Source organism: Rhipicephalus microplus, chromosome 2 (genome assembly GCF_043290135.1).
Source record: "Rhipicephalus microplus isolate Deutch F79 chromosome 2, USDA_Rmic, whole genome shotgun sequence".
Lineage (NCBI taxonomy): Eukaryota > Metazoa > Arthropoda > Arachnida > Ixodida > Ixodidae > Rhipicephalus > Rhipicephalus microplus.
The window spans coordinates 181,009,567-181,081,655 of record NC_134701.1 but is presented as its reverse complement, the minus strand read 5'-3'; the positions used below and the strand labels follow the sequence as shown (position 1 = coordinate 181,081,655).

Sequence of the window (72,089 nt, the reverse complement as noted above, 5' to 3'; positions counted from 1 at the left end):
TTTATTGGGTCCTGAGAAACGCTGCTCCTTTAGAGCAACGTCGCGGGCTGCTTCCACGTAGGAACGGGGAGACCTAGCCTCACTGCCGCATCGTGGGCGCTCTGGACAGCCCGTAGTTGTGGCAGCAACTCTGAACTTCGTAAGGGAGAGTCTCAATCTTCTTCTGTGAGCCGACTTGGGCCCCGTCACAAGGGGCAGTGCCAGAGCATATGTGAGGCAACTTTTCTTGAGCTTTTTGGTATGCTAATATTTTCAGTTTTTTATCTACGTCTTTTTTCGAAGACGTATAAGCAATAAATTTTTATTCCGCACCTAGAGTTAACGAATTTTGAAAAATAAGCGGGTATTTCATGCATGTCAATCATACCAGTAAAATTCTTGCATGTGCAGCGCGAACGAAACTCTGCCGCGTTTAGTGTGAGAAAAATATGCCACGTCATTGCTTCAAATAAATTACCAAATTTACTCGGTTAGACAATTTATTATTGAGATCTAATAAAGAATCATGCCGACCAAAATATAGGGCATTTTTCAGTCACGCATTGGATGATGCTTTTTCGCTCACAACCAACGACGCAGAAACCGACGCCGGGTGTTTTTTGTGAAACAAGCTTTTTAACGCTATATCTCGTTAAAGAACGCCAGGCATGCGCGCGAAGTGCAGCCTACGCGCAAAGTACTTAAGGCAGGTGGTAACCGCGGAGCCGAACCACGATAGTGAAATTACAGGAAGAATAAAATTGTGGTGAATTTAATTAGGCGAAACTTCTAAAAAAGTGGTAATCTTTCAGTAATCATCAAGGAAAAGGTAAAGAACAGCTGCATATTGTCAGTACTTACCTACGGAGCAGAAACCTGGAAGATTACAAAGATAATTCTGTTTATTTGAGGATGACGCGGAGAGCAAAGGAAAATTATAGGGGTAACGTCAAGAGACAAAAAGAGAGCAGAGTGGTTCAGGGATCTAACCTGGGACTGAGAATATCATAGTCGAAATCAAGAAGAAATGAGCATAAGCCGGGCACGTAGCACGTTCGCAGGATAACCGCTGACTGTAATTTCAGTCAGCGTTTATCAGCGGTGGGCAACTGCACTAGATTCCCAAAGAAGGAAAACGCACGAAGAAAGTTGGGCGGGCCAATGAGAAAAAAAAGTTGGAAGGTTTAAGTTGGCAGCAGAAAGTGCACGACCAGGTTGATTGGCCGATCATGGCAGATGCCTTTGCTGATGCTGATGCTGATGACCTCAGATATATGGCCCTCACCCCCAGAGGGGGATGGGCCAAGAAACGGGTGGCAGGATACTTAAATGAAACCAAAATGAAATAAAGCCAGTCTGAAAGATTAGTTCAGAGATAATATTACCAATAAACAAAATTGTTTGCTGAGGAAGCGGTCAAACCATCTCTTGTTTTTGACAGACATCGCTACGAATTATGATCTAAAGATCTGAAAAGGTTAGGATTCACTAGCACGGTAATCTTTTAGTTGCATTGATGTAATCAAACACAGTGGAGCATATATCCCTGTGGCAGTAACCAAATGAAGTGCCGCCAAGTGATAAAAGTACTGGTAGATTCACTTGTATTCCTAGCTTTTGTAATGGGGCTACTAAAAATCTTTTCCTCTGATAAGAGTAACGAAAATAGAATAAACAGAAATGTTCAATTGTTTTATATCCGTTGCAAAAAAGGCAAAGCCGTGACGCCTTGAGTCGAGCTTTGTTAAGGTAATAATTTAGTTGTTAAACTGTACAGCGCAATCTGGTGTAAGTGACATCTACTGGTGAGATACACACCACTGTTTATTCCAGGAATACCCTAAATGCTCGAAATCTCTAAATTTGTCCAAGTTACCCATTCCCCATTGCAGACAAGCATTTAGGAACCTTAGTGCTGTCACGTAGGCCGTATCTGGAAAAACTGAGATGGTGGGCCCACTCAGGGATACTGCTGCTTAAGAGTCCGCCATTTTGTTCAACTATAATGCGCGGTGGCCTGATACCCATAGCAAATGCAGTTTTTTGACGTTTTTTTGGTTATAAATGCCGAAACGTATTCATCCGCTCTGCATTTGCTGCCGCAAAAAGTACATTACATACTGATAACAAATCTGTAATGATAACTGCTGATGATTCGCTTGAAGATAATTTGCATAGGGCGCGAACAATAGCCAATAATTCTGCAATGAATACAGGGGTATAATCTGGGAGTCGAATCAAAAAGGACCAGTCAAAAGAAGGAGAGGAGATGCGAACACCAGCCTTTTCATTTGACACAGATGCATCAGTCACAATGATATTGCTTATCTCTAGGTGAGCTAGATATTCTGCTAACTGGTCATTTAAGTACCTATGTGCATATTGTTTGGCGTTATCAGAAAATATATAATCAAATCGTATGCTAAGCATTGACTTTTGGTTGTGTATTAGACCAATTTGTTCAGTTTTTACAATCGGTTGCTGTAGCATCGCTTGTGCAAATATGATTTGTGAGGTGTGTAGTCGCGACCAATGTGTTTCGAAAAATAAAGTTGGTTTTTGAATGAAAACGTCAAATGAGCATTCTTTGGTGTCAATTGTATATCTTTGAGAATGCTTGCACTGTAAGAATTTTAATCCTATTCAGCACAGAAGGTAGGCGAGCTTTCATGTACAACACGTTCTTTGCAACAAGCTTTGGAAGACCCAGACACAAACGCAACGGTTCTCTTCGAGCAATATCAGAGGTCTCATTTTATAAGCTGCACTGCCATAAATTAATACACATCCTTTGCTCTGCTGTGGGCGTGATCAGGCTGATGTGAATGGTGATGCTGATAATCATCATCATGATGATCATGATGCTGCTGATGATGATGCTGTCAATGCCTACGTAAACGGGGTCATTCGACAAAAAATAATTGGAGTACATTGCTTCTGCATGCGTCAATTTACGAGTGCGTGATTGTGCTCTTTTGTGCACTGTTTTTTTTAAATATCCTAAAGAGTTACATTTCCCCAAAGTTTGTTTTCGTGGAAAAAAATGGAAGAAATATTGTGCCTTTAATTTAAAGCTCACTTTATGTAAGTCGCCGTGTAAACGAACACCTTCCTGAATTATTTTTCTTCCATGGTTTCTTTCTCTACCACACGTTATTCTGTATAACAAATGCGTCTTGTGCATTATTGAATGCCACCGTGTAAATGGGTATCAATGATTATCAGCTGTTATTGACGGAAGCATGAAATGACAGACTTCACTGTAGTAATATTCTCTGTATGTCTTCCAGTACATGATAATCATTTCCGAAAATCACGTCTAATCTAATCTAATCACGCTTACTAAATGAAAAAGAAAACTTTTCTGCGAAGAATTCAATGCCTAGCAATGTACTATTTTTATCATGTGGTGTTTCAACTGGAGACAACCTATTGAAACAAACAATTGCCCTTTTTGGTACGTTTTATAAGCGTTTTTTCTGCCGCTACACACGCGGTAAACGCCATAAAGAAATGACTGCTTAGTGACCACTTCGGAAAGACGTCAACGCTGTCTTGAGATGCATTTACCCAACATGTTTATTGTTTCTGCGAATAAGTTTCGCAATTTGTTTTCCTCCTTCCACATGCCCATCGTCCATTTGTTTTTCGGAAAAAGTAGTGTTTACTTAGTAGGCTCCTATACTTCTAAGTAAACGACATGTTACTTCGAACCTTTCACCTCAACGAATAAAATTGCGGCTTTTAAGTGCAAATGTTTGCTGCGGGAAAGCCGACTCGCTTCGAAAATAGAACTGCCATGTGGCGACATTGCGGTTTCATCGATCAAGGCAAATGCGGTCCGATGCCTGGCTTTTAGGCATGTGTCCACTTCCGCATACTGAATCTAAATATTAATAAATGACCGCGTTGAACGAAGTGAGTGAAGTACGAAGAGTTCTTTGGTATGCTAGCCTCATCACGAAAAAGCCGATTTCAGTGCAGAAAAATATTTGCGTGGTAAAAATAGAAAAGTGTGAATAGAGTTTGTGCTTCCTTTTGGGTTTTGTATATCACTCAGTAACCGTCAGTCACCACCTCTGATGTCCAAATTGTGTCTGTGAAGCAGAACTCACACAAAGCACTTATGATTTATGTGGTTTATTTGCATCTGAGTGTGGCCAACTCAGCTACATATAAACTATTCTTCGTTCGCGCCACTGTTTCTGTTAGCAATAAAGCCCGTCGTGCAAAAACTTCGTGTTAGCTTCGCGTATTTAGTGGAAAATGAGCCCACTGAAAACATACCTCTTAGTAAGCAGTGTACAGTCACGTCACTGATATTTTATGCACATGAAAAAAAATGACGTATCCAAATGGTTTAATTTCGAATATTTATTTGATCTTGAGCAAATATATTGAAAAGTCGTCTCCTTCTCTGATTGCTCAAAATCTCAAACATCTGTATCCCCCTGTAGCCTATGGCCAAAACATTTCTGACACCAAAACCTGGTGTAACTTGACCTGGTGGAAACACTAAAAGGCCTACTAATCAGCACATTATGTAACACAAAATACAACAGTTTATTGTGTATAGATTCTTTGGCCATTGTTACAGCCCTGGGTTGTGGCAAGTAAGAACACTGTATTTAACAAGCTTTTTAATTAGATCTATGCAGAATATAACCAAGAGGTTTCTGTTCCATGCTCATTGCCAGGTAAATCTGGCATCACTGGGAACAAAATAGTGGGCAAAAATGTCCGATAAGTAGCTTGTGTACACCCTCTGCACGTAAGCTCTATTTCGGGTGCAATCCCTGGCCAATCTTTCTCTTTTATTTTAACTTCCCAGTTCTTTGTTTAGCCTTGCCCTCCGGGTGTCGATATAAAACCTCATATACGTGCAGGGGTTACGCAGGCACTGTCGAATTGATTGGCATAAACAAGCCGACAACTAGCTTCACCTAGTATAACCACAACTAAGAATTGTCCTCTCAAAAGTTTCAATAAATTTACCGAAGGCTCTCAAGCACGACTAAACAAACGCCACACTTATGCCACACATAAACGCCATCTGATGGGCACTGAGAAAGAGAGAGAGAAATGGAGAAGAAAGGCAGGGAGGATAACCAAGCTTGGCTCGATTGGCTACCCTACACTTGGGGTGGGGGGAAGGGAGAATAATAGAAAGGAAAGAGATAGAAAAGAATAGGAGTAAGAAAGAGAAGGATGAATAGTTAGCTAGAGACTACACAGCACGGTCTCACACTGTTCTTTCAAAGTGGTTGTGAAGTCTGGTGGTCCTTAAGAAGTGCAAGAGGGCTTTCGTGGCTTTGCGTGTATAGGAGAACGTCGGCCAAGGTCCCAGGATCTTCTCTTCTGTAAGCGGCCGCGAATCCAGCTGACAGAGCTTGGCTTCCATATTACGTCCTTCAGACTGGTATGATGGGCAACGGCATATGATAAGCACTGATTCACCGGCATGTATACACTGTGGAGACAGTCGAACCATTTTCAGCGTTTTCATTTATTGCCCTGGGCTTCACCAGAAGCCACTGACTTATTTTGGGGGGCTCTTTCGGTATCGCAATCCACGGCATCCTGCACTATTTTTATTATAAGATTCAGTGTTTAACATTAGGCGACTTACTGATTAGCTTGCAGACGCTAATTTTATTGAAATAGTGCCCTTCCGGGGAGACGCTCTAGGTGCCGACCAGTGCGGACGCGCGAAGATCGGCTCCTGCTTTCAGGAATGCTTTCCTGTGGTATTCACGAATTTGTCGCCGAGTTTTTAGTCCCATCGTGTGCCTAAGTTCTCAAGAAATCAGCAGATACCACCTTTGTGCTGGTGAGTGAACTTTTAAACCGTTTTTGGGACATTTTTATACGGCAACGCCACCGGGGGTTTGAGCCTAACCAAGGAGGCGATTGTCGCCGATGCGCCGGCCCGGCGCCAACGCGACTCAACGCTCTGCGCGTTCCAGGATCTGGAACTGAGAATTAAATACCAAGTAGATGGAGAGGACAACTCTCCAGAGGATTGCACGGAAGACATTGGTTGGAAGGAAGCTGAAACGAGGCGCTCAAGGAATAAGCAAGCCGTGGTTAGCGTTCCTGCTGCCAAGGGATCGACCAAGGCTGGCGTTGCGGGAGACGCTCGAGCCAGTCGTAGTAGGTATGACACCAAGCATACAATCGTGCGAGCTGGACGCATGCCGCCACTACCTAAGGACTTCAGCAAAATTGTGCTACGACCACGTGGAGGATTAAATATCTCGAGAATTGGCACTGGAGCCGTGGCAGACGCGATAGTACTGGCGGCCGGCGTCAAAGAGGAAGAGGCCATGCAGGACATCATCTGTTCCAACTTGCAGCAGAACATTGTGGTGGCAAGCACTCCGGACCAAGACAGAGCTTCAAGATACCTCAAGGATAAGCAAATTGACATTGGAGGCAAAGTTTTCGAGGTTAGCGCATACGCCGCGGCACCCCACGATACTTGTAAAGGAGTGATTCGCGGGATCCCCGTAAGCAATATTCGGGACATTTTGACCCGAAAGATTGTGAACGCGAACAACCCGCTCGCGCTGCAGGCCAAGAGAATCAAGGACACCGAGACAATCATCATAGCGTTCGAAGGACACAAGGTGCCCAGATTCGTGAGATATGGACCTTCACTTTTGCAGTGCTCCCTTTACCGCAAGAACATCGATATTTGTTACGTCTGTGGAAAGCTGGGACATCGGTCTGACGTCTGTCCGAACCCAGCTGAAACAATCTGCAGGGGCTGCGAGATCAAGAATCCAGATAGCCTGCACCAGTGCAATCCAAGATGCAGGCTGTGCGACGGTCACCATCCCACGGCAGACAAGGAGAGCAGGAACAGGTTCTTAGTGCCATACGTCGTCAGACGCAGACGTTGGGAAAGATTGCGAGCAGCCGCAGAAGCCCGGGACGCATCAATCACATCGAGTCCAGACATCAACGACAAGCAGCTTATTCCAGCCTACGGGACCCAGAGCATCCAGACTACACAAGAACAGGAAAGGCGGCCCCACTCCAGGGGGAGGTCGCGTTCCAGAAGAGGTTCTAGACCCAAGGCCCAATCCCAATCACGGGGGCGCTCAAGTTCACAAGGTCACCATCAGGGTCGGGATCAGCCTGGGCGGCACCCGAATGGCCAGCTGCCTGGCGTTCAGTTCGAGATCACGGCTTCACACCCGGGGAGGACGCCTGCAGTTACTTCGAAAGGCAGCTGGGCTGAGCGAGTGCGCAACGGCGGGGCAGAGGTGATGACAGGTAAGCTGCCAGAGCATGAAAGAATTGCACAGCTAGAGCAAGAAAACGCGAGACTTACAAAATCGAATGAGAGGCTATCAGCTGATTTAAAGGAAATAAAAATTCTTCTCATTAAGCTAACCAGCGCGCAATCTTCACTGCAAATGCTTCAGCCAGTTGATGTCCCTGTGGCTGAAAACGTGGGAGACTCGAGAACCACGAAAAAGAGGGCAGTCATGGCAGAACACGTGGAAGCCAATCAAACGACCATGTCAGATATGAAAGAGGTGTTTGACACGCTCAGCAAAGTAGTAGCCAATCTTAGCGAGCAGATGGGTAGGCTACAATCAAGCGTGGCGGCACTCGAAGAGCATATGACTTTGCGCATTACAAAGGTCGAAGCATATCTGCACAACACAGCAAGGCCTCCTCATGCACCAAGCTCACCCCTTCGGCCATCAATACTAGTGGTACCAAACCTGTCGACAGGTGCAGCATCAGGCTCTGGCCGCCCATGTAATAACCATGATGGCAGCGCTACGTGAAGCATTTCGTATCTGGCAATGGAACTGTAGAGGTTACCTTAAAAAGAAGGCAACCCTGCAGCAGTATATCAGGAGCAGCCAAGAAAAGCCTCATATTATATTATTACAAGAGACCCTTTCACCGCAAGCAACGTTGCCTGGATTCCGGCCTGTAATAGGGGATACTGAAGGGAGGGAAGTCTGCACCTTCGTATGCAACAAACTAACACACGTAACCCACGACCTCAAGATAGAAGCAGGCCGGTTGGAACACGTCTTGGTAGAGACCGTGCCGGGTACCAGCAACCGTCAGAGCATTTTCATTCTTAATATATACAGCAGTCCAAAGGAACAAAAGCAAGGGTTCAAGACGGTTCTAAAGAAAGCTGTTAATATCGCCGGGGAATGTCCACTCATCATAGCACGTGATTTCAATGCCCCTCATCATACATGGGGTTACAAGTACAACACTGGGAAAGGAAATCGACTTTGGCAAAGTGCCAGTGAACTTGATCTCTCCCTAATCACAGACCCCAGCCTACCAACAAGGCTTGGTACATCTTACTGCAGGGATTCCACCCCGGACCTTACATTTGTAAGGAACATCAAGAAGGCCCAGTGGATGAACCTTGCTGTAGACCTTGGGAGTGACCACTGCATTCTTGCCACTACCTTCTCCGTGGAGCGTAAAAAGCAGAAAGAATTCCACTTCACAGACTGGGATAAGTTCAGGAAGATAAGGATGGAAAGGGAACAAGATGGCCACAGACAAGGCTTGGAGCAGTGGGTCAAACAGATAAAAGATGACATCAAATCCGTCTCCTCCACCATTACCATAGATTTTCCGGTTGAAAGAATGGATAGCCGGCTCGCTCATCTTCTTGAGGCAAAGCAAGCACTACTGAACCGTTGGAAGGGTCAGCGCCTGAACCGAAGACTGAGGAAGAAGATAGCTGAGGTAAACAGATCAGTCGAGGAACATTGTCGCGCACTATCGAGGCAGCAATGGGACGAAATCTGCAACTCCGTCGATGGTCAGATGCGCAATGGCAAGACATGTAATATGTTAAAGCATCTCCTCAACGAAAACACCACCAAAACAAATCAAAAGCATGTTATCGCTCGAATTTTGCATAAAGAGATAGGGCGCACTACAGAACAGCAAGTTGTTCAGCAGCTCGTGCATAAGTACCTCCCAATCAAAAGAGGATTGGCACCACCAAGTAGACAGTACCAGGGCATGCCAAATCCAGGTCTTGAGGGCGACTTTAACATCGAGGAGATCAGAAGAGCCTTGCATGATCTCAACGGCAGGTCGGCACCTGGCCCGGATGGTATATCAAACAAGGCCCTGCGTAACCTTGATGACGATTCATTTGAAACCGTGAGGGATATGATCAATTCAGCATGGAAAGAAGGCAGGGTGCCAGAGCAGTGGAAGCTGGCCAGCACGATCCTTATTCCTAAGCCAGGAAAGCCCCCTAACTTGGACAACATGAGGCCAATATCCTTGACATCATGTATCGGTGAGGTCGCAGAACATGCCATACTGCACAGGATAAACAAGTACTTGGAAGATAACGACATATATACACACAGTATGGTTGGATTCAGGGCAAGGCTATCCACACAAGATGCATTGAAGCTTATCAAACACCAGGTCATTGACAATGAAACCAGAGACGTGAGAGACATTCTATGCCTAGATCTTGAAAAAGCGTTTGACAACATCCACCACTCATTCATACTCGAAGCAATTTCCAAGCTTGGTCTAGGGAAAGCCTTCTATGACTACGTATGGTCCTTTCTTACAGATCGGAAAGCCGTGATGAAGATTGCAAATATCGAGACCGCAGCAATCGAACTAGAAGCAAGGGGCACGCCACAAGGGGCAGTGATTTCACCAATGCTGTTCAACATTGCCATGATTGGACTGTCAAAGAAATTATCCAGCATTGAAGGATTGAAGCACAGCATCTACGCAGATGACATTACCATCTGGTGCACAGGTGGAAGTGAGGTGCAGATTGATAGTGCCCTGCAAGAGGCGATTGACACCGTAGAAGACTACCTTCGCCCTTCCGGCCTCAAGTGCTCCTCGAGTAAGTCAGAACTTTTGCTTTATCGGACTGCACGCCGGGGACCGAAGCCCAGGGGATGGAAGCCGTTAAACCAGATAGACATCCATCTCCGTACAAATCAAGGGGATGCCATCCAGAGCGTCGACTCCATCAAAGTCCTGGGAATGCTGATAGAGTCTACCGGCACTAACAGCAAATCTATAGCCAAGTTAACTCGGAAAACAGACAGTGTGGTGCACCTCATACGCAGAGTGGCCAACAAAAGAAATGGGATCAAGGAAGACAACCTCATCAGGTTGATGCATGCGTTTGTTCTAAGTCACTTCACATACGAGGCAGCAATGCACAACTGGTATAGAGCAGAGTCCGAGACACTGAATGTGCTCCTCAGGAAAGTTATCAAGAAGGTCCTGGGCCTACCCATACATACCAGCACCGAGCGTTTACTTGAGCTTGGCATACACAACACGCTCGAAGAAATAGCAGAAGCCCAAGAGAGAGCACAGTTTCAAGGTTATCTACTACAAGGTCGGGGAGAATGATCCTGCAGGAGCTGGGCTAACACCCAATAGCAATCAGACGCAATTACAATGATATCCCTGACAACATCAGGGATACTATCACGGTATCTCCTATACCGAGAAACATGCATCCAGAACACAACGTCGGAAGAAGAGTAGCGAGGGCCAGGACTATACTTCGTCAAGTCTCAAACAAGGAACGAGGGGTCGTATTTGTTGACGCGGCTTCCTACGCCAATCGGAAAGCGTTTGTGGCAGTGGTAGTCGATGGGGCTGGCCATGTCGTCAACTCAGCGACGGTCAGGACGAAAGACCCAATCATTGCGGAACAAGTGGCCATCGCCTTAGCACTCAAGATGGATAACATTGAAGTCGTCTACAGTGATTCCATGGCAGCACTACGGGCGTTCGCCAAGGGGACGGTCTGTGAACAAACGCTGAAGATACTGCAAGGCAAGAACATAACACATCATATTCTGAGTTGGTTCCCAGCTCACCTTGGACAAATAAACGATTCCCCTCCCAATCTCAACGAAGCAGCACACGAGGCGGTGCGAGAACTCTCCAACCGCGCCTCCCCGGGGATGTGTTCTACAGGTTAAGGGGATAACAGGGAAATTCTTACAACATATAACAAGCTCACTAAACATTTATACCTGTCTAGAAGGATTTTCCCTCCACCTCACAAAAATCTAACCTGGCCCCAAGCACTTACACTAAGGCTTTTGCAAACGCGGATGTACCCTACTTTGAAAATGTTACACATCATGTACCCTGACCTATACCCAAGTTATCTTTGTCCACATTGTGGGGAAATAGCTTCATTATAACACATGCTCTGGCAGTGCACCAAATTCGCTCATTTATCGCACATCACCTCTGCCAGATGGGAGGGGGCAATCCGCAGCTCGTCCTTGGCAGATCAGCTCTGGGCTGTCCACCAAGCCCGCGAGGCGGCTGAGGAGCTTGGCATCTCAGTCCCCACGTGGGGTATGCCCGCAACACAGTGATCTGTGTTTTGGAGGACCAAATAAAAGTTTATCCAATCCAATCCAGTGCCCTTCCGGCCTTGCCACCAGGCGAGGCTTCACGTGTGAGGCATTGCCTGTTGCCGAAAATGTATGACTGAGCCACGTAGCCAGAATTCTTGCTCCATGGTCTCAGCCTTTGAAGTTCTTGCTCAGGCAAGAACTTGACCGTGGGGTTCTCGGACTTTGCCAGCCCATTTATCATGAGCACACATTCAAAGCCTTGTAATTAAGTGACATTATTTATAGACACACTGTACATCTTTATGCTCTCGCATAGCATTTATTTTGAAATATTTTCAGACTGATAACTATTATGATGTCATCAATATTATATTCTAGGTTTTATGTGCAAAATTTCATTGGTATATGGTGCGTGATTTTTGAAACAATAATCGCTTGATAAAAAACAAATAATGTTTTCACGGAACAAGGTGCTTTGTTGAGGTCACCGTGCGAGAGTGAGAGAAGGAATCTTTATTTAGGTATAGGCCTAAAGACCATCCTCATGGGGTGGAACCCTTAAATGGGCGCCCCATTGACTCCACCACACCGCGTGCCGGCTGTTTTCTTTGCAATTAAGGTGTTAATCAGATAGTGTAAACGATAATTTACCTATATTCTCCCCGCTTTAAATATTTGAGTAGCAATATTTCGTACCTAAATTCATTACAGTACCTAAACTAAAGCTTCTACACATTGTATGCTAGAGAAAATACTAGAAAAAAATCATCTACTACTCGGCTAATCTGCTGCATTTGGTATAAGTTATGATACGAACGAAAGAAGAAGAAGAAGCCAGAACGGACATTTTTAATTGGATAAGAACATTAGATCGATCACGCTGATTTGCAATGTAATGTGTGTGCTTTCTATTGTATCACGTTCGTTATTACAGCTTCATACAAGATTTTGAAACCACTCAATTCTAGGCTAATTCCTCTAGTGCGGGTGCACCACAGTTAATAGACGAACAAGAACAAAAACACAAAGAAGAAGAAGAAGAAGAAGAAGAAAGTGAGCGGCCGATCGGAGAACGGCAGCGGCGGCACTTGGGCGAGCGTGGCCTTCTACCACGATGAGCGAATACCTGCGCTTGCTCGCTGACAAGCTGATGTGGTGCTGCACATGCCGTCGCCCACCGAGCGGTAAGCGTAGGATCTGGCGCGCACTCGGCGCTGTTATTCAAAACAGAGTGCCAGTGACAATCAATGGGTTCGTACGTGCAATAGCCCACGAAAATCCTTACTTAGCCGCGTCGAGCGTTGAATCTGACGTTTGGAAATGAATGCGCTTCAGCGCTGTACCTATCTGATCTTTGAACGGTGATTTAGTGAACTTTATGTCACATTCTGCATACACGTGAATTATACTATCGTATTCGGCCTGAGCTTGTATCTAGTGGCCACGAGCTGATCGCACTGTGCAAGTGCAACCGAATGCGTTCACTCAGCTACGCAATAATGCTTAAGCACAGCGACACTATACTTTCAATATTTCGGCTAGAATAGTTGCATGTACCATTACAACGTCAAATAAATGCACTAAAGGCTTAACAACAAACGACACCCTAAATAAGCCCCAAGTCCAGTTGCGAATACTTTCGCGTATGTAAATAGAGCGAACGAAGGTTTTTGGCCGACTCAAATGCTACGTATTGACGATGGTGAAATGCGTTCTCTTTTCGAGTTCATTAAGCTCAAACATACAGGTATGTGCGCAAACTACCGGGAACTCACCTAACAGCGCTTATAATTATCTGCCTGCATTCAGTGAATTTCGAAGCGCCCGCAATCATTCAGTACTTCTACTCTGCCTTTTCTTTTTCCTTCTGTTGTTTTTTTTCGAGCACAATAAGCATCAAAATGTGACAATTTCGTTGCTTGAAGAAATGATAAGACATTATTGTAGAACTATCTGCCCGCATTCAGTGAATTTCAAAGCGCCCGCAACCATTAAGTACTTCTACTCTGCCTTTTCTTTTTCCTTCTGCTTTTTTCGAGCAGAATAAGCATCAAAATGTGACACTTTCGTTGCATGAAGAAATGATAAGACATTATTGTAGTGATAAGTAGCGGTAATTAAAAACGCCTTAATAATGAACTCAAATCAAGCCTCAAGTTAAAGAAGTGAGGTGATGCATACTTTTACGAAATTTTGTCAGAAGCACCATGGTTAAAATACGCGTTCTGATAATGTTCGACTATAAACCTCGGCATTGCCGTTAAGCTTCTCAAAGGGTTCCTTGTAGTCATCTAAATCTGTGCCTGCCTTCACTGAAACGCTCGTGAATTTCTCCACTAATTTTAGGGTGGCGCGTACGTGTGACAATCGGTACCGTAGTGTACTCCTGAGATTTCCGAAAAACACGTTGTTCTTATCTCTGCACAGAATAAAAGAAAGTATTATCTTATATATTTTTATGAGCTACTTTAGGCGTTACTAGATATCGTAGAGTTCTTTTCAGTAGTTTCTGGATTCCACTTGTCAGGACGAAAGCGCAGATAGAACAGGCGAAAAAACAAAGCTCTTAGAACTAACAATACAATAAAGCAGACCTGTACATAAATCTGAACCTGGGTGACCACACCCAGGAGCCATTTCTTGGCACTGTGGGAGACGTCAGAATAGTCAAAGCACTTACGGTTTTGCCCTTGTGTCCTTTCACCACTTTGTACACACCTTCAGCTTCGCGCAGCGTATACCGACATGTCATTCCTTTTGGCAATCATGGCGGTACCTTTAATAAGGCCAGACCGCAAGTACGAGTTGCTACGTGTCAGCGCATGGCGCATACACTCGGTGCCACGCCCTCTCCCCTGTAGAGTGAGTGAGCGCGCGGCAACACAAAGCTACGCACTTTCTCTGTTTGCCTACGGGAAGAGGGCATAGCGCCGAATCTATACAAGCCACACTCGGACGCTTCGAATTGCGTATGTCTGGCTTGGGCTTCATTGTCACGACAGGTGATGTGCGCGTCTTGAGCTCTTCGCACGCACCATTGTGGAATAGGTTGAGGAGGATGTGAAGTACATTTTCCTTACCCACGACGCTTTGAAACTCGAATGAACACTCGGTCTCCTTAAGATGTGGCATGCTGTGGAAGTGGAACATGAGCAAGTAGCTTCATTTACTGACTTCAGGTAAATGAAATGAGGCACGGGTACTACGTACACGAGTGCTGGCTGTTAGCAGCACACAGTAATAAGGCACTGCTCAAGGTTTAACCATCGCAGTGAAAGTATCGCGTAAATGTGCGTTTGCAAGATCTTGAAAGATCACCAATATGCTTATTTTACTTACAAGAGTCTTTTGTGTTTAATTTTTTTCCAAATTCTATTTTTGACTAGAGCAGGTAACTGCTAGCTCTCTGGCAAGTGAAGTTGGACGTTGTAACAGACAATATATAGTCATATAACATACACAAAAAGGAAAAAAAAACAAATGACATATTGAACATTTTGCACTTGGGTGTTGTTGGTAAAGGTAATTTCTAATAGAAATTCACGCGTATTTTAGTCGTCAAACTATTTTGGCTTAGAAACCAAAAGTTTAAATTTTGAAAATAAATGAAGAAAAGTAAATACTGCTTCTGTGTACTATCCACCTCAGTGTGTTTGTACTGCTTTCAGGGGTACTAGACGACAATTTCCCGACAACGACAATATTCAAGACCGTCAGTTTCGATGATGTGAGTACCCGTTATTCCAGCGCGAGCTCTTTTTTTTATGAAATTCTTTGACACATTCAAAACTAAACAGTCTCTAAAGGAGGCTCTTATATGCAGCGCACACTGTTACAAGATACTAGCTGTTCTAAACGAAGAAAAGAAAAATAAGTCGCATGATGACATGCACGACATGTGCATGCATTTTTCAGGATAGCAACGACCTTTACATAAGAAAGCCACTCATGGTCGGGACTTGTGTTGTGTCGGACGTCGTAGTCACGCTAGTACTCGGAGCACCCACTAGATGGCTCTGCGGTAGAGCACTCAGTCCACAGCGGCGCTGCTCTGTTACGGGTGGAGCCCACTAATAGCGCAGCGCTGCTCAGTATAAAAAGAGTGTTTACTGCTCTCTTTCTAACACACACAACGTAGTAGTATCATTGAAGACATTAGCATGAGTGTGCTTCAGGTGAGGGCTCGGAAAGCTGCCGTGTGCACAACTATGAACAGCTATGGTGATGAATAAAGAGGACCTTTTTGAAGAACATTAAGTCGACCCATGGTTGCTTCGCCTACTACTCGGGGTTCTCTTTAGAGGGAGATATGTGTTTTTTTTTATTACGGAAAGCCTGCGCAGAAAATTGCGCCTGACTTCATTCGTGAGAATCATGCGTGTGGTTGTACTGGACGAGCACCCCTTAGGCCGCCGCGGGGTGCAGGGGTTAAGGTTCTCGGCTGCTCACTCGAAAGACTCGGGTTCAAGTTCTTCGATTTTGGTGCGCGTTGAAGAACAACAACAAGTTGAAATTCACTAAACTTTGCCTCATTACCATATCGACAATTAGGCACGTAACATCCTAGATTAATAATAATAATAATAATAATAATAATAATAATAATAACAATAATTTATGGCCAACTACCTTCGCGTGTATATCGCACACACGCACATCACGCTTATTATATAATGGCGCTGCTGAGCCGATGCAATAATTCGAAGCACGTGCACTCGCTTCACGTTTAAATGCCCCGCGTACTCTAAGGAGCCACAGAAAAAAGTATAGCATGCATGCAAGACACCAACGTGAATGCGTGTTGACGCTTGATTAGTGCTTGCCGCATGCTGTATGCTGACGTCAGCCATGTCGAGTATATCTCAGTCTTGAACTCTGATGGTGGCGGAGGGAAAGCAAGCACAGACAGCCTTTGTCGATCGGACATCGTCCTTCGTTCATAAACAACGCATATGTTCAGTTAGTGTATAGGAGAGCTATATGTCTATTGGCGGTCGTTCGGCGACCGGGGTTTCTCTGTTTTAACTCTTATGGTCAAGCAAGAGCACAGTTGAGCATAACTCAGCAATTTCGTTCCTAAGCTAGGAGGTTGAGCACTGCCCCAACGCACAGAAAGCAAAGTTCATGCAGTGTTTCTTTTATGTATATATGCATTTTGTGTGGTGGTCGCGAGTGACCCGCAGCACACTTTCTGCCCGCACTTTGCAAGCAGGCATTCGGGGTCACAGAACACGCTCGAACAGTGAAGATAGTAGTGTTTTTCTATATAGCACGCTTTCTCTACAAAGCGTGGTCTTCCTATAAAGCTTAATTTTTCTGATATCTTTCAACAACCAATACCGGAATATGCTGTGCGCGTATTGTGGTCCGTCCATGTAGTACTGCGTAAAAGGCTTGCCACATTGATGTGGGCAGTTTGTATAGCTTTGTGCGTTACAACCCGTGAAAAACGAGCGCAAGCGTCAATATGTCACGTTTCATATCACTTCACCAATGTCACTGACCTCACTGTCCAAGACAAAAGTACCTTAATATGCCGTAGCACCGCAGCCCCTCGATACGCTCGCTTAATTTCACACTCATTTCCAATGTCGATGAAGCTCAGAGAATAACGATTTGGTTATATATCCACCCTAATTCAGCATCTCGCTGGCATGTGCGTATAAATATGACTACCTGATCGAGCAACTGACGTCATTTGGTAACAGTGAACGAGTGGTGAAGGAAAATTTACGAGGCGCTATTCTCCCCGAGGGAATTTATAAAGGGGCAACGTTTTATCTGCAAACGTCCTAAGCAGCCGAAGTGATTCGTACCAATTAACTTCAGTGTAACCTTTTCTGCGATATCACCATAATGCTGGGTCACTGCGACTGGTAGTATGAGAGGAAGAAATGATAGCTGTGCAAGATATCCTGGGATGATCGTATTGCGGGTTCATAAACGGCTTTTCGAAGTCGTCGCTAATGCAGCCACTTCTGCTGGTGACCTTCGCTGACGTTCTTCACCTTCCAGCGTGGACGGCGCATTGTACAGACCAAGACGGTGCAGAGTTCTATGCTGCGCAAGAAAATCATCAACCGATCTGATGGCACCAAGGATATCGTCGAGGAGATAATCACTCCGGGCAGCCAGACGATGCTGTCACGAGATCAGCCCATGAGCGAGGCAGATTTCCAGAAGAACTCGCTCGACTGGCACAACTACTATCGCGCCCTGCACGGTGTGCCTCCGTTGCAGCTGGACGCCAAGGTAAAATGGGGCTGCGCGTCGTTGGTGTGTATAGTGCATCCAAGGGAGCAATCTTGCAACCAACCGAACTGGCTGTCATAGACATTTGATAGGCCACTCGCTGCTCCCTGTCACATTGTAACTAAAACCACGGTAAAATTTTACCACATTCTGGACGTTGTGAGACACAATTTAGGTAGCGTTTCGCCAAAAAAATTAGAAGTAGTTTAGATAGTGAATAACTTAGAAGATATTGAACTATCTTGTTCATAGGTCGGCACTACAACGGGGTACTGTCTCAAATTCACTCGCGACAATTTTTTCAGCCTTCGCACTCGCTCAGCTATCGTACCAAACCCTATTCACACATATGAGTATTCACTCATACTCACACTCATGAGTACCCTATTACGTTTATACTCACTTGTTCGAATGAGTGTGAGTGAGTTCTCACGTTCACACGTTCAAATGAGTGTGAGTGAGTTTACCCATGGGTAAATGCGCTAAGCTATGGTATCGATACAATTTCGTAAGGATGAGCTTCTCTGCCATATAGGGTGGCACTTTCGGCTATCTGAATTGGTATCGTCGCAATAATCATTTCTTATCTATGACACCTCAAGTGTAGCATAAATGCTCTTACGACCTCCAAATGCTTGACATGGCCACCGTCGCACCGTAGCGTGCACTTCTTGGCGATGAAACTGGCATCTGTGCTCTTATCTCGAACGATCCTGAGTGTACGACGGTATACTTGGAGCGCGTGATATGCACACATTGTCTGCTCAGCTAATCAACTTATACGAAGACGTCTTACCACTTCATGAGGCTTGGCATTAGGTGAAAAATACGCCACTACTTGGATCGCTATTTGCTGCTTTTTAAATGCGAAGCATTTCTTGGCGAACTTCGGCGACTTTGAGCGTATCTATCTATCTATCTATCTATCTATCTATCTATCTATCTATCTATCTATCTATCTATCTATCTATCTATCTATCTATCTATCTATCTATCTATCTATCTATCTATCTATCTATCTATCTATCTATCTATTTAGCCACCTACGACTTTCAGCTCTCCTGGCCGTTTCACTAACGGTATCCATACGAAATTTGGTATGGCATAACATGACTGTATTGCGAGTATATTTGACTAGTCAAAACATAAAAATCAAGACATGTATGTCATGAATGTCATGATTTACATTTCATGGTCTTGCTGCTCTTGCGGCGGTTTCTTTCACATGACATGTTGCATAATTAGTATGGTATGACATGATTGCATGGCAAACACAAGCGACAGACCCTCACATGAAAATCATGATATGTGTATCATGTAACAACATGACTACATGTCACGCTAGTGATGCGCTCTCGGCCATTTCGCTAGCGTCACATATACTAATTTTGGTATTAGGGTACGTGGATGGATGACGAAGGTATCTAACTGGTTCGAACGTGATAATCTTAAGATGCGCGTCACGTAACAACATGATTACATGCCACGCTCATGATGCGCTGGCGTCTGTCCCACTAGCTTCACTTATACTACATTTGGTATTGCGGGACGTGAATGGATGACGAATCTATCTATCTATCTATCTATCTATCTATCTATCTATCTATCTATCTATCTATCTATCTATCTATCTATCTATCTATCTATCTATCTATCTATCTATTTAGCCACCTACGACTTTCAGCTCTCCTGGCCGTTTCACTAACGGTATCCATACGAAATTTGGTATGGCATAACATGACTGTATTGCGAGTATATTTGACTAGTCAAAACATAAAAATCAAGACATGTATGTCATGAATGTCATGATTTACATTTCATGGTCTTGCTGCTCTTGCGGCGGTTTCTTTCACATGACATGTTGCATAATTAGTATGGTATGACATGATTGCATGGCAAACACAAGCGACAGACCCTCACATGAAAATCATGATATGTGTATCATGTAACAACATGACTACATGTCACGCTAGTGATGCGCTCTCGGCCATTTCGCTAGCGTCACATATACTAATTTTGGTATTAGGGTACGTGGATGGATGACGAAGGTATCTAACTGGTTCGAACGTGATAATCTTAAGATGCGCGTCACGTAACAACATGATTACATGCCACGCTCATGATGCGCTGGCGTCTGTCCCACTAGCTTCACTTATACTACATTTGGTATTGCGGGACGTGAATGGATGACGAAGATATGAGACTGGTGCAAACATGATAAACATGAGATGCGTGTCATGTAACGACCTGACTACATGCTACACTCATGATCCACTCGCGGCCGTTCCACTAGCTTCACATGTGCCAAACTTGTTACGCGATGCGAATGGACGAAATAGGTGAATGACACGTCCAAACATGATAATCATGGCAAGCGTGTCATGTAACAACATGAGCGCATGCCACACTCATGATGCGCTCACGGCCTTTTCGCTAGCTTCACATATGACAAATTTCGTATTGCGTGACGTCAATAGATGACGAAGGTATGTGACTGGTGCAAGCACGATAAGCATGATATGCATGTTATGTAACAACGTGACTACATGCCACAGTCAAGGCGCCTATACATTTAGACGTGACGCGGTGCGCGTGCTCATCGGGGTTGATTTCGTTACGTCACGCCGGCGTTGCGACGTCAGGCACCGGTCCTGCTAACTCGCAAGTGCACGCCACGCTGCGTTGCTTTGACGCATGCGCGTTTCAGCGCGTCCGGCGTCCCTCCGCTACGTAAAGAGGCAGAGGCAGTGTTGTCTGGGTAAAGCAGCACGTCGCATTTCGAGCCGGTTGCCGTCGGGCCGCGCTGACAGACGCTGGTCGCGTCTGGCGTCGGACTGTAAATTGCTCGCGTTTTGCCAACGTTGCGTCGCTGTGCCCAGCGTGCGCGTGCGTCAACGCCGCATTTGAGTATATTGGGCCCTTCATGATGCGCTCGCGGCCGTTTTGCTAGCTCCACATATACCAAATTTTTGTGTTACGTGACGTCAATAGATGACGAAAGATATGACTGGTGCAAACATGATGATCCTGACACACACGTCATGTAGGAACTTCACAGCATACCACGCTCTTAGCGTGCTCGCGGCCGTTTCACTAGCTCCATATATACTGAATTTGGTATCACGTGACGTGAATAGATGACGAAGGTAAAAGACACAACCGAACATGATAATCATGACACAGAAGTTATGGTACGGCATCATTTACCTTCACCTCGTAGCGTTGTGCTGATTTTAAAGTGACATATCAACATTTCTCATTCGCGCTTCGCATATCATTGTTTCCCACTGCAAGTGGGATCTTGAAATTTTTTCCATAACTCTTCCTCAATTGCTTCTTGGTATGTTTTTAGAGGCGCCAATCACATTCCGGATTAGATGATCAGTCATATTGCCCCTTCATCATTGGCCTTACAGTTGATTTTACAAGAAGCGCTTACTTTCGACACGTAAAACGAAGTACTTCGTTTATTTGTTTGATCTTTTATTTTTAGTCAATTATAAATTTACCTATTTAGCCAGTTAGTTTGTTAGTCAGCTGGTAATTATGGTAATATTTATTAATGAATTATTTACCTATAATATTATTCATATTAATAAATAATTAGTCAGGTAGTTAGTCAGTCAGGTAGTTGATTAGTCAGTCAGTCAGTTAGTTAGTTAGATAGTTAGTTAGTTAGTTAGTTAGTTAGTTAGTTAATTAGTTAGTTAGTTAGTTAGCATTGTTGCGATCCGTCTTCGTCGTACAGCTTTTCTGTGAAAGCGGTGAACCAAGCAGGCACGTGAGCCACCTGGGCAATATTTTTGTTGAAAGGAACACAGCGCGCAGAAGCGGCCGCAACTAGCGCTGTCCGCTTGCATGTGGTGGCGCGACCGTGGTTTTTTAAAATACTCTGTCGTGCAAAGGCGTTGTTCCGTGGTGCATCAATACTAAGTTACTATAACTCATGGCGCCTTCGGCTCATCTTTGCAGCTGAATGGTATTGCGAAAAAATGGGCCACCACTCTCGCCAAAGAAGATCGCTTTGAACACAGCCCGGACTCGGAATACGGCGAAAATGTGTACGTCAAGTGGTCCAGCAACCCCAATCATCAAATTACAGGTGATCGCATATGTTCAAATGCTGTAGAAGCTGCTGGAAATTACAAAGTTTTACGCGATAGCATACCCAGCCACATCGTACGATTTATTGAACGACCATGATACTCTGTTTGAAAATGTGGCGAAGAAAATGAAAATACGTGTCGTAGAATTAGACACCATTGTTTAGTTTTCTTACTAATGGTGCGCGAAAGAGATGTCAACGATATCCTGTATCATAACATTACACCTAAATCAACGGAATTTTTTAAAACTAAATAATTTATTTTTGCCATACTTCTTTTACACAATATAACCTGCGCACAGTTATTTAAAAAGAAAAAAATAGTTTTGATGTATTCTACAAGTGTGTGTGTGTGGGGGGGGGGGGGTGAAGAGAGGTTGCAAGTTGTTTTTGGTGCAGAAATACGGCTATTTATCTTCACGGCACTGATTTACAATGAAGCTGGCTTCACGGCGCCACTCCGGAATTTTTATCTTCTTACATTTTCGCGTGTTTTGAAGTTGGGGGTTGTGGTTCGCATACATGGGCGGGTTGTGCAAAGAAAAATTCGGCATCGACTTGAATAACACTCAAACATATTCATTCGCAGCTGTACGTATTCAGCGGCTGCTCGAGACGATCTTGTTCGCCTTGGCCTTGATGTGAGCTTTGTTGTTGTTTTTTTCGTTATGGTACTCGGTTCATTTTCAGAAAATCTTTACGAAGCGGCGACATCAGAGTTTTGTTCTGGACGTCCGACAGGATTTGTCACCACTGGTGCCATAGATAAGCGCGAATTGTTCCGCTTTACGGTGAATATTCGCGAACAAGGAAACGGTGACCGTGATGGCAGCACACGATACACTTGGTGACAAAGAATCATGCGAGAATGCGCATTATTAGAAGCGGTAGGTTTTAGTTGCTCCGCACTGAGCCATCTTAATTGCACCACTCGCTTTTCGAAATGCACGCGGCCAGGACTCCATCTGTGAGATAAAACATGATCTTGGCAGGAAAAGCCAGCTTCGAGGGGCGCCTCTTGCTGCCCGGGGTTTCGATGCATATCCGTAGATTATCCTATTCGATAACACTACAAAAATAATTGCATTGATCTCAGTTTGAAGGTTTTGGGTTTCACTGTATAGACGTTTGATATAGCAAATACTTGTTGTTAGCGTCGTGGTTACTTATGTCTTTTGTAATATTAAATCAATGCATTAATGTCTAAAAAGTATATGTGTGCCTCAGAAGCTCCACCGATTTAGAACCGGCTTTTTAATAAATCGAAGAACAGTACATAACGTGCTAGGCCACCCATCAGTCACGATTTTTTATACACTTTAATAACGCCAGTCCTCTACAAAAGCCTTGGAACCTGCGTTGACCAGCGTTTTGGCCTGCGCAGGACGCGAGGCTGTCGAATCGTGGTACAGCGAGATCTCGGATTACCGCTGGGACGGTAGCGATCCGGATGTGGACGCTGTCGGCCACTTCACGCAGCTCATCTGGAAGGAGACGACTCGCATGGGGTGCGCGCAGGCTCGTGGTCCCACCAACAAGATTCTCGTCGTTGCAAATTACGCGCCACCTGGCAACGTGGTCGGCAAGTTCGCCGCATGCGTGCCGCCGCTGCAGTATTCTACGACGTAGGAGAACACTTCCTCACGGCCGCCCCGAAATTGTTCGTCATTCCATTATAGATTCGAGAGACTGTAGAATGTTCAGCCACCAAAAGTGCATAGAATAAGTGGTTCACGCGATTATTACGGATAAATTTACCCGCTTATAGACCATTCATTTTCATGTGAGATTTTCAATTCTTAGTTGTCGACAATTCTACAGTGATGAGGCAGCCTCTGCTGTTGCTTGGAGATCTGACGCGAAATCCACCAAGTTTTCCTGTTAGTGCTGTTTGCGTTTGTTCAATACGGCTTGAGGGTACGAACATCATGTGAATGAAAACACGAACTGAGCTTAAGGGTCTTTGAGTTAAATTGAGAGCAAGGTGTTGGCACACTGCCTTCGATGATAACATGTTCAATGCCTCTATTGCCTACACCAACCATCCTACAGCGTAGACATGTGTCTCGTGAACGAAGCCTGAGCCTAGCTGAGTACAAGTACGGATTACAACGAGTCGTGATTTCGCACAGGTTTAAAAAATACGAAAGAACATCCTCGTGTATTCACGCTTAATATTTGTGAACAATTTGGATACTGCTGTTTGTAATTTAATATACACCGCTGCCGTGACGGTGTTGCTAACGCACAGATCAACGAGACGCCTGTGTATCGTCTAATAAAGACGCGCCCTCAAATTTTCAACTCACACCAGTGGTGTCGCATTGTCAAATGCGCTGTCATATCACGAGGCACAACGATTTGAAGAACTCGCAATTCACTTTGACCACATGGAATTTCTTCGCCTATACGTCACATTAGGAGAACATGATCTCGTTTATTACTTTTTGTCGCCTTTCCTGCCCATGAATTCACATAAAAACAGCGCAAATAACGAGGAACAAGAAAAGAAAAAGAAACAGGCAGTGGCACTGACTTACGACAAGATTTAGTTGATGGAACCGCGCGATATATCCTTGAGCAGTATCTGACAAATAAGAGGAATGACAGCCCAAAGAAAACAGAATTTACCTATAACAACCGAGTAATCACCGTGATAACGGGCCATGAACATCTGTGTGCCAACATTCTGAAGAAAATTTATTCATACTTCTGACACGTTATCACGATGATTACTCAGATTTTAGGTGAATTCTGTTTTCATTGGGTTGTCATTCCTGTTATTTGTGACACACTGCTGAAGTATGTATTGCGTGGTTCCAGCAAAACAATCTTGTTGTAAGTAGGTGCCGCTGTCTGTCTCCTCCTTTTCTAGTCCCTCATTATTTGCGCTGTTTTTATGTAAATAATATCGTACCAACTTGCCCAAGCAACCACGTTAGCTGCCCATGAGATGCGGCCGCCATGAATTGACAAAAAACATACAAAATGTGCTTACGGTTTCGGCTTAAGTAAGCCTTGCGGCTGCATCCATCAGGACGTGAAGCCGCGAGGTTGCGTTGCCTGCATCGTCCCATGAGACAAATCGCGGTGGCTCAATACTCGCACTTTCGGTGCTGTTGATGTGCGTATAGACGTCGGGACGCCTGACTGTCGTGAAATACAGATTTCCACTCGCAAGCAGCCTCATTCGTAACAATAAACGGACAAGCCACGCCAAATTGCCTTGTACAAAAGAAGCGACTTCCTAATCTTCTTTTTACCAAGCTTTCTTTTTCATTCAATGATAGAGCGATACAATGACTGTAGACATACAGCGTGGCTAGTACTTGAAAGTCACCGCTTGTTTTTTTCTCCGTGCGTGTATTTCTGCTGGCCAAGTTACTCTGCGAGCGCTGCCTTCGGACATGAAAAAAAGTGAGACAACTTTTCTTAAGCTTTTTTCGTATGCTCATATTTTAATTTTTTGCATTTATACGTATTTTTGGGGATGTACAAGCAATACATTTTTCTTCGGTCCCGAAAGCTAATGAAGCTTTAAATGTAGGCGGGTATTTCACATATGTAAATACCAGTAAAATTTTTGCATGTGCAACGTAAACGAAAGTCTGCCGCCTTTAGAGTGAGAAAGATGTGCCACGTCAATGCTTCAAATAAATTGCCATATTTACTCAGTTAGACAATTTAATAATGAGATCTAATAGAGATTCATGCCGACCTAAATATAGAGAATTTTTCAGTCACGCATAAGATGATGCTTTTTCGTTCACAAGCAACGACGCCGACACTGACGCCAGACCTTTTTGTGAAAGGACCTGTTAAACGCTACATCGCGTTAAGAACGCCACGCCTGCGCGCAAACTTCAGCGCGGTTACAGCGAAAGCTTGAGGAGCGGCATTTCTTAAGCGTCTTGTAAACTCACGTGGGGCTACTATAATACAAGTACATTGGCAGTGCACCAAATTCGCTCATTTATCGAACATCACCTCTGCCAGATGGGAGGTGGCAATCCGCAGCTCGTCCTTGGCAGATCAGCTCTGGGCTGTCCACCAAGCCCCCGAGGCGGCTGAGGAGCTTGGTATCTCAGTCCCACGTGGGAGCTGCCCGAAAAACAGCGATCTGGGTTTTGGAGGACCAAAAAAAAGTTTATCCAATCTAATCCAATTTGCGACGTACACAAATCATAATTTCTGTTCATGTTATGAAGCCTCCTTTACGTTATTAACGCGACATCGTTAAATAGCTCATATCGCAGCAATTACGGCGTTGGTGTCAGTGTCAGCGTCGTTGGTTGTGAGCTAAAATTCATCATCTTTATGTGTGACCGAAAATTTGAGAACGATTCAAATAAAATAAATAACAAAATATCGTGCAGCAGAATGCGGGCTTAACTAGGGTTGTTTGGTTCCAAGTGAGGATTGAAACCGGCTCGTTTATGTGGCAAGAGAGTGTTCTATTACACGACCTCTGCTTGTGAAAACAGTGAAAACAACTTCATCTGCTTGGAAATTCAGTAAAAGTAGCTTTTATGCTTCCCGAACACACGCGTCTTGCATACGTGCTTCACAATGCAACATGAAATATTGTTCATTGCCAACGGACATCAAAATGTGCGATTGATATAATAGCTCCGTGGTCGAAATCCTGTACCCCACTACAAAAGGCACACGCTCAACTGCGCCTACTACTGTAAGGCGACGTAGTGGATGCATATCAAATTCGAAAATGTTTCATGCAATCAATGTTTGAAGTACGCACTGGAAACATGATGTCGCTATCACCTTCAACTCCTAAAGACATAAATTTAGGGTCTCCTTATTTTTTATTCGGCATTCTCCAAAGAAGCGAGGTGCACGCTACACATCTGTAAGGCAAAGTGTGGAATCTTTTGATGCGGTGGTAGATGACGATGAAGGATTATGGCTTAGCCTTTTGTAATAAGTTGGAAGCTACAAAGAACCCACTAGTATGACTATTCGCATTTTGTAAAGATATGTCGTTACTTCACTCTATTACCACGTTATATAACATACGTTACCGTGAGAGGAAAAGAACTTTATTTTTAGTCCGGAGAAATCAAATTACAGGTACTTAGGGGCTTCCTTGGCCACAAATGCAACTACCCTTGTTAGGTACCCACTATGCTAGAAATCATCATAATTTTCGGGAAGTACGAAAGCATCTACCATGTCAATTTTCTCTATTCTGCAGACAAGTGTGGCACATGTGGCTCACCTGTAAGGCAGTCATGAGGACTTTAAGGTAGTTATGAGCACTGTAAAAAGTTATGAGCTCTTTGGCCCATGACGATGAATAATTATGGCTGAGCCTTGTGTAGTGAATCCCAAGCATTCAATGACCCACTCATTCCGCTATTCGCACTGTTTGATAACTGATTGTTATTGTACTTTTCAACAACGCTATATTACAAAGACGATAACATATAACACATGTAAACGACGTTCCTTCCCGTTGTGAAGCTGTATAGCGCCATCTTTTTTTTTTCGCGAATGAATTACGAACACAGGAATGACTCTGCGGTAGAATACTCGGCTGTCACGAAGAAGCTCCGGGTTTGAACACCGTTTATCTCTGGACATTCCTTCTTTCTTCGACTTATTTATTTTGCGTGATAGTGGTACAAACACCGGCGGCGGGAGTAAACAACTAAAAAGCCAAAGAAATGCCAGGTCGCCGCGGAACGCGCATCAAAGTCTCAGCAAAAACTGGAAGAGCGGTCTTTCTCAAGCCTTTTTAAGCACTCTTGGGGCAACTACTACAAGTGAACTTGTATTTACAACAACTCGTTATTAAATCTTCGGAGAGGCGTTGTACCCGCAACACAACTGTCAGAAATTTTGAGCACTTTGATGACGCAGTGCACACGTTTTACGGCAATTAGGTTGCAAAATAGTAAATTTGTGCAGCAAGAGATTCCATTGAATATATCGATGCGCTCAAACGTTACCCGTTTCACGGAACGCATGGACAGCCGCCTAGCGAGCCTCCTTGAAGCCAAAAACTCCTTACTTGACAGATGGCGTACGCAGCGACTCAACAGGCGGCTCAGAAAGAAAATTGCTCTGCTCAAACAGGAGATTGAATCGTACAGCCAAACCCTGGCCAGACAACAATGGGATGAGGTCTGTAACGGTGTCGATGGGCAGATGCGGTCAGGGGCGAAATGGAACATTCTCAAGCACCTCCTGGGAGATAAGCAAAATAAAGCTAATCAGAAACACACTGTTGATTGGCTCATTCACAAGGAGAGGTCTGCTGGGCTCTCCAATGATCAAATCTTACAACAGCTGGCGGATAGGTACCTCCCCCTGGGGGCTACCACGGATGCAGACTACCCGGATTTCTCTGGTCTGGAGGATGCGGAGCTGGACTCCCCCTTCAACACGGCAGAGATCAGGGCGGTCCTTTTTGATCTCAATAGAAAATCGGCTCCCGGGCCGGATGGTATCACTAACAGGCTACTTAAAAATCTGGACGATAGATCCATTGAGCTGCTAACTGACGAAGTCAACCGGGTTTGGGAGTCGGGGCAGGTGCCGAAGGAGTGGCGAACGGCCTCTGTCGTCCTCATTCCCAAGCCTGGTAAGCCTCTCGGGCTCGGCACGCTCCGACCGATCTCGATCACGTCTTGCGTGGGTAAGGTCGCGGAACATGCAATCCTTAACCGAATCTCCCATCACATTGAACAAAACGAGCTCTTCCCTTTCAATCTCATTGGCTTTCGTCCCGCGCTCTCTACGCAGGACGTTATGAAAATGATTAAACATCAAATTCTCGACATATACACCAGAGATGTCCGAGGGATTCTTGCACTCGATCTGGAGAAAGCTTTCGATAATATCTCACATCCTCACATACTGGATTCGATCTCTGAGTTGGGATTGGGGGCCCGCTTTTACAGGTTCGTCCGCTCTTTTCTCAGGGATCGCGTTGCCACCATTCGGCTCGGAGACCTCTGCTCCAAGGAATTTCACCTTGGACCTAGGGGAACCCCTCAAGGATCGGTAATTTCGCCGCTAATCTTTAATATCGCGATGAGGAAACTCTCGCTCGAACTCTCTCGTATCGACCGCATCGGACATGCGCTGTATGCGGACGATAATACTATATGGTGCACTGGGGGTAGGGACGGAGACGTTGAGGAGTCCCTTCAGCATGCCCTCAGGTGCACGGAGGAGTTTTTGGATAGCACGGGGCTGCACTTGTCGACCGCCAAGTCGGAGCTCCTCCTGTACACACAGCCGGAGAAACGCAAGTTCACCACTATTCCATTTCCGCCGGAAGAGATCAGGATCGAAATTCACACACGGTCAGGGCAGGCCATCCCCCGTGCCGATAAAATTCGGATATTAGGCATGTTCCTGGAGGAGCACGGAAGTAACTCTCATACTCTGACTCGTATTGCGGCAAAGGCGGAGAGTATGGTCAAGCTTATACTTCGGGTGTCTAACAGGCGTGGAGGGCTTTGTGAGGCCAACCTCATGAGGCTTTTCCATGCCTTTCTTATGAGTCACATTAATTACATTGCCGCAGCGCATAGGTGGGAAAGGAAAGAACAAGGGAAACTGGATGCGATTATTCGAAAGTGCATTAAGAGGGTCTTGGGCCTTCCAAACAACACAAATGAGGAAAAGCTCAAGGCTCTTGGTATGCATAATACATTTAGTGAGATTGCAGAAGCGCAACAAACAGCACAAGCTGCACGACTGTCCTCTTCCAAAGCTGGGAGACGCATCCTGGAGTTTCTGGGCTGCGAACCAACTATGGTAGCAGACAAAAAGATACAGCTTCCACCCAAATTTAGGGAGCAGATTACGGTCTCACAAATTCCTAGAAATGTTCACCCTCTCTACAATGTCGGCCGCCGGGCCGCTAGGGCTAGGTCACTCCTCAGTTCCGCCGCTGCCACCCCTGAACTTGTGGCGTTCGTTGACGCAGCACAGTATCCCGGCACATCCAATTTCGTGGCTGTGGTCACTGACCTTCACGGTAAAATCCTCACAGCAGCATCTCTTCGAGATACCACGCCGGCTAGGGCAGAGCAGGCTGCTATAGCAATGGCCGTGGCGATTCCCATGCGCACGCGCATTTTCACTGATTCTCGAGCTGCTGCACGAGCGTTCATGACCGGGTCAGTCTGTGAGCAGGCGGCCCATCTTCTTACCAAAAGACCACATTGCACGGAAATAGACGGCCACATCACCTGGTGTAAGGAGAGGACACAAAAGTGCTGTGTTTAGGTACGATTTGTGGCTAAAAGGACTTAAAAGCGCCGAGGAACGCCAAACCGAAACTGAAGAAGACGAGCGGAGGGCAGGTGGCACGAAGGCAATAACAAGAAATGAAAAAGAAGAGGAGAAGAAGAAGGAACGTGCGGAAGTGAGCTCGAGCGTGGAGGCCACGAAGGCAGACGAAGCAGTGCGCCGCTCGAGAGGACGAGTTCCTGGGAGCGTTCCTGAGCCGGACGTGGGACCCGTACGTGTCGGCCAGGTCGAGCTCCAGCGTGTTCGTTCGGGGTCGAGTCCGCCGGCCTGTACAAGGTGCAAGGACGGGGCCTGCTGAACGGCTCCTGCCTGGGTGCAGTGGCCGGGAGCAGGTTCGTGGGCGAGGCCTACCGGTCGTGGTCCTCGTGAGCCGGGGCCTGACCCTGAACCTCAGGAGTTGCGACCCTGACTGCTGGCCGCGACGTCTGACTAAACGGCGCTGCACACGGTAGCGCATCTGTGTGCCGTCAGCCGTTCCAGCCGCTCCAGCCGTGCCACCTTTGCCCTCGCGCACGTCGACGATCACATCATGTCGGGACGACGGGGACCCAAACTGTGAGGCAGCGTTTTCCTCTTGCGAACTGAGAACTCTACGCGCTGCACTCGGAGTAAGCGTAGCCGCGAGCTCTCCGCATGCTAGAGGTCTGACTCTCGTACATGTTGCGTGACGCTTGGCGTGTAGGGTTGGACATATAGTTTTACTTTCACCTGCCACTTCGTTCTCTAGTGTACAATATAACGCTTCTTTTGTTCGCATCCATTGTTGATGTTAATCCTTTTTCGTCCGCTATCGACAAACAAAGTGACGAACGTCCTTAACCATCACAATTTCTGGTGTCCGCGACAGGACTAAGCTCTCGCCTCACATCTGAGAGCCTCACGTTGTTTGTGTGTGGCGGACGAAGATGGACGACAAGAGAAAGCTAGTTGAGCTAGGGAAGGAGATGGGACTGAGTGGTGAGGCTTTGCTGGCATGGGTGAGCACGGAGGAAAAAGAAATGAGGGACCAGAGAGCTAAAGATCGAGAGGAGGCACGGCTAGCAGCACAGGTGGAGCATGAGCGTGAAATAGCTCGCATGGAGGCTGAAAGGCTCCTGCTCGAGGAGCGACGTCGTGTCGCAGAAGCACAGTGGCCGAGCACGAGTTCTGCGGACGATAGTATGGGTGGTGGTCAGAGTTTTCGCAGCCCACACAAAATGATTCCACCCTACAATGAGAGTAGGGACGAACTGGATGCGTACATCCAGAGATTTGAGAGGGTTGCCATGAGCCAAGGCTGGCCAACCGACAAGTGGGCCCTGTCACTGAGCTTGTGTCTAACGGGAGAAGCCTTGACCGTGGTAGGACGGATGTCTGCAGAAGACTCTACGGACTACGCAAAGCTCAAGCAGACGCTCCTCCAGCGGTTCCGTTATACAGAGGAGGGATACCGCACGAAGTTTAGGGATGCCCGGCCCGAGAATACTGAGACAGGTCGACAGTTCGCGGGACGTCTCTGTGAATACTTCGACCATTGGCAGGAGCTGGCGAAGACTCCCAAAACATATGATGCACTGCGAGACAAGATGGTGTCCGAGCAATTCCTCAGGCGGTGCGACGAGAAGTTGGCTGTCTTCTTGAAGGAGCGAGGATGTCATAACCTGGACACGTTGGCAACGACAGCTGATCAATATTTGGAAGCTCAGGGAATTGTGAATCTCGCTAGAGGAAAAGACGAAAAAGGGAAACCGATGGCTACAGCTAAAGTTGACACTGTCAGCGAAAGCAAAGGAAAACCGCTTTGTTTTCTGTGCAACAAGCCGGGTCATCGAGCTTCCGATTGCTGGACAAAGTGTCGAGCGCCCAAGTCGACGTCGTGCTGGATCTGTAAGAAGTCGGGGCACAGATCCGATAGTTGTCCCTCAAACTCGGGAAAACGTAGAGAGGCTTCATGTTCCGTCTTGGGATACCAGAAAGCGCAGCATGAGAAGTCAATGGAAGATGCGCCTGACAATCAGGATGAGAAACATTGTCATGACATGTGTGAAGGGACCCAAAGCAACGCAACTTGCGACAACGGGTCAAAACAAATGCCAACTGTAAAGGGCTATCTCGAAGGGAAGCTGGTTACCGTATTGCGGGATACCGGTTGCAATACGGTAGTAGTGAAACGATCACTAGTTCCTCACTGCAACTTGACTGGCAACACCCGTACCATTCGCTTATTGGACCGATCTGCAAAAGTCTTACCAGAAGCAGAGGTGTACATAGATTCTCCGTTTTTCAGAGGTCAGGTGCTTGCTGTTTGTATGAAGAATCCATTGTATGAAGTCGTGCTTGGCAACATTGCGGGTGTACTGTCAGCTGCCCAACCAGCCCCGAAGCAGCCAGCAGGACGTCCAAAACTATCACAGATTCACCGTGATCCAGTATGCACTGAAGAAGAACCTGAAGATGCAACCTCATCAGATAGAAGACGACAAAATGACGTGTCGGCGGCTGCAGGAAAAGAAATGAAAAAGCCCAGTGAACTGATTGTTCCTCGGATCCAACCCCTGGATATCAGGCGGGAAGCGCTAAAGAATTTACAGCACACAGATCCCACGCTGGAAACCTGCTTCGCCGCATTGGGGAAGATCATATCTAAGAAGCCAGCAGTCACTGAGTTTGTGCTGGTACGCGACATTCTTTTCCGGCGCCACCGCACGGCACAAAGGCGAGACTTGGAGCAACTTGTAGTACCCAAGGATCTTCGGAACACCGTAATGAAGATGGCTCATGAAGGCCTTCTGTCTGGTCACCAAGGGCAAAGAAGGACAACAGACCGTGTCCTTACAGAGTTTTATTGGCCGGGTGTACGGGCTGATGTTATACGGTTCGTGAAGTCGTGCGACGTATGTCAGAGGACCGTGCCTAAAGACCTCGTCGGACGAGTTCCATTGGGAAATATGCCTATCATAGACACACCTTTTCAGCGGGTCGCCATCGATATTATTTGCCCGCTGTCACCAACGTCATCCAAGGGCAACAAGTATGTCTTAACGATGGTAGACTTCGCTACGCGTTACCCGGATGCGGTGGCACTACCGAGCATCGAGACAGAGCGCATAGCGGAAGCACTAGTAGAGATGTTCTCCCGCGTTGGAGTGCCCCGTGAGATAGTGAGCGACCATGGAAAGTCGTTCACCTCGAGTCTCATGCAGGAACTCGGTCGGCTACTTTCATTTCGTCAGCTACCCACAACGCCTTATCACCCCATGGCCAACGGACTTGTGGAGAGATTTAATGGCACTCTCAAACAAATGGTTCGCCGCATGTGTCAAGAACGGCCGCAACATTGGGACAGATACTTGGATCCCCTGCTCTTTGCATACCGTGAACTTCCCCAGACGAGCCTTGGATTCGCGCCGTTCGATCTCCTCTACGGCAGATTTGTACGTGGCCCAATGTCGATCCTTAAGGAACTGTGGACAGGGGTCAACATCGATCCTGAAACGAAAACAACATACGAGTATGTTATAGATCTCCAGGAGCGACTGCAAGACACCTGCAAGGTAGCACACGAACTCCTGAAGGCGAAAATGACACAGAAGAAATATTACGATAGGAAAGCAAGAGTTCGACAACTATCCCCCGGAGACAAAGTATTGCTGTTGCTACCATCAGATAAGAATAAATTGATCTTGACATGGAAGGGACCCTTCACAGTGCTTGAAAAACGCAGTGACTATGACTACGAGATAGATCTCGGAACACGGAGAAGTCTTTTTCACATCAACCTTCTCAAGAAATACCACGAAAGGGAGCCTATTGCTTACTGAGTATGACTTTGTGGTTGAGTACATTAAGGGCTCCGACAACGTAGGTGCCGACTACCTCAGCCGCATTTGACTTCTCCGCTGCTTAGCGTTTAGTGGTGGCACAATTTCTTTTCATGTCAATTCACCCTTTCCCTAACGGAATGAACTTCTGTAAATAATGTTTTTTTGCTATGTTTTCGCTTTTGGGTACTCCACCTCGCGCGCTTGTGAAAAGTTGTTTTCCCCCTAAACAACTTTCTTGAGCAGGGGGATATTTGTAAGGAGAGGACACAAAAGTGCTGTGTTTAGGTACGATTTGTGGCTAAAAGGACTTAAAAGCGCCGAGGAACGCCAAACCGAAACTGAAGAAGACGAGCGGAGGGCAGGTGGCACGAAGGCGATAACAAGAAATGAAAAAGAAGAGGAGAAGAAGAAGGAACGTGCGGAAGCGAGCTCGAGCCTGGAGGCCACGAAGGCAGACGAAGCAGTGCGCCGCTCGAGAGGACGAGTTCCTGGGAGCGTTCCTGAGCCGGACGTGGGACCCGTACGTGTCGGCCAGGTCGAGCTCCAGCGTGTTCGTTCGGGGTCGAGTCCGCCGGCCTGTACAAGGTGCAAGGACGGGGCCTGCTGAACGGCTCCTGCCTGGGTGCAGTGGCCGGGAGCAGGTTCGTGGGCGAGGCCTTCCGGGCGTGGTCCTCGTGAGCCGGGGCATGACCCTGAACCTCAGGAGTTGCGACCCTGACTGCTGGCCGCGACGTCTGACTAAACGGCGCTGCACACGGTAGCGCATCCGTGTGCCGTCAGCCGTTCCAGCCGCTCCAGCCGTGCCAACTTTGCCCTCGCGCACGTCGACGATCGCATCATGTCGGGACGACGGGGACCCAAACTGTGAGGCAGCGTTTTCCTCTTGCGAACTGAGAACTCTACGCGCTGGACTCGGAGTAAGCGTAGCCGCGAGCTCTCCGCATGCTAGAGGTCTTACTCTCGTACATGTTGCGTGACGCTTGGCGTGTAGGGTTGGACATATAGTTTTATTTTCACCTGCCACTTCGTTCTCTAGTGTACAATATAACGCTTGTTTTGTTCGCATCCATTGTTGATGTTAATCCTTTTTCGTCCGCTATCAACAAACACAGTGACGAACGTCCTTAACCATCACACCTGGTTTCCTGCCCACATGGGCAAGGATGTCCACCCTGTTATCCCCAATGCCAATGAGCTTGCCCATGCCCGAGCACGCGAACTGTCCCACCATGACGGGCAATCGGCATCTAATTTTGGGGATGGCATCCGGCAGCTTGATTCGCTCCTCACCTTTAACGAAATTTGCAAAAATTATCAATTCGCCAGGCGTAGCTTTCCGCTCCCGCACCCGCAACTCTCTAGGGCCCAGTCAGTCACTTTAAGAATGCTGCAAACGGGTACTTACCCGTAGCCTTTAGTGTACAGCAAGTTTATCGACAGCATTAAGCCGCAATGCCCTCATTGCGAAGAGAGACATTGCACGTTACCCCACATGCTCTGTCAATGCGCGGCGCTGCGCGATGGCGAGCCTCTCAGCACAGAAGCTGCCTGGAGGACGGCAATTACCAGCTCGGACCGAGAGGTCCAAATCCGGGCTGTCCAGAGGGCCCGCAATTTGGCGGAGGGGCTCGCTCTTCCTGTCCCCACGTGGGTGCGGCCCGCAGCCGACCCGCCCCCTTGAGGGGAATCGGCTCCTCAGGACAATTTGTAAATAAAGTTCATTGACTGACTGACTGACTTACCCGTTTCCGCAGGTCTTCTCTGAATGTGTGAGGAGGCCGTTAACGTCGCCGTCCTCCATAAACTAACATCAAATGACACATTAGCAACCAGACGTCGTTCGGGTCTTAACTTCTAAGAAACGCAAGCGTTGTTGGCTGCATAGGCGCTAACCAACGGACAATAAATGAAAACCTAACAACATGTGTTTTTTTTATTGCACTCAGGAGTGCTGTCCTTACTCTCTCTGAATTGTTAAATATGCAGTATGCATTTATATTGCGTTCAAACAACTAGGTTATTGGAAGAGTGCGCAAGTAACTACTTAAAAAAATGAGCATGCGATTGGGAGTATCTATCTGGCGTTCCAGGGAAGAATAAAATATTACACTACATGAAATGCGGAAAAGTTAGAAATGGTTGAGATCCACCTTTATTCGAAAATGACCACTTGTTATATAGGTTGTCCTTTTAAAAAGAAAGATCCATTCTACACGGTGCATATTATACTTCGCCAATAACACTGTACACAGCACTACTTCTTGTATCATACAAAGGACATATTTATTGCTTTTATTGAATCTCAACATAACTCCTTCCTCAAAGGTACTGAAGGTTTTAAAAATAAATTGTAAATGTGGAGAAAGACTAAGTGTTCAAAGTTGGGTATCTTCAATTCAAATAAATATGCACGGACACAAAAACCACTTCGGTCAGAGCAGTGTACCTGGGGTGCTTAAGTAACTACAGGCAGCGTGAGGTGTCCTCAACAAAAAAATTTGAAATATAAAAGAAAGAAAGAAAGAAAATTGGCAGATCCCTTGTACAGGGGGACTCAATGATATGCGAAGCACAAATAAGAAATGTTGATATGTCACTTTAAAATCAGCACAACGTTACGAGGTGGAGTTAAATTACGCCGTACATGACTTTTGTGTCATGTTTATCATGTTTGAATGTGTCGTTCACCTGCGTTATCTATCCACGTCACGTGATACCTAATTTAGCATATGTGGAGCTAGCGAAACGGCCGCGAGCAGGCTAATAGCGTGGTATCGTGTCATTTCCTTACATGACAGGTGTGTCAGGGTTATCATGTTTGCACCAGTAATATATTTTGTTATTCATTGACGTCAAGTAACACCAAATTCGGTACATGAGGAGCTAGCAAAATGGCCTGCGAGCGCATCATGAAGGGCCCAATATACTCTAATGTAGCGTTGACGCGCCCGCACGCTAACCCCACTAACCCCTTTAAAACTAACACGCCAAGGATGACACGGCACCTTTGAAAAAGATAGATCCTCCCATCGAAACGTCGGCCAGCCAGTCTGAGGCACTTCACCTGTTCATCTTATGATTATCCCACTACGTTGTGTCAAGATATGGTACCCAAATAGTTACTGCAGTTTAAGTTCATTTGAATCACTCGACGGTGATTGTGTGAAATATAGAGAACGCAATTTTCGCTGGGTTTGGGCGGCTAAAACCAGCACCAAACGCAAGTTTCATCGGCTAGGCAATTGCGACAAATACAGCAAAGCCCCTTTCATTGATGAATTTGGTTGCTAGAAAATTTCTTTCGCGGTCTTTGACAGCAGTGTTCTTCAAAAAAAAAATTCATGGATAATGCGCATGTGAAATGGCAACCACAAGAAATGAACGCTGCGTGAACAAACTTGAAAAGAATACAGCAATGGTGAACGTGATGAAAGAAAAGACGCCCCATATATTTGACCTGCATATTATGTATGAAACAGAAAACATTATTAAATTACAGGGCTAAATATGACGAGAATCGCAGTAGCGTGCGACCTCGGTATCTCCGATAAGCCGGGGAGCTGGTCGAGTTAAATATGGCACTGGCTCTGCAGGTAGTTTATCAGTGCTTACGTTAAACAAACACAATATGAACATACGGGCTTTTCAATTTTTAAACCCTTTCATCTTCTTTTACGCGAACCTAAGGCTAAGCGCACGCGTGTTTCAGCATTATGCCCCAACTGAAACAACACAACACCTTATACGTTCAGCTACTATTGCTGGTGAGCAGGGTCTCTGCACCGATAGTGAGAAGCGCCTATAGAAGAAGAAATAGCGCTTGAAAGAAAAAAACTGCAGCGTAAAATAAAGTATTTTTGTGCATTATATCAACAATTTCAATGTTTCCGACTAAACAACCCTTGCAAATGACATAACTAAGAGTACAACAGTTTTATGACTCAACAATATCACTTAAATTTTGTATGCGACATCAGTAATTTTTAATGGTGTGTGACACCAAGTGAAACAATAGGACCGAGCAAGCGAAGCCGGCAAAAAAAAAAATGCCACCACCTCGATCGCCTAATGGGCCTGGTCGTTATGGCTGCAGGTAGATGTGCTCTCCTTTTTTTTTTTTTTTGATACCATACCACTTAGCTGTTAGATGTTTCATATTAATAACGGATTTCGAATTACAGGGTGGGGCCTCTACATTTATAGCTTCTAGCCTTTCTATTATACGCCTGTGACCAAGCTTTGGGGAAAACGAAAAACTATTACTTTATTTATTACTCACATCAACGTTGCTCAATACGCCGTCAAATATTTCTTATTTTGCGCAGCCTGTTCGCATGTCAAGCAATATCGCGGATTCTGTACCATTAGTGTTATAGCGAATACCGTAAAAAAATATGAAGCAGCCCGAGTCTGAACATTTCGTCAATTTCGTTTTGTAATTAAGCCTTGTAATTTGGAAGGCCTCATTTTTATTTAGTATTCTAAGCAGAAACGAGAATATTGTCTCGGGAACGTCTGCTTTCAACATTTGAAGACTATGCCCTAAATCTGCTAGCGTATATTGAGTAATCTACTTCGTGTGTCACTGCACGGTTGGCCCGCTTGTTCATGTGCGACACAAAAAATCTGCAACGATGGTAGGTTAGAGGATAACTGCCGTTTTAGTCACCAACTCTTCGTGCATTAAAGAAACTCCGTTTTCACAAACGTCGGCAATTGTCGCCGGCGCGCCGTTTGTCGAGGCGGAAGGTGCAGGAGAGGCTGTTCTCGGGCCCGTTGTGAATTTTTTTTCGGTAACAACTACAAATGTGGTGTTTTTGTACGCGTTACACCATAAGTTAATACTGTTAGGTGGAGTGCGACCCATTATTCGAGGCAATATTCGACGGAGAAATGAGGTGCCTGATACATTACTACAGGGAAATGTATGAACATTGCCTTTTCTGTGGCGGATGGCGTCCGCTGCCGTAGCGTAGGGGCTCTTGTGCTCTGCTGGTAATGCGCAGGTAGCGGGTTCGATCCCGGTCGGGACAGTATCATTTTCATGGAGTCGATATGGTAGAGACCCCTGTACTGTAAGGGGTCAGTTTACTTTGAAAAACTCCAGATCGTCAAAAATTTTATCCACTACGACGTTTCTCATAACTATATCGCGGTTTTAAGACGTAAGACTCTAGACAGTATTATATGTTACTGATGAAGACGAAGTATAGGTGAGCCCATCGTAAGAGTTCGAAACCTTTAAGTGCCAACTGCGTAAGCGATTCACATACGGTAATGCATTGTTGTGATAAGGAATTTGCAGATTCCACGTACAGTGGCGATGATATGCGAAGCACAAATGAGAAATGTTGATATGTCACTTTAAAATCAGCACAACGTTACGAGGTGGAGGTGAGTGATGCCGTACATGACTTGCGTCTCATGATTATCATGTTTGTATGTATCGTTTACTTCCGTCATCTATTCACTTCAGGTGATAACAATTGTAGTATATGCGGAGCTGGCGAAACGGCCGCGAGCACGCTATGAGCGTGGTATGTTGTCATGTTCTTACATGACACGCGTGTCAGGATTATCATGTTTGCACCAGTCATATTTTCGTCATCTATTGACGTCACGTAACACCAAATTTGGTATATGTTGAGCTAGCAAAATGTCCGCGAGCACATCAAGAAGAGCCTAATATACTCTAATGTAGCACTGACGTGCGCGCACGCTGGGCACAGCAACGCTACGTTAGCAAAACGGGAGCACTCATAGTCTGACACCATGCCAGACCAGCGTCTGTCGACGTGGCCCGACGGCAGGCGGTGCGAAATGCGACATGCTGCATTTCGCGCCGTTCAGTTACCCAGACAAAACTGCATCTCCCTCTTTTCGTGACGGAGAGGCCGGACGTGCTGAAACAGACGTGCGTCAAAGCAACGCAGCGCAGCGTGCGCCTCTGAGTTGGCAGGACCGCCGGCTGGCGTGGCAACGCCGGCGTGACGCGACGAAATGAACTCCGGCGAGCACGCGCACCCCGTCAGGTCAAAATGTATTGGCGCCTTGACTCTGGCATTTAGTCCTTTTTTCACATGACAGGCATCTTGCGATTGTCATGCTTGCACCAGTCGCATACCTTCGTCATCCATTGGCATCATGTAATACCAAATTTGGCATATGTGAAGCTAGCGAAACGGCCACGAGTGCATCATCAGCGTGGCATGTATTCATGTTGTTACATGCATGTCGTGATTATCATGTTTGGATGTGTCATTTACTTATGTCGTTTGTTCGCATTGAGTAATACCGACTTTGGTATGTGATGCTAGCGAAACGGCTGCCAGCGCATCATGAGCGTAGCATGTAGTCAAATTGTTAAATGACACGAATCTCATGTTTATCATGTTTGCACCAGTATCATACCTTCGTCATCCATTCACGTCCTGTAATAGCAAATTCGGTATAAGTAAAGCTAGCGAAACGGCCGCCAGCGCATCAAGAGCATGGCATGTATAGTCATGTTACGTGACACGCGTCTCATGATTATAATGTTTGCACCAGTCACATAACTTCGTCATTAATTGGCTTCCCGTAACACCAAATTTGATATATGTGAAGCTAGCGAAATAACCACGAGTGCACCATTAGCGTGGTGTGTAGTCATGACTTGTCATAACATGAAAATCACGATATGCATGTAATGATTTCCACGTTAAGATCTGTCAATTACGTTCGCTATGCAGTCTTGTCATACCATACCAGTTTGTAAATTGTCACGTGAACGAAACCACCACAAGAGCAGCAAGAACATCAAATTGAAATTATGTCATTCATGACATGCTTGTCATGACCAATAATAGGCCAGTACTGTACATAAAACTTTGCAGGGAGTCCGTCAGGCCCTGGGGCCGATCCTTTTTCATTACGTCTAATGCGCCCTTTATTTCGTCATCGGATGGCGGTGATAGCAGAACGTCCTGTGCCATGTTGGAATCATGAAGTAAATCTTTTAGCAGTGGATGTGAAGAAACGGATCCTGGGTAACAGACATTAGCACCAGATTGAGCCATTCACTGAAAGTGTTGAGTGAATGCCTGAAAGTCGCGCGTACCCGCAGCAGCTGGCACGGGAGAGTTCAGCGAGTGGGCAGGCGAGCCTGGTGGAAGAAGCAGAGCTCTGTGTGCATACCTTAGCACTTCAGGGGGCGCACACGGTGCGCGTCTACAGCGCCAAGCTGCAGCCGAGAGCGAAGAAGCGCGCATATTACGTTGGCACCGTTCAACGAGCTCATCTTGCCATGCCCGCATTACAGAGGAAGGACTGAGATCACGGTTGACAATGCGTAGTTTCTTGGATTAATAATGACGCATCTTTGGACATACGGGTGTGAAGTCCTTTGCCCGAGGCACTGCATTGCTCTTTGAGGCGATCCCAATCAGCTATATTGGCCCCAACGAGCAATGCTCGGGACAATTTTTTCCTAGATTGAAAGTCCTGGAGGACGCGGCAAGCAAGCCGCCATGGTCTGTGAATCATCTGCGTCCCAGCTGGCAGGCGGAGAGAGAACATAACCGGGCGATAGTCGCTAATGTACACTAGTGACGGTGGCAATGACATTATCCCGGTGTCGTGAACGTAGGCGATGAGACCGGGGGATGCACGTGATCAATTCGGCTGCTCGACGCTGCTCGACGGCAAGTATAGGCATAATTGCAGCCATGCACTTTCATGAATGTCACTCAATGCCAATTGCTGCACTAGACGTTCGAGTTCTCTGGCATTCCAGTTTGACCGGCCACGACCCGGACCTCGAACATCTGCGTGTGAGTCTAAGACACAATTCAAATCCTCTAAAAGCACCACATGTTGTGAATTTAAATAGAACGCATCAAGAGATTGTAAGAACGCATTAGAGTTAACAGGTGCCACTGGGGTGTACACGCCAGAGAGAGAAAAGACTTTATTGGACGCGATGGGCCGGCAATTTGGTCTCGGTGGCTTTAGGTGGCGGCTCGTAGTCCCTGGACACGGGCGGCATCCTCGGCCTGCCGGACGGCCCAAAGTAGGTCGTTCAGCTCTGGGCTTTGGAGGGCCGCCTCCCAGCGGCGGCGTCGCCGACTACGAAAGTCCCCCATGGCTTCCGCAGCCGGGGCGGCGGCAGGAACGAGTGAGCTCGAGGCTTCCTGTGATTTGGTATTGACGGCCGCTATAGGCGCATCGCGATTGGTGGCGTTTTCACGACTGTCGTCACCGGCACATTCCCAGAGCATGTGGCTTAGCGTTGCTCTTTGCCCGCATGCTTTACATATATCGGTGGGGTATATATTCGGGTAGAGGTGGTGTAGAACGACCGGGCTAGGGTAGGAATGGGTTTGGAGTAAGCGAAAGCTTACGGCATCTCGCCCGTTTAATTTCTCGTGCGGTGGCGGGAACCTACGCCTTTCGAGCCTGTAGTGTTGGGTGATGTCACGGAACGTTGTAAGACGATCGCCCCATGACCATTCTGAATCTTGTTGCTGCGTGCCTATCAAAGTGCATTGATCCAGCAGATGCATCGCCCCGCTCTCGGAGTCAGAGGCGGCGGCCACACAGTGAGCCGTGGCTCGGTGAGTGAGACCTCGAGCCGCGGCGTGGGCCGCCTCGTTCCTTGGGAGTGGAACGCTGGTGTGTGCGGGGTTCATAGGAGGAAAACCATGGGAATTTGGGGTTGTGAGCGCGACGTCGAGTCGCCATCTTCACACATTCGAAGGATGCGCGCCGCTTCCCGCGACACACGGCCACGCGCCAAACTGCGGACGGCCGCCTGCGGGTCGCTTATCACAATCTCTGCATGCGGCGCTGCGGCGAGTGCTAAGGCTGTCGCGGCTTTTTCGGCCGCCTCCGTATGTCCCGTCGTCACCGTGGCGCTCGCGAGGCATTTGCCCTGATAGTCAACGACCACAATTGCGTGGGCTCTTCTCCCTTCTCCATATCTCGCGGCGTCTACGCATACCACGTCCGTACTGTTACCAAACTTCTTTTGAAGCTGTCTAGCACGCTCGTTACGCCGTCCGATGTGGTGCGTCGGGTGCATATTCCTAGGAATCGGCGCAACGATCAAGCGGTCGTGGACTGAAGTAGGGACCTCCACCTTTTCTCCTTGCTGAGCGTGATATCTGATGCCCAGCGACTCAAGGATGTGTCGACCCGTCTTTGTCGACCCGGTTAAGCGTTCGTATTGCGCAACGTCATGGGCCTCAAATAACTCGTCGAGTGAGTTGTGAAGTCCGAGCTCTAGAAATTTTTCGGTACTCGCGTTGATCGGGAGGTCGATAGCTCTCTTAAAGTCTTTCGTATCATGCAGTTGATTTTGTTTTTTTCTGAGCCTATCCACTTGAGGTAAGGGGCAACGTATGTTATTCGGCTCATCGCGTAGGCGTGCACGAGACGGATCGCGCAGTGTTCGCGCAGGCCATTACGTCTATTCGTGATACGACGCAAAAGTCTGATCACGCCGTTTACTGAACGACGGATTCGGCGCACAGTCTCACTATTATGGACATTTGCCTGTATGTGTAAACTAAGAATTCAAATTTTGTCTACGTGTGGTATGGGAGTGCCGTCTGCCAACAGAACACGTATTTTGAAAAATTTCCTTTCCTCGCCACGTGGGGTTTTGCGGGCTCTGCTTGTGGGATTGTAGATTAAAAGTTCGGACTTGATTGCTGAGCACTCGAGGCCTGTTCCTTGCAAGTACTCCTGAACTTTTTCTACTCCCGCCTGTAGCGTTCTTTCGACGTGACCGTCACAACCTTCTCCGGAAACCCATAGGGTGATGTCGTCCGCGTATATACTGTGATACAGTCCAGGTATTTCCATTAATTTCTCTGGTAGCCCCAATAGCACTAAATTAAAAAGTAATGGTGATATTACAGAGCCTTGTCGCGTGCCCGTCGAGCCCATTTCAAAATCTTGTGACTCTTGGTCGGCGATCACGACACTTGCGCGCCTGCTTGCAAGAAAATCACGTTTGTGATTGTACATTTTTCGACCTAGATCTAATGCCTCATATTGTTTCAGTATCGATTTGTGTTTGACGGTATCAAATGCCTTTTTAATATCCAGGCCAAGAATTGCCTTGGTGGAGTTCGTTGTGTCGTCGGCAACAATGGGGTGCTTTAGCTGAAGTAGGTCATCCTGTGTGGAGAGATTGCGGCGGAATCCCAGCATGGTGTGCGGGAATGCGTCACGGTCTTCGAGAAAGTCGGTTACCCTAATGAGAACTCCGTGCTCCATGACTTTTTCTACACAGGACGTAAGTGAAATTGGCCTCAGATTATCGAGCGCAATTGGCTTGCCTGGTTTAGGTATCATGAGAACTCGAGCTCCCTTCTACGCTTCGGGAATGGAGCCGTCTCTCCAGCACTCGTTGACGTAAGTTACCAATCGGGAGATTGACTCATCGTCTAAGTTTCGGAGAGCCTTTTTGGTAACCCTGTCTGGTCCTGGCGCCGACCGGAAGTTTGAAAAGCACGGCCCGAATTTCTGCCTCGCTAAAGTCTGCGTCTAATTTATCACTAGCAACTCCATCGTAATCAGGGTGTTGGATGCTGTCTGCCGTCTTGAAGTAATGGTCTCGTATTGCGGCGAGGATATTCGCACTTTCATAATCTTTAACAAGTCTCCGAGTTTTACGGCCTTGGGCGACCCGAGTCTCCTCCGGATCCAACAGATGCCGAAAGAGATGCCAAGCACCCGCCCCACCCATCTGCTTCTCCAAGCCATTCCACATGTCTTCCCACTGCGTCATGCATACTTAGAACGCGTGTTCCTCGATCTGTCTGTCTAACTGTGCCATGCGTTTTCGCAATGCCCGGTTGTGTCTTTGGCGTTTCCACCTTTTAAGTAGGGCTTGCTTCGCTTCCCACATATGTAGCAGCCGGCTGTCGATTACTTCAAGCTTTACCTCGGGAGGACTGTCACACGTGTCTGCATCTACGTCTCTATTGAGCGTCGCAGTCCATTCGTCTATATTCGTGATCGGCTCGTCGCCGCGCCCTCCTTCTTCTGGTTTCTTCCGGAATTCGTCCCATTTTACTTGTTTACGTTTACGGCCGTTGCCTTTAAAATATGCTCCACGATCACCCGGGCCCAGGTCAATTATAATCTCAATAAGCGAGTGGTCACTCCCCAAGTCATCTTGCATGTTTTGCCAAGATGCTGCGGTTACATTCGATATGAACGCAAGGTCTGGCAGCGTGGCTGCACTCACGCTATTGCCCCTGCGTGTTGGATCGGCGGTGTTCGCGACGAGTTCAAGCCGTAGGTATTGCGAGTCTTCCCAAAGGTGTTTGCCTTTAGGCTTTTCACGCATGTATCCCCAGGCCCCGTGCAGCGCATTAAAATCACCCGCGAATAGCAGAGGTTCTCCGTTGGCGGCCGTGCTAGCCATCCGGAGCAGCTCCCCAAATCGGTGCTGCAACGTGGGTTTGCTGTATACGTTAAGGACAAACAGTTCTCGCCCACGCCTAGGAATTAATTTTACGAAAACGTGTGGTATATTTGCACACTCAAGTTCACGCTGCACCACTGTGATGTTACGTCTAACAAGCACGGCGACGACTGGTGCTGGAGGCGGCGAGCGCGACGGTGGCGACCGCAGGCGCACCGACGACGTGAGCGGAGCGCCCCGCCGCCAGCGTCCCGCGGCCACCCCCGGCAACCCGCCATGTGCCGAGCGGGATGTCACCCGTTGTTTTCTCTGTCTGCTGTCAGTAGCTGCCGCATTTATGGCTTTGTAACCAGCAAGTTTTGCCGGATAGTTTGTCTCCTGTAAAATGATAACATCAGGTTTCGATGCGCGGCCGCGAATATATTGCTCTAGATTGCCCCGCTTCCTCCTATAACCCCGGCAGGTCCACTGCCACATCTTATACTGTTGTTGACTAGTGTTAGTGCGATTATGTGCGTGTCTAGCCATGGTGACAGTCACATTTACTTTAACCCATCACCGTCAAGCCGACTTGGGTTCGGCTGAATTGGTGTCTCTGCGTCTGTCAGCGTGTTTTGTTGTTGTTGACTCGGTTGCTGTCTAGCGTACGGCTTGTTTATCGTTCTAATCGGTCTCCCCCCCGCTAGCGGCAGTCGGGCTTCTATGTTTTCTATGCGCGCCACATGCGCGGTGAGCATTTGAGCCATTTGGTCAGACAGTTTAGTTATCGCACCGTTTTACATGTCATTCATCTGCGCCACATGGTTCGCAAAACGCTCATCGAGGCTGTTTTCTATAATATCGATGCGATTTTGTAGTTGCTCATAACGTTCACTTTGCCAGGGGGTTCGGGTCTCGCAGGATCCAGTGCAATTCTTTTCGCGGTACACGCGTGGTGGTCGCTGCCGTCTGCCTCTTCCCCCGAACCGCTCTCACCGTTCGTGTCCATCTCCGCCGCCTCGGGTCGCGTGGAAGTCGAGGACCTAAGCGACGAAGGTGGCAGCGGCGTCACCTGTTGCTGCGAAGGTTCCGATTGTGGAGCCTCGCCTTTTAACCTAAAATTTTCCGCTTTGACGATAGAATTTTCACGTTTAAGCTCAGATATTATCGATTGTAACGGTTCTAGGCGTTGTTCTAGCGCTCGCTCTATTGCTTGCTCCAGCTCGCTCCCACCACCGCCACCGACGGCGGGACCAAGAGAACGACCCGCGGAAGCTACGCCACCGGCGGAAAAAGCAGCGACATCCGCCCATATCACCTGTTGCCTAGAGCTCATGTGCCCTTGTTGCGGCTGCTGCCGCGTCCGGCACTGCAGACTTTGTGCGCCTTGGTAAAAGACTGCGGTGCCTGGATCGGCACCACCACGCGTCTTCGACGTGCTTGTCAGCGTTGGAGTCCGGCTGCGAGAACGGGACCGGCATTTCCCCCTGCCGCCTCTCGCGTCTCGGCTAGTCGAACGTCTTGTTGTGCTGGCGTTGCATGAATTATTGTCAAACGATGGATAATGACCGCAGTGACCTGCGTTGCTTCTGTGCCGATGCTGCTGTTGTATGTGCTGCTGTACACCTCGGCCACTTCCTCTCCTTCTCGTCGTCTTCGCTCTAGTTGGCGACGCTTGAATATGTACGGAGTCTTGTATCTCGCTTTGCAGCTGCGGTCTCCTGTGAGGTGGCCTTTGCCGCACAGTTAACACCGCGGCTCACATCGATGGTCAGACGGCGGGTTGTTGCTGCCACAGCCCCGGCATATCTTGTCCTGCGGGTTGGGGCACACGTCAGAGCGATCTCCCAGCCTGCCACACTCATAGCACACGTCGATGTGCTTCCTGTACAGGGAGCATCTGACAAGCATAGGTCCATAGTAAACGTGTCTGGGTACGTGGAAGCCGTGAAACAATAAAATTATGTTGTCCGTGGTGCCCATGCGCCTAGCGTGCAGCACTCCGGGGTTGCGTTGCGTCACTAAATTATTAACAATGTCCGCCGGGCTCTCATCCTTGGAAATGTTCTTAATCAGGCCTTTTGAAGTGTTTTCCGGGGCGGCTTGGTAAGCATTAGCAGCGAACTCTTTGCCACCGATGCAAAGCTTGCTGACGGCTCTGTAGCGTGTGGCTCTGTCTGCTGACGGTGTGCTGAGTACAACGACGTTTTGCATCACATTGACGCAGATGCTATCTTCTCTAGCTGCTTCTCTGCCAATAACCGCCGCGTTACGTAGTCAGCAAGGCGATTCATTCCATATTCGGCCCCTTTGAAGCCATCTCTAGGGCGTACGATGATCTTGAAATCATCGGGTGGTAGCTCTGGCATTCGACTCGCCTTAGCGAGGCGCCGCAATTGACGGGCACACTTTTTCTTGTAATACGCAGCCGTGGCCGCAGCTGGGGCTATTCCTGTAGTCGATGCGGCAACCGTCGCTCGCTGCGTCTTCACCTGCTGCTTTTGTGCCGACTTGGACGCGCCATCGGCCTGTTTTGTTCTCCGGACGCTGCACCATCCTGCTCCCTCGCCGAAATCTTCCGGCCGAAACTCTTCTCCATCTACCACGACGACATCCATTTATCTCTTTGAAAGGCCTGGTGCGTTTTCGTCGGAAATCTGGAGCTCCGAGGAGGTCCGGTGACACTTCAGGCTGGCTAGCCCTACCGCCGCAGCGGCCGGGCTATGGCACAGTACGTAGAGACGCTGGACTTGGCGTTTGTGCCAGCGTAGAGGAGGAAAAGGCTCCGATAAGCGGCCAAAAAACTCCCAAGCATTTCCCCGAGGGCGAACATGGTTAAGTGCGAATGCACGGGGAGATGCTATGAGGGTTATTTATTAATTCGCTCTATTATATTTATTGATCATACTATGGTGCCTTTATGGTGTAATGGTTCCTGGGAATCGCAATTTGATCACACGGGGGAGTTTACGTTAACTCACTGGCGAATGCCAACGGATTTTAACTTTACTCCCCCTCATAGCATGCGAGCCCCGGACGAGCAAAGTCCAAGGCTCGCACCCTCTCCCGCGCGGCACGTTCACTGGCTCGAACGGCTTCCGGAACGTCCACTCGCCGTTGACGATTGTGAGCGGCGTCTTGACGCCGGTCTTCATCGCCCTTCTCCGCCTGACGCTTGCGTTGTCATTCCGCTTCTTGGGCCGCGTTCGCGGCTCGATGCTGACGCCTCATCTCGGCCTCGCGAGCGCGCAGTTCACCATCCGCTGCACGCTTCGCCCGCTTGTCCTCGGCCTCGCGAGCGTGAAGTTCGGCATCCTCTGCACGCTTCGCCCGCTTGTCCTCGGCCTCGCGAGCGCACTGTTCGGCATCCGCTGCACGCTTCGCCCGCTTACGTTCGGTCTCACGAGCCCTTCGCAGCGCCGCCTTGTCTTCCAACGTCGGCGAAACCACCGCGGTACCGTCACCTCCAACGACGGGTGCAATGCTGGCATTCAATTGTACTGCATTCATTGTTGATGGTAGGGTTGCCTCCGGGACATCCATCGCACGACCCGCTCTCGACGGGAGACTGAGAGAGAAGGCGGGCGCGCGAGAGAGAGGGGTGCGCGCGCAGCTGCAGCGAGCGAGGAGAGCGGAGGAGCGAGCGAAGGGGGATATCAGCGTCGCGTCCGTGGCTTATTCGGTAGAGCGTCGCGCTGCGGCCCGCCAAGTCCTCTTTCTTTTAAAGATAGAGAGAAGACTGCGGACGCCGCCGACGGCGGTGGATGGTTTGGGGTCGCTTATAAAGTGTATTCACACTTAAAAGTGGGCCCACCTGGCAAACTTGGTGATAGAGGAGTCCTTGTAACTTCCACTGATCGATGGCGAGAATGGTTTCCACGATGAGTTAGACGAACCACCAAAACCATAGGAAAGTTACGGAGCCGACGCGAAACACGTCTGCACTCCGTGGCCCCCCAGTGGTGTCTCCGCACACACGCCAACAAATCTTATTCTTAATGAAAAATGCTGCAGTCGAACGCCAGCACGCGTCCGAAGACATCGAAGGAAACATGATGGTCACGTAAAAGACCTCGGTTAAAAATAATGACTCCGACGCCAGTCAAACGCGTGCTGGCGTACGAAAAGAAACAATCAATACTGAACGCGCACTTGAAAGCAAGTACACCATAAGTGAGTGAGTAAAAACTTTATTGAACATGTCCGGCGTCATTGAGCGGGGTGGGGCTACAAGCACCCCGGCCTAGGTGACGGCCTCGAGTCCTTGGACCCGGGCGGCATCCTGGTCTTGCCGGACGGCCCACAGTTGATCAGCAAGGTCGTGGCTGAGCAGAGCCGCCTCCCATCGCGCCTCGCGGTTCGAGACTGCCATGTCTGCCGGGTTCGTAGGGGACTGCTGCGCGTTACCGGTACACTTCCACGGCATGTGCTGCAGCGTCGCTCTGGCTCCGCACGCCTTACACGCGTCGGACGTATAAATGCCTGGGTAGCAGAGGCGAAGGATCACCGGATTCGGGTACGTGTGTGTCTGTAGTTGTCTCCAGGCAACCTGCTGTTTCTTGTTTAGTTTGGCGTGAGGGGGTGGATATTTGCATCTGTTCAGTCGGTAGTGTTGCGTGATGTCTCTGAAAGTGGTCATGCGATCCCCCCACGTCCATTCCCGCATCGCTGTCGAAGTGTGCGAGACATCGGGACTGTCGGCAGTCGTCGCAGCTCGGCGTGTAAGTCCTCGAGCCGCGGCGTGGGCAGTCGCGTTGCCCGCAAGCGGAGGGTCCGTGTGGGCGGGGGTCCATACGAGGAAACTGTCGTTTTTGCGGCAGATGTTGCGTTCGTGAATTTCGAGAATGCGGGCCGCTTCGCGGGAGATCCGGCCGCTGGCGTAGTTGCGTATCGCCGCCTGCGCGTCGCCTATTATCACCTCGGCGTCCGTGGTGGCTATCGCGAGGGCTATGGCAGCTTCATCGGCCGCCTCCGTGTCTTCCGTGCCTATCGTCGCACTCGTGACGCAAGTTCCTACATGATCCGTGATCGCGGAGTACACCATAAAGCTTGAAAAAATTAGTTTCTTGCACGAACAGCAAATCACAGTGCACTGAACGCGCGAGAGCCAATACCTCAGCCTGTTTTTGTGGATTTCGGAAACCTTAAACGTTAAAAGTAACAACTTTTAGAGCAAGATCCTTGGGGGAAAATTAAACGTAATATAGGATCACGCAAATACAGGAGTACATTTAGCAGGCGCGGGAGCCGGTGCCCTGCGAGTGGCTGAGTCATTTTTGCGGCCAGGCTATCCACCCGAAGCTCTGGGTTCACGGGATCGCGTCGAAGTCCGCAGGGGAATTCTGTTTCTGGTGGGGGCTTCTAAGTCACGAGTAGTTATCCGGTGGCATTTGGCGTCCGGGTTTTTGAGCGAGGATGGTACAAAGGCGTCTGCACTGTCCTGGCTTATGTCACGGGGCTGGTGTCTTCGTCAATTTGTAGGGGTGCCTCACTCTTGGTGCTGTTGCAGTACTCGTAGATGCAGGCGTCCTCGTGTTGAGATGTAGACTCCTCGATGACACCTGAAGTTGTGCTCGACTGAGCAGCCACGCGAGGAGCGTCAGATGCAATCCTCAGACGCCTTTCTCACGAGGCGTCTTATCTAATGAAGGCTTAGCCTTCGATTCCTCAGAAATGGCCACAGGACGCTAGTAACTTGAGTTTTCAGGACCTGGAGGAATTACCAGTTCCGGAATCGTTGGGGACGCAGTGGGCGTCTGTTGCAGCGTCGCGATTGGTGCACCTTGATCGTGGTCGGTTACCGCGGCTCGCGTTGACAAATCGTCGCACCTATTCTTAGACGGCGTTCCTGGTTGAAGTGGAGGGAAATCCTTGGCCGCCGCCTCGGAATACAATGGCCTGATGATGCAGGCGACGGTGGCATGCGGGTCCCCACAACGGTGACATGGCAGCGAGCAGCCTTTCCCGTCGTGCCCATAAACGCGCACCTTCCACAAAACAGAGCTGTGCACTTCATGCGGAAGTGCCTACTGCCTTCACATCAACGGCTAACTCGCTGGATACCTTCATAGTCACAGGCCACTCGATGGCCCGCGCCCTTGAGCTAGTTGGAAACCGGTGATGAAGCCTTTATTTCCTTGTGGACGTATCGCGTCCCAGTGGCCACGGTTGGGCGCGATCCCATCAGTCCTCGCGTGGTATGCAACACCTTCCCGTAGGGGGACAGTGCTTGTGCGAGTACCTTGCTGGGGACGCGGCATGGCAGGAACAGGACATTTACTGGGGTTAGTTGGGGTCCTAGGGATACGATGGCGACGCGCTCTCCTCGAATGGTGAGGTTCGACGCCTCCATGAGTTGAGCCAGGGCGGCTTCGCTGTTCACGGTGACAGAAGTGCTGGACACAGTAAACTTCTTAAATTCCTACTATTGAAGACGTCGCGTCAACGACGTCCTCAGGACTTGCCCCCCACCAGGGACAACGACATCAAAGGCTAGCGCCTTCTTGGGTGGCTGCTTGCCATAATGGGCGCTCTCCAGCCTAAGCTTAGCTGCAGGGATGAAATCGTCGTTGCTGTCTTCACTACTTCACGCCACACCATACTTTTTGTTCCTGTCGACTCTTCGATAAACCTGAAGAACATGAACAGGCAAGTTATATCAGCGCGTTTCGAAGCTATCGTGCCTGATGAGATAAAGGATATTAGACTCAACCCACGGAAGAATATCTTGGCCGTAGACGTTGAGCACCCGGCTGCGCTACATACCCTGCGAACTGTCACGGAGCTCAGAGGCATCTATCTCAGTACTTACATTCCGCAGGATAGTGACACGACGACGGGCGTCATTTATGACGTTGATGTTTCCATACCGAACGCAGACGTTCCTGTTCTGATAAAGCCAGCTACTGGGGCAACGGACATATTGCAAGTATGCCGGCTTGGCAAATCCCGTTGCATCAAGGTGACCTTCAGAGGTGATTGCATTCCATCACATGTAAAGGTTGGTCATTTTCGTCGCGTTGTCCGACCATACATCCCAATACCACTACAGTGCCACAACTGTCTAAAACTGGGTCATGTTAGGCCGCGTTCAGACTGAGCATTCCGGCCGCCGAAAGTGCTCCGAATCCGGTTCGGTGGCGGCGAGATCCGCCGAAAGGGCCCTCTCCGCGCCGATCGCTCTCGGGCCGATTTTCGCGGCGTCTGCCGCCGAATCGGTCACCGCGGACCAATAGGAGCGCTAGTCAAGGAATTTTGAAAAATGGCGGCCAAGCCCTACTCACTTGTTATGCCGCAGTGCGCGTAACTGAATGTTGAAACCAACGGGAGTTTAACCTACTCTGTGCCTACTTCGCCTCCGTATTTCGTGAAAGAGGTGACCGAGCTTGCTGTTGGCGTGACCGAGCTTGTTGCGGTCTTGCAGAGCAAAACGAACCCACCAACACCACTGGCGTCGGTGGTTTTTCTGCTCTTCGTGCATTACAAGACAGCCACTTGCCAGCAAAGTAAGCAGTACTGTCTTTTCTTGCTTCTTGCGTACGAGTATCGTCGAAGTTAACACCACCAGATAGCGTAGTGGCGCTTGCGAGCCGCGACAACAACCGGGTGACAGCGCAACCATCCAACACCACCTAGACTATTCACAAGGCCCGTTGACACCCCTCTCTCCAGACGGCATACGTCACGCTAGTTGTCTGATGTTATGACCGGCACAGCAAGGAGGTGGCTTGCAAGGGACGCTCATCGGCGTAACGGTCAAACGCTGTCCGCGTCCTGCAGGAACGCGGCGGACGTCTGTGTGCGCCGCAGGAAATGCACATCAGCGTCGCTGGGACACACAGTCGGCGTCTAGCGCGTGCACGGACGGCTATAAGAGGAGCGTGTCGGGAGTGTGCTGTGCTCTCTCTCTGGACTTCGCTGGCCCGCTTGTCTCGAGTGCACTCTGGGCGCTTGTGATGGAAAGGCGCGTCTGTACGTTCTCGTTGCAATGTACTTCTCTTGCAAATATGTAAATTAAACGCATCTTCTACTTGTTCGCGAGACGCGTCGCAAGAGTCGTCCTTCGCCGGATCCTGGGTGGCAGCCTCAACCCCTCCACGGACATATCACCGACTGTCCAGTGGCCGAGGACGCGTCGCTCAGGTGGTGGTGTTGGTCACCCCGCACACTTTTTTACCCCATACGTCGGACAAGCCACAACAGGTTTACCTTTCATCGCTACCTGCTTCGCTGGTTAGACTGCGTTGGGCTTGGTGCTGCATCGCACTGCTCCGAGTCTTCATCCGTTCCCACGTGTCCTATTTTATTGGTGTTGTATTTGTGAGTATGTGATTACACATCAATCAGTGTGACATGGGACGTTGTTGTGTTCTCGGGTGCCGCGGCAATTATGACAGTGGTCCTAAAGTGCGTGTTTTCGCATTCCCCAAGGATGAAGCTCGGAAGAAGTCTTGGATAAAAGCCATTCCGCGAAAAGATTTCACACCAAGCACACACTCCAAGGTGAGAAACTGCTGAAGTTTGTTGTCTTACCGGCTCTATCGCATTACTGGCGTTCTGGCTCTGTTACTGTTGAACGGAGCGAGTATCGTGAGTGGTGATGGTAGTTTTGTCGCGCTTCAGGTAGGGCAGTGCGGTAAAATAGAACAGAAATACTCATGTCCGTGTCAAAGTTCCCATTAGCCCGTTTCGTATGAAAGTAATGAAGTCACTGTTATGCTTGGCGCAGGTCTGTGAACTCCACTTCCTCGAGGCTGACTTCATCACAAAGCTGTCATATTTCGACGCAGCGTCGGGGCGGACATTGACAGTCGACAGCGAGAGGGTGCGACTAGTGTCATATGCTATACCATCGGTGTTTCCGAACTGTCCGTCCTACCTGAGCACGAATCGCAATCGTCGAGGATCTCCTGTCTCGAAACGAGCTCGAATGGAAGACGAGGCCTTGAGCAAAGCGATTAAGGAGTCTATATGCACAAAAAAAGCGAAGAGGAGAGAAATGCTGTGTCCTCTTTCGAACACTTAAGAGGCAAGCTTTCTGCTGTATGCAGTAATGATTTCTGGACTATCAAGGCCAACGATCTTGGTGTGATGTTTCTCCGCATCGAAGATAATCCTTCACCGCACGTGAGGTTTTCCGTCACTGTGCTTGCTGATCTCTCACTTACAGTCTCAGCAGGTATGATCAAGCGGGTTTCATTACCTCGCGGAGGCACAGTTCCAGACGCAGTGCGCGACATCCGGACGTTGTCCTCACTGCTCCAGCAGCTGGAAAACCACATGACTGAGACGCCTGAAGTTGCAAGTCCGTCGAAAACAGCGTTAGTGTTGCAGCATATCGGCTCCTTATTGAATGAACTGTCCCAAGACAGTGACACGACCGAAGAACACAGTGCTTTGTTTCGTTTGCTAAATGAGCAAATAGCTCTCGCACTCGCTGCCCCCATTTGTCGCTACAGTGCTGAAACATTAGTGTTTTCTAGCATCCTGCACTCCATATCTCCGCACGCCTATAACTTTGCCAGATCAGCGCCGACGTTGACTTTACCCCTTTCTTCAACCCTGCGTTGCGTTTGTTCCAAGTATGGAGGCGATCCACTGAAGGAGCAAAACGAAGCGAACTTCCTCTCCTACATTCAAAAAAGAGTGAAGTGCATGCAGCCGCACGAAAAAACGGTGACGCTAATGGTTGATGAAATTCATATCAAGCCATGCTTCGATTATAAAGGGGGCAGCATAGCTGTATCTGCAGCCAATTCTCAAGAGGCAGCCACAACCGCTCATGTTTTCATGCTTCAGTCGCTCTTGTCATCAAACAAAGATGTGCTTCACATTCTTCATGTTGCTGAAATGGCCGCCGAAATTCTACATGAGTTCTGCAAGAAAGTAATTTTAGAAGTGGAATCTATGGGCCTCAGGGTCATTGCTGTAATTACCGACAACAATTCCCTCAACCGGAAAATGATGTCGTTTTTCTCAGAGAAACAGGAAGTAAGCATTGTATATCCTCATCCAGCCGACAACAATCGGCCTCTGTTTTATGTCGTAGACCCTGTGCACATACTGAAATGCATCAGGAACAACTGGACGAATCAAAAAAACGAAGGGATATGCTTTTACTTTCCTGAAGTGAGCCTTTCAGGACTATTGCCCGACGGGCCGCCCAGAATGAAAGCAGCATCATTTGAAGCCGTACGGCAGCTGTATGCACTGGAGCAGACATCGCTTCTCAAGCTTGGCTACAAGTTAAATTCCAAGGCAATCAATCCAACACCTATGAAGAGACAAAATGTAAAGTTGGTGTTAAATGTCATTAATCCGTTTGTATCAAACGCACTTGAGACGCGTGGCGATGCTCTTGAAACCACATGTGCCAGTTCAAAAGCTCTCTTCATAAACATCATATCGACGTGGTGGAAAATTGTCAACGTGAAGACCCCTTGGAAAGGTCGCCGACTGAACGACACCCTTCAATATCCAGTTAATTCTACGGTGGATCAACAGCTAGTTTTCCTTAGTGGCATGGTAGACTGGCTGGATGCTTGGAGCAGCGTCAACATGAGCCGTGGCTGCTTGACAAGGAAAACACATTCTGCGTTGAGACTCACTTGCTACTCCCTTGTTGAGCTGTCGCGGTACTGTTTAGAAGAACTGAAGTTCAAGTATGTCTTGCTCGGAAAATTTCAAACTGACACTCTTTAAGATCGCTTCGGTCGCTACCGTCAGTTGCTGGTGCACAATATTATGTTTCCGTGAGACAGCTTCTGGAGTCTGAAAAGAAAATTCGTCTGCAAAAGCCGCTGATGCTTCCGCAGCCAGACATCAGCAGCGAAAGTGACACAGAAGTATCGCAACATAACTTCTCTGTTCACATCTCAAATGATGAAATTTCCCACCCAAAGCAAGACATGGAGGTCGTTGCTTATATCGCTGGATATTGTGCTCATTCAGCTCTAAAGAAGATGTCATGCGCATTTTGCAGCAGCGTGCTTGTCCTGGAGAGCAGGAACTTAGATGTGGAAGGTAACACAATGATTGACAACTTGTCAAGAGGAAGCTTAAAGTTGCCGCAGCCATGTACTGTGCACATGGTGCTGGTGACAACGCTTGTTGTCGAAAAGCTCACCAAGGGAGAGAATGCAAAGGCGTTCCTCGCGTCGAACAACCAACGTGGCATTATAAGCTCCATTACCCCATCACTGCTGGAGATGTTGAGCTAGAGACTTGTGAAAATGGCCATACCTCTGAGACTATCGTGCGGCATGTAGTGCGTGTTGCAACAAATGTCACTCTGAACAACTTTTGTAGACTTCGAAATGACACCATCCAAAGCACCGCACAAAAAAGGCAGCTGACAGAAAAATCAAAACCTTGAACAAGAAATGAGGTAGGATGGTTTTAGCCTTTCGTCCTAATAAAACCACTTCTACAAATGCATTTCTGACTATTACAGTTTGATCACTAAAGTGTAAAGGCAGGCGTAAACAAATGCAGACCGCGCAGGAACAAAAAAATTGCCCGCAGCTTCCCTCGGGGGAACACTGAGGAGGATGCGGAGCATATAATTGGTTAACGGGGTGTTAAAGTGCGACTTACTTGGGTCGATGGCTAAATTGGTTAACGTGGTTGTGAAATGGGGTGTTAAATTGCGACTTACTTGGGTCGATGGCTAAATTGGTTAACGTGGTTGTAGGAGGGGGTGTTAAATGAGTGAACACGTACACACGTATGCGAAAGGGCGGCGCTGGTCGAAGGGACGTCGATCATTGTGTTTGTGGATTCGTTGGAATTCATTTCACCGCGACCTTGGACGTCGACGCGCCGTACAAACCAACCGACGAGCGGCAACTGAGCGAGCGAGCGCCGACCTGGAGTATATATACAGCTCGACGGCGCATGCACTGTCAGCTGTTGAATGTTCTCGAAGCGCGACGCCACATGCGCGTCCACTGGAGAATCAGGAGAATTGTAGATGTCGAACGCGGTGTGTAGAGGAGGAAGGGTGCACAGATGGTGGAGGAGTGAAGCACGCGCGGTGTGTAGAGGAGGAAGGGATGCACAGATGGTGGAAGAGTGGGTGACGGCGCGACGGCGCATGCGCGCGCGTCAGCTGTCGAATGTTCGAGAAGCGGTGCGGACGGCGCGGACGGCGCGGACGGCGCACTACAAGGCGCGAGTATAAGATGCTTCCGCATCTAAAAAAGAAACACCGTCTTTCAATAAGTGCCCACAGCAGATATAACGAGAACGAGTGGCGACGACGGCCGGGGTGCAGGTGGGCAACTAGCGTGACGTCACGCTCTCCATGGAGGGGCCTTGTCAATAGTCTAGGTGGTGTTGATCCATCCTGCGTTCGCCCCGTAGTAGATGGCATATTCGGCGGCGCGGGGCGCGTCCAGTGCGAACGACGCTGCGTTTCGGCGGCAGGGGAATTTCGGTTGCTGTAGAAAGCGGATGTTTCAGTGTGAACTAGGCATTAGTGCTGTGTGCTAGAACAAGCATGACATGCCCACGTTGTGCTGGACCCCACAAAGCTGAGGCTTGCCAAGCAACTCTTCTAAAATGCAGCAACTGCAACGGGAACCATGAGACCTCGTCCAAAGACTGCCCATGTACAGAAGAAAGAGAGGAGCATTCTGAGACGAATGGTTAAAGACGGATCCTCACGAAAGGAAGCGGTAACGGTTGTTCAACCACGGCGTTCCCGTCGACGGTGGTGCTCGAAGAAAAGAAAAAACGGTCCTGTGCCGAAGGTGCCTTCACTTACGCCGCCACCGACACCACCACCGCCGCCACGACCACAGAGACCTCCCCGCCCCTGCCACCAGGTGGGGTACGTCCAGAGGTGCCGGAAGACACTGTGGCGCAAAAGAGAACATCCGGCTCTGACTGGCCCGCTTTACCGCGGATACACTTGTCTACGGAACCACAATATCGACAGTCAACAACGGATATGCCCCCAGCAGGCAGTCTGTCCGCCCAAGACGTACAAGTTTTTTGTGTATTGAGGTCGTTCATGAGTGTTATTCGCAATGTATAGGATAGTCTACACATCCCTGTCGTTAAATGCGCGCTGCAAATCTTGGACACACTAGAACCAGTTCTTGCCGACTTCAGTAACAAGAAGGCGCACCATAGACCTCGTCAGCCTTTCCGAGAAAAAGTCAAGCGTGCTTCCATAATTCAGTGGAACGCAAGAGGTCTACAGTCAAGAATGTCTGAGTTCAGAAAATTAATTTCCGAAAATTAGTTTCCCATCATCATCATTTGTGAACCGCATTTTTCAAAAATACCTCTACTGTCGGGCTATGAATCGTTTGTTTCTTCATCGTGCATTGAGCGAAGTCAAGTTGCTGTGTGCACCCGTAAAGAACTCACTTAGGTTCTCCAATAGTAGAGTCTCACAATGGAAATCACTACGTGTGTCTATATGTTAAAAAGAAGGAGTTGTGGTTTATGCTGAGAGGCGCTTATATAGCGCATCATCAATTGTGGGGAAGCATCAGGACAAATCGAAAAGGCACGAACCTAGTTGATCTCGCATCAGAGCACGGGCTTCAGGTGCTGAACGACGGCAGCCCTACTTATCTCCGAGGAGTAACACACAGCAGTTGCCTGGACTTCAAATTAGTGTCGCATAGCATTGTCACGAAAGTCCAATGGTTCACAGATATTGAAACACATGGGAGCGACCATATCCCCATGTACGTGACAGTCAGAGGTCTGGACGATTCTCCTTCCACTGGACATTCAAGACTTATTGACTGGGAAGAGTTTCAGATATCAGTGGAGAGCAAGTGCATGCACGAACTGCGGGAATCCATTGAAGAAATGATCAGTTGTGCAATGGAGACTTCGACCAAGATTTGTTCGAAAGAATCGAGACACACGGCACTCGACCAAGAGTTGGAACAACCTTGAGCGGTCCGCCGACGTGCCGAAAGACCAAACACACGCACGAAATCTATCTCTGACCTCGGAGAATTCAGACGCATTCAGAAAAAAAATCCAGCGTCGAATGCACAAACTTCATGAACAAAGGTGAAAAAAATTTTGTGACTCGCTAGACCCTCAAAAACCTTTGTCTCTCGTATGGAGGACTCTTCGAGGTATTCACTCGCATCCGCAACAGCGTCATCCCTTCGCCGCTCTGGCGCTACATCAACGTCACTCACAGCTTGAAGTTTCCGGTGAATTTTGTGCAAAGATCGCCGGCGACATCTCTATAACGATCGATCTATTGCCACAGGATGTTCCAGTCGTACGAGATCAGCAAATGGAGTTTGCATTCACCATGGAAGAACTTCATGCAGCATTGAACACATGCGGACGCTCATCGTCCCAGGGTCCGGATGGAGTGACCTATACTGCCTTACGTAACCTAGGCTCGAAGGCACAACGCTGTCTCCTGAACATTTTAAATAAGTCTCGGCATGATGTAATGGTGCCTGATGAGTGGAAGTGTAGTCGCCTGGTGCCTGTGCTGAAGCCCGGAAAGTCTCCTTTCGATTTGGCATCATACCGGCCTATAGCACTAACAAGCTCCGTTGGCAAGGTCATGGAGAGGATGCTGCTTACCCGCATGGAATGATACCTGGAGCAATATAACATCTATCCTGATGCTATGGCTGGTTTTCGATGAGGTCGGTTCTCAGTTGATAGCGTTATTGACTTAGTGACCTCTGTTCAGCGTCAGAAAGCTCAGAAGCGGCGGTCGGTAGCTCTGTTCTTAGACGTGAAGGGTGCTTATGACAACGTGACCTACGAGGCTGTTCTCAATGCTCTTGAAGCAGCTGAACTTGGAGGTCGTGTCTTTCGATGAGTAAAAAGCTACCTCACAAAGAGATCCATGTTCGTTCTAACTGAAGATGGGTCTACGAATGAGTATTTCACAAGTCATGGGGTGCCAAAAGGCGGTGTTTTGAGTCCAACTCTCTTCAACCTGGTTCTCGTGGGGCTCACCGAAATGCTGCCCCAGACGGCTTATATATCTGTCTACGCTGACGATATCTGCATTTGGGCGTCCGGCATGACACGGCCTCAAGTACTCGCAAGAATACAGAAAGCGGCAACAATGACATCGACATACCTTCGCCAGCAAGGTTTGACTATCGCCACAGAAAAATGAGCAGCGGTGGCGTTTACACGCAAACCGATGTCTTTCTACTCATTGTGCATCGATGGCAGATCAATCCTATATAAGAGCACTCATAGATTCTTGCCTTGGGCTTCCAAGATGCTCATCGACAGTGTCAACTATTGTTATTGCACAAGAACAACCGGTCACAACACATATCATTGCCGAGACGCTGAGAGCACACATTCGGCATTTATCGCGGCTGCCGTCACATCATTTAGCGTGTTTGACAGCTCGGAGGCCCCATTCTTCGTACTGCGGTATTGTGACAAAACATCAGGACATGCTACCGCATGGCTTCAAACTTGCGATGCATCCAGCAGCTGCGCCATGGAGTCTTCGTCAACCTGACGTCCGCTTATCAGTTCCTGGAATCGTTAAGAAGGCACGCATGTCAACGCTAGCCCTGAAGCAATTGACTTTGCGTCTGTTGGACGAAAGGTACATCGACCGCATACATGTTTACACCGATGGCTCCACTTATTCCGACAGCTCTACAGGAGCAGTGGTTGTTCCATCTGAAATTGTGTTGCTTCAGTACAAGTTTTCTCACACCACAACGTCGGCAGCAGCAGAGCTCGCAGCACTTCAAGGTGCAGTAAAGTACATTATTCGGCTGCAACCTAACCAATGGGCCGTCTTTTGCGACTCCAGGTCAGCCTTACAGTCACTACGGTTTGTTATGCAGCACGGGTACACAAACAATCAGTATATCAGATAAGGCACGACTACCACGAAGCGCTCAAGTAAGGTCACGATATTGTATTTCAGTGGTTGCCGAGTCATTGCGGAATCGTCGGCAATGACCGCGCGGATGAAGCTGCTCGATTGGCTCATGACCAAGACCAGCGCACGCTCATACCACTCTTGAGAACGGACGCTGCAAGGCTACTACAATTACTTTCTCGCCGTATGCGTTACCCAGACAACACTGCGTCTCCCTCTTTTCGTCACGAAGGGTCGCCGGATGCGCTGAAACGTGCATGCGTCAAAGCAACGCAGCGTGGTGCGCGCCTGCGAGCATATGGCGGGACCGGTGCCTGGCGGGGTCACGCCGGCATGACGCAACAAAACGAACGCCGGCGAGCACGTGCACCGCGTCACGTCGAAATGTATAAGCGCCTTGACTGTTGCATGTAGTTATGTTCTCACATGAAGCGTACATCATGACTCTCCTGTTTGCACCAGTCACATACCTTCGTTATGCATTGACGTCACGTAATACCAAATTTGGCATATGTGAGGCTAGAGAACAGGCAGCGAGTGCATGATGAGTGTGGCAGTTGGTACATGACAGGCATGTCATAATTTTCATGTTAGGGTCTGTCGCTTGTGTTCGCCATGCAATCATATCATACCATACCAGTTTCGCCACATGCCATGTGAACGAAATCACCGCAAGAGCTGCAGGACCATGAAATGTAAATCATGGTATTCATGACATACTTATCATGATTTTCATCTCATGGCTAGTGTAATATATTCTTCATACAGTCATGTTATGCCATACCAAGTTTTGTATGGATATCATTAGTGAAACGGCCAGGAGAGCTATAAGTCGTAGGTGGCTAAATAGATAGATAGATAGATAGATAGATAGATAGATAGATAGATAGATAGATAGATAGATAGATAGATAGATAGATAGATAGATAGATAGATAGATACGCTCAAATTCGCCGAAGTTTGCTAAGAAATCATTCAAAATAGGCCGCCTCCCATTAAAGCTAACTATTTGAGGATGCGAAGCAGCGCTGGTGTTGACTGTGTTTTCATTTGTTGTTTGCATTTGCATTTTGTCGTGTATGTGTGACTAGTGTGTGCAGTTGTGTATATGTTGCGTATCACTTATGTTATTTCTTCCCACTTGTGAGTATTACCGCGTGCGCCACAAAGAGAACAACCAGTGCTGCTAGCGCAATGCAATGGAGCGAGAGCGTGCAGCATTGCATGCGCACAGCCAAAGCGCTGAGATAAACAGGAAAAGAGAAATAAAATGGAGGCAGCGCTCAGCCACTTCCTTCACCCCATCTCCTCGCATCTAAAATTCAAACACTCTAACACACTACTTTGGATCACTGCCCGACACTAGAACAAAATCAAGCAATGCGGAAGGCGTTGTGCAGCATGGGCTTTTCAATAATGAGTTCCTCGGATGCATTGGTCAGGGGGAAAGGTCAAATGACCTAATGACCACAAAAAATAGTACAAAATGCTGGAGAAAAAGGTGCGATTCCAAACTTGAAACACTGTCAAAAAATGGTGACCCACAGGTCACAACTTCTAATGGGTATAAGATGTATTTTACAAACTGCAACCAGTTCATTGGTCGCCTTTTTTTTTGATTCGTATATCTCAAAATGAACATTTATAGTTAAATGAAGTTTTTTTTCTTAGCAGCCCCGCCGTGGTGGTCTAGTGGCTAAGGTACTCGGCTGCTGACCGCAGGTCGCGGGATTGAATCTCGGCTGCAGGGACTGCATTTTCGATGGAGGCGGAAATGTTAGGCACGTGTGCTGAGATTTGGGTGCACGTTAAAGAACCCCAGGTGGTCGAAATTTTCCGGAGCCCTCCACTACGGCGTCTCTGACAATCATATGGTGGTTTTTGGGACGTTAAACCCCACATATCAATCAATCAGTTTTTTTATACCATACCATTCCTTTAGTACACTATACTAACAAAAAGTATGCAAGCGTCAGTACTAAACAGTGCACACAAGCATACTTATTACTTATCCAGAAGTACTCTTGGACAAAAAAAAACTAATATCATGAAATTTTAAAAAACGCGGCGTTAAAACAGCCTAAATAGAGGCTTACTATGGTGTGAAAAATAGGACGAATTCTCGTACTTGTGTGGCCGCAACGTAGATCAATGTCAAGGACAGTTACAGAAATATTTAGAGACAACGGTAACCAGCACTCGGAAACCTAATTTTGAGTGGGCATTGTAGAACTAGTAGTCTACAAAACGAAATATAGAGGCTCCATGTTAACATATTTATCATCAAAATAGCACCTGTTTTTCAACAAATCTAATAATTAGAACGGCTAACTTTTTTAGGCTCAACTTACTAAACTTCTGCAGGTTGAGCATACAAAACAATGACATTTCTTTTCATTTGCACGGCCGAGCGATCAGTTTCAGTAGGTATTTAAATGTGAGGTTTGTATGCTTTTCTCAAGATGTAATTAGTTCAAGCAGCTTTTTTATTATATGCATCTTGAAATATTTACCACAGCATTTTGGTCATCGCTAAAAAAATATAACCTGGGTTTGAAAGCATAGGAATGGAACGTCGACTATAAGCTTGACATTGCGAGAGGAGCGTAGTGTATCGCTTGGTTTTTCTGTTCGATCTCAGGTAAGGCGTTCACTGCTTAAATCAACGTTAGGTGAAAGCTTAAGCATGATATAAATAGTTGTCATTACTCCATAGGCGCTGATTCCAACACTTTGCTGCTCAATATCCACAGCACGAAATAACTACAATAAAACTTCACGTGAACCTAGTTGGTTTACATACATTTGAAACAAAATTCATGGTTAGCGCTCGTATTTGACATTTCTTTTCTCTGTGGGGCGTGTTCTGTGTTTGCGCTTTAAATTTTAGTTCTATATGACTTTAATTATCCAGCCTCTTCCCCCTTCATGTCAAATCGACAATGAACTTGTTTCACAAAGTAATTCAGTTCACAAAATAGCTGCCCACACAAAGGCTGTAGCAGGCACGCACTGCCTTTCGCAAGTAACATAGTAGCTGAAGTTGTCGCGCAACAGCAAAAAAAAAAGGTTTTGTCAACGCAGCGAACACGATAAACGGTAAAAGGGATTTCACGATCAATAAAGTGCACGTATATGCTCAAAATAGCGATCGGTCAATATGTCACCACCAGGAGGCCGCAAACACGTTCGAAACCAGAATGCTCCATCAGGCGAGGTCCTTGAATTCAACCAGGTTGTTCGTTCTGCTTCCCACAAGAAAAAAAAACTTACCACATCCCACGTACAGTGAGAATGGATGACATGCGAAGCACGAATGAGGAAGCAGAATATGTCACTTTAAAATCAGCACAATGTTACGAGGCGAAGGTAAATTATGCCGTACTTGACTTTCATGTCATTATTATAATATTTGGGGGTGTCCATTACCTTCGTCATCAATTTCTGTCACCTGATACCAAACTTGGTATATTTATAGCTATCTACAGCTAAACCAACGAAAACACTCTGCGTTAAATGTAATCCGCATTGCTCGTTAGAACCTGCAATCAAGACGATCACCGATGATAAAACGCACGTTATGATTTCGCGCACGACACAGAACGCAAGCTAGTGTACAAACAATGCCTCCTTTAATTCTTTTAATGCCAATGCAAACGCCCGCTTCTCAACGGGCGCCATCGGTCCACTTTATTTCAGAGAGTGGTCATGTTGTGACGCAAGATCAGGGGTGGCGTTGATTGCGTCACACATCCTTTCGAGCGCTTTCCCCCGTAGATGCGATTGACGCACTTCCCACTCCATTATCATACCTATGTCAGATTTGTTCCTTCAAGCTTCTTTGTGGCTGCAAGCAACGCCCGCCACCACCGTGCCACAGAGCAGCACACGAAGAAGCGTTGCACTGACGCTTTCCCCTCGGTTTCCCGCACAGCGCCACGAACGACGACACGTTATCTTAAAACACGGTATCTTTCACACAGGCAGCGTGAACGCCAGTATAATTGTGAACACGAGGAATGCAAGACGCCGCCACTTGGATCAGTACACAACAAAAAAATTACTTCGTATGATTTCCGTCAGGAGGCAATGCATGAGGGGCTACATTCCCCCATGACCACAAAGCACACGCGAAGGCTAGGTGATGGGAGAGAGTAGGAAAGGGCTACACATGAGAATGGTGGACAGCTACATCGGGCTCATCTGGCTAGCATTGATAAAATAGAGGAAGCGTTGGTGGAACACTAAAAAAACTTGAGGGGGTATGTTATCGCGTACGTAATTTATGAGCATGCGCGCGAACTTATCCTCGCCCTTAGAAACCATAGCACCGGGTGTTATAGAGTGTATAAGAGCGTTGATTAGAGAGTAAGTGCACTTGATTGATATGTAGGGTTTAACGTCCCAAAACCACTCTATGATTATGAGAGACGCCGTAGTGGAGGGCTCCGGAAATTTAGACCACCTGGGGTTCTTTAACGTGCACCCAAATCTGAGTACACGGGCCTACAACATTTCCGCCTCCATCGGAAATGCAGCCGCCGCAGCCGGGATTCGAACCCGCGCCCTGCGGGTCAGCAGCCGAGTACCTTAGCCACTAGACCACCGCGGCGGGGCATAAGAGAGTAAGTGCACTGCTTAACCGCATTTTACAGCCCTTGCACTGCTTAACCGCAGTGCAAGGGCTATATTCAGTAGCAATGGCGTAGAGAGAGGGCACTCGACAAAAGATTTTTCGTAATAATAAAAAACTCGCACATTCTTTTCACTCTACGCGTACATAATATTGTTGGAAGAAAGCCGATGGTCAAAGACATCACACGTGGAAGGCCTCAAGCTAATGTCGCTGGCAAGCCTCACCACAGTGGTTTAGTGGCTAAGGTACTCGGCCGCTGACCCACAGGTCGCGGGATTGAATCCTGGCTGTGGCGACTGCATTTTCGATAGAGGCGAAAATGTTGTAGGCCCGTATGCTCAGATTTTGGTGCACATTAAAGAACGTCGGGTGGTCCAAACTTGCGGAGCCATCCGCTACGGTATTTCTCATAATTATATGGTGGTTTTGGAACGTCAAACCCCACATATCTATCAATGTCACTGGCGAAAGCTTCGGAACCACCTTTTGCCCGACCTTTCGCGACCTATTTGAATAGAGCTTGGCACATCTGTTACTGTTCGATGCTTATCTTTGTCAAAGCCACCTAAAAAAATAATTTCAGACCTGCTCACTACTACAGGCACTGCCTCGGACGTCATTTAGTTTTGATCCTCGTTTCCTGCCGAGCAGACGTCAGCATGCTGGTTCCCATTGCTCGAGATAGCGGAACGGCTGGCCTACGAAGCCAGTCGTAGGATGCTAGTGTTTTTTTTTTCGGCTGCACAAAGAAGATAGTGTATTTCTGCGTCTCTGGGGTGCTGCGTGGTTATGTGGTGTGCTTCTCACGCCTAATATTCACGTAGAGTACACCAGCAAGCTTTCTGAATGGGGCAACGCTGCGGGCTCATCTGTCACCGGTATTGATAATGTGCCGAATGTTCCAGTGTTTTCACAGCCAGATGACGACGAAAATGTGAAACAAAAGCGTGCTGTTCACTGGAATGACATTAATGTGCGTTCTCTCCACGACTCGAAGGTATGTGCGTTCTTGTAATAGTTGCTTTTGAGTTGCCTTAAAAGCACCATTTTTGGCCCACTCGGCACTTTCTATAAAATGATGCCTTGTGCGCTTCAAACTTGTTTTTGGAGGCGTTCTTATTAGACACTTAAGCTGAGCTTCACTAGCACTCACCACGGCAATAGTGCCACACCCCAAGACAGTGCTAGAAAATGCGTAGATGTTGCCTTTTTCATTCGCACGTTTGCCGATACGTGGTCATGGCTAAAAAACGACAGCGGAACGAAATGGCTGCGTACTCGCCACGGTGGTGTGGTGGCTAAGGCACTCGCTTGCTGACCCCAGGGCTCGATATCAAATCCCGGTCACGGTGGCCGCATTTTAGATTGACTTTAAAATGCTTGGGGCCTGTGTGCTTATACTTAGGTACAAGTTAAAGAACACCAGTTGTTCAAAATTTCAGGAGCCCTCCACTACGGAGTCTTATATTCAGATGGTGGTTGTGGGACGTTAAACTCCAACAATTGTTATCATTACGAAGTAGAAGCACCTTCGTGCTCCGCTCAACCAACTTCACCAGTGGAACAAGAGGTGCGTTTTACGTTATGTTTCTTCACTACAAACAAGTAAAAATGATGCGATAAACGCGCAGGGTGATATATTATCAGAACAGGCATGTTTATTTGGGGTTCTGTAAATATTTCGCTATTTGCGCGTAACATTACTGTAACACATCGATCACTCAGTTTGAAGAAGGAAACGAGGGCTGGTGCGCATAATGTCGTGCATGGGTTATCTACAGCAGTGAGCACTGTTAGAGTGAACACGCAAGTGCGTAGCTGACGGAACAACCAGCGCTACGTAACATCCATTGTTAGAAACATTTCACATGTGGTTTGCGATGCTCTTTCCACCGCAGGCAACGCCTCATCGATACACTTGTTCGTCGTCTGCTATCCGCATTTTTGTCCGCTAGGCCGGCATGTCCTGCATTTCAAGATCCACGTCGATTAAACATTGGTACGTGAATACGAAATTGGGTATAAAGCAGTTTACTTCTAAACTTTTTAGGAAATGAAATCGCAAAGAAAGAAATAACTAGAATGGCAGGATGCATCAAGTTAGCAGACAAAAATGTGGGTGTCGCATGAGGAACAAGTGCATACATGACGTGGTGCGCATGGTGTAAAAAGTGTACCGCAGGCCACATGCTCGGCATGTGCAATGTTTTCGACAATGGGTGTTACGTGGTGCCAATAGCCATCGGCTACGCGATCGTGTGTTCTTCGTAACAGTGCTCAGCGCTGTACGATGTACTATTCCCTACTGCTGCTGTGGTAATTTTTGGTATATATAACTTTTGGCAGTCTCGACAGACCTATTCCCTTAAAGTACATACCAGTGCTCTTCAATTGAACTTGCATGCCTGTACACACCTCAAAGAATTTCCTGTTTTGTAGCTTCTTAGTAAGGTATATGTGGTGCAGAAAGCCTGGCATATATCTATTTCACAAACTTTTTTCAGGTGTAAGCTACATTTCAAGCCGAAAAACTTAACGATAACTACAAAATAAACAGATCTTAGGACAGGCAGAACGGTACCAACGTGCTCACTAAGCAGAAACGACTGTAAAACTTTAGCAAATCAATAGAAACAAAGCCTGTACATCTTCTGCAGTGTGTGTTTGTTAGAAAATCAAAGATTTTTACCCTATTACTTCGTGCCTTTGCTGAGCCATTAAGCCTTGCTCCTATAAATCGGTCGATATTTGATTTGGTTGGTAACAACTTTATTGGTATGTTCTATAGCACATAATATTTTGTTACCTTCGAGTAGAATACTAAAGGCTTCCACATAAGTCTTCAAGGACATTAAAGCACGACACATTACTTAAAAAGACACTTAAGAGCAAAACAATTTTTCGTTTATTATGAAATTACAATTTCAAAATTACGCAAACACCACTCTTGCCACGACACGACACTTACTAAGCGAGGCAACGCGCAAAAAGAAAATGCGTGTAGTGACGCCACCTTACGAATCCCGCACCAAACTCCACAACTTAGAAACTTTAGAAGACGTCTACTGGGTCCTACGTAGCCTCAACTGAATAAAAGTGAACTACATTGTTATATGTGGGTGTCATAGCATACGGAGTCTCATAAAACTTTATTGAGCTTGAACCACGAAAATATAGAACATGCATTTTGAATTTTTTGCGTCACGTGCGAAGTTTTTGCTCAAAGTTAAAAGAAAAGAGACTTCAACCTTGGTTTTTCCGCAAATGATAAACTTACGAAAGTGAAACATATAGAATTAGAGTTTTGAGAGTTCTCTCCGAACCAAGTCATTATTCCTCTTTAGTGTCCCTTTAAACAAGCTCCAATCAAAACACAACAGATTCAAAAGATACTGAATAAAACTTGAGAAAAAAAAACTAACAAAACATCAAAATTCTCTTGGAAAGATGGGCCATTTCCGATAAGCGAAGTTCTTTTCCCGTAATTCAAAGCAGTTGACTGTGTTTCCGATAGATTGTCAGTGTGCGGCGCCAGCATCCGAACGTAAACTTTGACGTCACGATCACTGAGGCACATGCAGGATGCACATGTTCCTGTCCGCCTCTTGCTTTTTCTCCGCCTTTCTTTTGATGCCACTGTCCAACTTCCACAAAAAGGCTAATCCTTTACCCCAGCCGGGAGCAGTGTTTGTTGCTGGTCTATTCATAACGGTTGTGGGAACCATAGGGGGAGATCTGCGGAACAAATCAAATTTGTCTCTGTCAGCCCTAAAGCAAGTGAGCCTTTTCCTATTTCACGAATTGTCAGTAACTACATGCACATACACATAAGCACCGATGGTTCATCCCCAGTCTCTAGTTCAGGCGGTGCGGTGGTGATACCAGCTCGAAAAATAACCCTGCGAATCAAGCTGTCACATGTCAGCACGTTTACGCCGGCAGAACTTGCGGCTCTGCGTGGTGCCCTAGAGTACATTACATCCCAGAGACCGAGTAAATGGGCTGCGTTTTCCGACTAGATACCAGCCTTACAGAGCATGCTGCCAAATCTTCGACGAGGTTGCTACGAACACCTAACGTACGAGATTGTTAAGCTTCTTGATAAGATCACAGAAACAAGCCACTAGGTCAGTTCGCAGAGACTGTCTGGTCATTGTGAGATCAGTGGCAATGAATCCGCAGAAAACGCGGCTCACATTCCATTAAGAAAAGCTCATCCTTCCAATTATTCTGTTAAGAGCAGACGCTTCAAGGCAACTTTCTCACCTGATTGATTGATTGATTTGTGGGGTTTAACGTCCCAAAACCACCATATGATTATGAGAGACGCCGTAGTGGAGGGCTCCGGAAATTTCGACCACCTGGGGTTCTTTAACGTGCACCCAAATCTGAGCACACGGGCCTACGACATTTCCGCCTCCATCGGAAATGCAGCCGCCGCAGCCGGGATTTGAACCCGCGTCCTGCGAGTCAGCAGCCGAGTACCTTAGCCACTAGACCACCGCGGCGGGGCAAAACGTTCTCACCTGGCATATAGTCTGTGTCTGCTGGAGTAGAACACCCCAAGCATAAGACATGCAAGACCTCATCAAATAAACCCTAACCTGTAACTTCGACCTCCATCCGGTGTTCGTCGACTTGAACCTTCGCTTCTTTATCGGCTTCGGTTGGAGGGTACCTTCACAAAAGACTGTACAACTCTCATTCGAGTGACCGACATTGCGGGCTGCGACGTCTCCGGCACCGAAGAAGACATCGACCATCTGCTATGACATTGCCCTCTATTTGCCTCGGAGAGACAAAAACTCTCTGATTCGTTGTGAAAATCGAACGTTCTATACTATCTATGCACATTTTGCGGGAGCAGTGTCCTCGTCTTGCATTGACTCAAAATGCAGTCAAAGCCTTCTTGTTCTTTTTGAGCACGGCGGCCCTATATGAACAACTTTAACTTTTTTGCAGTGCCACTGCTGCACACGTTGCAGCCCATTTACTGACAAATATTTTCTTTTTTTTGTCTCTTTCCTTTCTATCTTTGATATTTACACTCACCTTTCCCCTTACCCAAGCATAGAGTTTCAAAGCGGGCATGTGTCTATTTTTTTACTTTTTCTGTTGTTCTGCTTATTCCTTCTTTCTTCGTAGGGAGAGATTTATGAGTCGAGAGACGTTGGCGACGGGTAGCATAGTTGGCTTGCCCCCTTCGACGCTTGTGACGTCACCAAACGCCACCTCCTCTAGCTCACGGTGCGGCTGCAAGACGTGCCTGTTTGTAGAAAACACAATGAATTCACTATTTTTTGTAGTGGCCGCCAGGGAGGGAGGTTGTCTATTGATTTCAGGACCCCATGTTTAGCTTCGGTTGAAATTTTTGGCGAAAAAATTTTGTTCAGTATAATTTTAATTGAACTTCTTGAACCTGTAAAACTCGCCGCGGACGTTTTACCTTCTGATGGAAGGGGATGGTGGCAGTGGTTTTACAGCCTCTCGTGCGTGGTTGTTCGGTCTAGGCTAGTGACGTCATGGCGGGAATGACAACGCCTTTTGGATTTCTTTCAATGCGAATGCAAATGTGCACGTTTGAGCGGAAGCCATGGCCCATCCCAATTTATTTATATGTCGCGATGCGACGCTGCATGTTGGGTAAGGCTGCTTGCATCAGGCGTGCATCCGAGCTCTTTCCCACAAAGATGTAATAGGTGTGTATTCCTCTCCAATATTTTGGATAAGTAGGGTTTGTTCCTTCATGTTTTGTTCCTTTGTGGTTCGAAGCAATGCCGCCCCCCTCGTGCCGCTGTCAGCTCCCTTAATTATTGTCAGCGCATGCAATAACGTCGCAGTGATGCTTCTCCTTTGGTTTCACGCATAGCGTAAGGAGTGGTGACACGCTATTTCAAAACAGCACATTGTTGTTACAGAGCCAGCGTGGCTGCCAACACTGTGAACGCGAGGAATGCAATACGTGCCTCGCGTATATGTACAAAGCCGAACAAAACATTACTTCATATAATTTCCATCGTGAGGCACTAAGGTGAGCTCTTTACCCCATGAACACAAAGCGCACAGGAACGCTAGGTAATGGTCTTGATCATGAAAGGGGAAAAGGAGAGGGTGGTGAACCATTGCATCACGCGCATCTGGATGGTACTGTAAAATAAAGGAGGCGGTGGGCTGTGATCAGGCCAGGAACATAGGTGCTATTGTCCGAGCTTGTAACATGGTCCGATGGCGTGGCAAGAGTAGAACTCGGTAGAAGGCACAGCTGTGTCGCAATGAGATGCGGGTGAGGCTTTCCTAAATGAGTGAATTAATGAGACACACACAAGTATGAGTGAGCGTGTGGCATTTGGTTTAAAATTTTGAATCTTTTTGCGAAGCGGAGCAGGCCGC

The 72,089-nt window shown here is 47.6% G+C and overlaps 1 protein-coding gene across 1 annotated transcript; it reads left to right on the top strand.

Moving 5' to 3' along the window:
• Nucleotides 1-12,410: 12,410 nt before the first annotated feature.
• On the top strand, nt 12,411-23,489 carry LOC119169379 (Golgi-associated plant pathogenesis-related protein 1-like). The gene is made up of 5 exons (XM_037420476.2): nt 12,411-12,541; nt 15,026-15,084; nt 17,373-17,609; nt 21,582-21,711; nt 23,099-23,489. Exons 1-5 carry the CDS (start codon nt 12,472-12,474, stop codon nt 23,341-23,343), a joined length of 741 nt encoding a protein of 246 aa, XP_037276373.2. The 5' UTR covers nt 12,411-12,471; the 3' UTR covers nt 23,344-23,489.
• Nucleotides 23,490-72,089: the final 48,600 nt, after the last annotated feature.

What these genes read in the sequence shown, in the direction of transcription:
- LOC119169379 (XM_037420476.2), top strand. Translation starts at nt 12,472, where the DNA reads ATGAGCGAATACCTGCGCTTGCTCGCTGACAAGCTGATGTGGTGCTGC. An exon ending in AGACCGTCAGTTTCGATGAT is followed by an intron (nt 15,085 to 17,372) that starts GTGAGTACCCGT and finishes TTCACCTTCCAG; the next exon opens with CGTGGACGGCGCATTGTACA. An exon ending in CGTTGCAGCTGGACGCCAAG is followed by an intron (nt 17,610 to 21,581) that starts GTAAAATGGGGC and finishes TCATCTTTGCAG; the next exon opens with CTGAATGGTATTGCGAAAAA.